Below are 60,948 nucleotides of genomic sequence, written 5' to 3' on the forward strand. Positions count from 1 at the left end.
AAGAATTAAAAATACTGATTGGATACTGCCACTATAATGTAAACTCACAACACTGCACATCAGAGTAGCATTCCACAGCCTACTTAATTCCCCACCTCCCACCCTGAATTGTAGGATTTAGTGTTTAATAGCTGTTTGTTTCTCTGAAACAAAATACATGTTTTAATGTAAATAAGTGTATTAGCTTCTCTCTCTACTGCTTACAGAAGCATCATTTTCATACAATTTAAACTAATTCCCAATAATATGGGACTTGGTTCCATGCAGACATCAAAGCAGCAATTCACTGTGTTTGTATAAACATAAAACTGACAAGGAAAGAAAAACTTGCTGGTAGAGAAAATCTGTTTGTGTTTTAATTGCTACTACAAGCAAGACCTAGAAAACTGTCATGCAAAGTCATAAAAACAGATTTCAGCCTGAACTCAAGGTCAATGGCTCTTTTTCCACCTCTACAACAACATTGTTAAAAGTACTCTAGCTTCCAAAAACTCTGGCAGGTGACAGTCAATGAATTCCTCTACCTGAACTCAGATTGCCAGAGATCTTTACGTCCTTAAGGACACAGGGGGCTTTCTTGATGTCTCAAACACAAGGCAAAAGATGCCCTCAGGGGCTTCAAAATCCCAGATTCAAAGTCATTCCTTCTTCTGTTTCCCCAAGATATTTTCAAATATTTTTACTTTCTTAAATACACTAAAAGTGTGAAAAAATGTCTCTATTTGAACATATTGGCTCCTAGAACTTTCCAAAGACTGTTCCTCCTCCCCAGCTGAATAACGCTGAAGCCACCAATTTGAAATTTGCAGTAGAATTCCCACCGACTTTCTTAAGTCTATATTAAGCTTTTGATGACTTGACATATAAAGTAGTGTCAACCATGCCTACACTAGAGTGCCCTTGGTTTAAAAATCTGTATTCACACCTTTCATGCACTGTGTATGTACATTTATATTTGCAGGTTTGTGGAGATTTGCATTTGTTTTCCCATCAGTGTTTTCAGGTGAGTTCTACACAGAAATATTCATAATTGCTTATACTTGAATCATCTTAAGGGCTATTCAGTGAATAGACAAACTAGGTTTGTGTGCTGCATTTAAAATTACAAAAACACATATCCATTTACACAATCAGCTAAGTAAATTCTAGAACATCAATTTGGCTTCCACTGAAAACCAATACTGGAATCGGAGCTCAGTTCTTCGAGAAGTAGCACCAATTCATGGTGGAAAAGGTTTCTAAATGAGAACTTGGAAGGGTATTCCAGAAGCATGAAAAATGTGCAAGTAGGAGAACTAATGAGATTGCAGACTGAGAACTGTTAAAGTATTCAAGTTATAATGCTTTGTAGCAAATATCTTGTTTTCAATGCTGTAACATTCACAGGCACTTTATTCTTTCTTGCATTTCAATTAAAATTCATGGGATGTTTTCTCCACATATTTTTCAAGTGTGCCTGCATTTTTCATATCTTTGAAAAATTTCTGGCCATTATTTTTCATGTAAAATGGACAGAATCTCTGGTCTTTTGTCCAGGGCTTTTGTCTTGTGAAGCAGGCCATTTTTCATGGATAAAACTGAGGCACACACTTTCAGTTTTGACAGCATTTCTTATCATTCCCCACAGTTAGCATTGTCAACTTTCATTATTTAATTCTGAAGTACAAGGAAGGCTGATTTATACCCATGATGTGTAATTATAGGCAGATGGAGTGCTTGGAAAGTAGAAACACTGAATTAGGGCTGTAGTAAGTGCCTTTGAGCTTCCTGTGAAAAGTCCTGTCTATGCCACCAGCTAAAAACAAAAGCCAAACAATTTAAACTAAATTAATTCATGCTGTTGTAAGCACTGAGTTAATGAAAGTGAATAGAAAACTAATAAAGTACATTGGTTGTGGTTGTGAGGTAATTTAAATTGTTTTTAAGTACAAATGCTGAAATGTGTTTGTATTAATCAAAATCATCTTTGAATGTGCTCATGGTCAAAAGGCTTTTTTTTTAACCTCCACTTCACTTGAAATCATTTTGACACAAGTCCACTCTGCATTTTGAAGAGAGAAGTGCTTTCTACAGTTCTTTCATATGATAATATACAGTATATTTTCAGCTGTCTTTTTAAAGTTTAAACAAATGGAAGGCTTATTAAGAAGATATCATAATTACATGCAGCTATTTTACTAACTCTTATCTGAAGCAAAAGCAAGCAATTAATTGAGAACATAAATTCATTCAAGACATTTACTGAACATGAGGGAATAGACTAGCAGGAGAAAATAGGCCCATTTTACTGTGTCATCTTCCCTGCAGAAGTACAGTAAACTTATTCTAGTAGATTTAATGACACCTAAAAAATAGCTCTCTTTTCTTTTTTTTTTTTTTTTTTTTTTTTGAACTAGTATTTCAGAAGGCTTTGAGACTCCTTAGCTAACATACAAAAAATAAAAAATAAAATCCCCCCAGCAGTCTTAGTAAGGAGTTACTCCTTTAATAGGAACAGAAAACATCACTGGAGCAAGTGGTAACCAGTTCTCAGTAGCAGAAATCTAAGCCCACTGTTGTCTTGAGATGCCATATTGCTTTCAAATTATGGCTTACTGAAAAGTAATCACTAATAAATACCAAAAAAAAAAAAAAAAAAAAAACTTCTGCTTGAAGCTGAATGAAGACAGCAAAAGGGAAATAGTAGGAACAGTATTAGGCTTTATTTGATTTTTCTTTTTATGCTTTTTAAGCATTTTATTCCCTAGAGTGATGATCACCACAACCCCCAGCCCCAGGCATCCAAAGCATTTCACATATGTTTAACTTGAATAGGTGTATAGAAGACTATAGAAGCACTTATAAGCTTTAAAACTAAGAGACCTGGTTATAAGTGACAGTCTGGGATGGAGGAAGGACTCCAGGCCTTGAGCTGCTACTTGAGCTGTCCCAATGATGGTGGTGACATGCACCAAAAGGTTCTTCTCAACCACAGCAATGACTCCCAGCATGCCAAAGCCATGGCCCAGATGAACCCCCTGGGAGAATGCAGCTGACCAGATTTAAGGTGTTGACCTCCACAGGGCAGGGGCTGATGAGGGCAGAAAGGACGAGACTGCAGCACAGGGGATGAAAGAGTTCTTCATTGCCACATGACATCTCCATTTCAAGCTCTGTGTTTAAGACATCAACATTTCTGTCAAAACAAAAAACTTAAGGGAGGGAAGAGGGAATACAGTCCAAGGTTCTTAATGGTTACTCAATTATAGTTAGGTTCCAGAATTACTAAAATCCTTCACTGGAGTTCTGGACTTCTTCCTAGATCATCCGAGACAGCTCTTCAGGTTCATAAAGTCATCATTTTGTTAATACAGAGCTGACAGAGGTGATTTTTACGTCCCAAAATGCAATCCATACATAATGGTTACTTCATATGCTTTTTAATTTTCTTTTTAATATTCCCATTTGATGATTAAAAGCCAAACAAAGATAACTTAAGACACAGATCGAAAGTATTCCCTCCTCTGCTTTTGTTTTGTGGGTAAGCAGGAAAAAAGTAGAAGAGTATTGGAAACAAGATTTTTTTCCCTACTCTTACTGGAAACATGGATAGCAATTTCTCACTTATTTAAGATAACACCTACATGCAAATCTCTTTCTCTAAAAAGAATAAAAACATTTGTGCTGGAATCTGCTGATGTTTTCTAAACAAGTAGAAAAACAGCTGTTTTTCTAGCAGAAGCATTTGTCAGCCACATAGGCAGAGAAATATTTCATCTTTCGGCAGTTTTCTTCACCGGTAAATCTCAGTAATATTAATTCACTTTTGAGGAACACTCTAATGATTTTTTTTCCCCTCTTGTCACCAGTTGGGCTCTGAATTTTTCCTTTAATGAATGCAACATAATTCATGCATAGTCACTACTGAACCCAGCAAATTCATAATTAGTGACAATTTTGCACCTGCTGTTATGGGTAGATGCTATTCACTTTAATTTGATACCTTGATTATTCATTGGAAACTTCAGGAGACTCCAATTATCTTACACATTTCCCGAAAAGAACATAAAATAAAAAACAGAAAAAAAAATTTGAGAACTTTCTAGTAATGAAGACCCCAGCCCAGCAATACATCCATACTGGCTAAATATGTACACACATTGCATTGATGAACATCATCCCAAGGTAATGGTAATTTTTCATATGTTTACAAATATACATTATGGTTAAATTTAACCATATTTTTAAGTAAAGCTATGAGCTAAAGCTGGAAGTATTTTTGTGCAATAATTGATCCTGCAATTCTGTGAGTGCCTGCCTGCTTCTGATATCAATCCAGCTACACAGAACCTTCCCACCACATGGCACTTCTTATTCCAAACTCCAGTAGGTCTTTGTTGCTGAAAGAAGGAACATATTGCATATACAAGAATTGAGCACAGATGTGCTGTTTGCATGTGTCTTCATGACTGGATTCATCTCCCTGCTCCATATCCTAACACCCAAAGGAATCAGACATATTTGACCATTTACAGAATCACAAGGTTGGAAGAGACCTTCAAGATCATCGAGTCCAACCCATTCGTGACACCTCAGCTAAACCACGGCACCCAGTGCCACATCCAGTCTTTTGTTAAACACCCCCAGGGATGGTGACTCCACCACCTCCCTAGGAAAGCCACTCCAGTACTTTATCACCCTTTGCATGAATAACTTTTTTCTAATATCTAACCTATATTTCCCTTGGCACAGCTCGAGACTGAGTCCTCTGGTTCTGTCAGTCGCTGCTTGGTGAAAGAGACCAACCCCCACCTGACCACAGCCACCTTTGAGGGAGCTCTAGAGAATGATAAGATTGCCTCTGAGTCTCCTTTTCTCCAGACTAAACACTCCCAGCTCCCTTAGGGCTCACAGGGCTCGTGTTCCAAGCCCCTCTCCAGCATTGTTGGCCTCCTCTGGATGAGCTCCAATGTCTCAAAGTCCTTCCCAAACTGAGGGCCCAGAACTGGACACAGCACTCAAGGTGTGGCCTCACCAGGACTGAGTGCAGGGGGGAATGATGTCCCCACTCCTGCTGGCCACACCATTCCTGATACAGACCAGGGTGCCATTGGCCTTCTTCAAGAGTTCTTCAAAAAGAAGAGTGAGAAAATGAAAACAGCCTGTATGGACATAGCAAAATGGAAACAACTCCTCTGCTAGTCCTGTAAGTGTTTTATAAACCCAACCAGTCAGAGGGCTAACAACATTTCTGCACTGGTACTACTAAAAAGAACAGAGTATATTTGACACATGCTGATGGACCTGATTATCTTCTAAGAAGAGCTGAAAACACACCACAGACTCTTCTTAAAACTGGGCTGGCATGTGGAGAGTTCTAGACTCAATCCTGGATCAGCCATGAAGCACTTTATACAGTACAAAACTTGACTCTCAAGACATTTTCAATTCTGCCTCACCCTACAGTGTTCAAAACACTAAACACACACGAGCCACTGCTGGCTGGTGACTGCATCTATCATCAGTAATGAGGCCCTGTGCTGTTTTGGGTGGTTTTAACATCAGCAAAATTGGTGATTCCTGCCTTATCAAAGCTTTTTATCTTTTACTTTAGAACAAAAAAAAAAAAAAAACACTGCATGGTGTTACTAAAGAGATTAGTCCTTCCCTATCCCACCCCACATTAAAAAAAAAAAAAAAAGTTGAAAGCATTGCTGCCCTTGCTTGGTCCTGAAGCAAGGTTTTCCTGACTCAGCTTCCATCCTCAATAAGCAGTCTAATGGCTCTCAAGATGATTGGCATTACAGTTATAGACTGAGCTCACTATTATAATATTCATGGAAAATGCTATTATTTTAGCATTATAATGGGAATTAGAGAATAAGGAACTGCATATTCAAGAATTTCTTCCAATACTAAAGAAGTCAAGTAGACACAGAATTATCAGCACACATGAGCACTGAATGAACTTTTTCATAAATTTTCAGTTCTGAGCTCTCCATATTAGGAGGATTATATAGTTCCTAAATGGACCATGATGTCATTGTCAATGAGGGACATTGCTCAGGACCATTGCCTCCCAGAAAACTAGTACAACAATTGAACTTAGGCCACAGAATTCACCTCATGTGCTATTCTCACCACAAGGCAATCCTTTCTGGGACGATGCAGTCATGCAAAGATGAGTTGAATTTGCCCTACACAGCTGTCTATGTCTACAGGCAGCTAACAAATCACTCATATCCTCCAAGACACACCCTGAGCTCATTTCAGAGCTACAGAGGACTTTCTGTGGAGGGTGTAAACACAAGAGGACATTTTCCCTGTGGGGTTCCTGCAGCCAGACTGAAGTTGGGTTAGCCATGCAAGTCAGGCCCTCTCAGCTGCATCTTGTCTCCAACCCCTTGTACAAACCTCACCTCCTACCAGCTGTAAAGGACAGCAAAAAATTTATTCTACAACATATATCCAAGAGCTAAAGCTAGGTCAATCAGATTAGCCATCCCCACAACTGTACTAAAATCTGTGAAGATAATTTCTTCTGTAAGACAGGTTTCCTCAAGGAGAAAATTCACAGGTTCTACAGCCACACTTGATATCCATTATAACTGTGATTAAGTTGTTGGTTTTTTTTCTGTCCAGAGCAGTATTTGGGACCTTAAAATAACATAGTTAAACTTGATGAAACAAGGAACTACGTGTATGAATATCAATCTAAAGTAGCAGTTTGTGCTTGCATGCTGGCTCAGTATTATGAATTCAGGTGTCACATTGGAAATAATTTGCATTCTTTTTGTTTCAATGGGTGACTACAGTGAACACAGACTCACTGAGTACAAAAGAAAACACAAATTCATGAAACTTGCTCTTCAAGCTACTAATAAATCTATTTAAAAGTGCCTTATGCTGACTCAAAGATTGACAATATGTATTAAAACTCAGTTTTATCATACACCAAAAAAGCCATGAATGTCAAATCTTAAATTCTGTCATGATGCTAGAATTTAAGCTCACTTTATTTCTGATCTGGATGATAAAGATGAGAAATGTTTAAGAAACATCTCACAACACAGAGAAATCACCATCTTTGTTGCTGTAAAACAGCCATGGATATGTCCTTGGGAGAAATATCTCCATCCATTTTCAATCATGTAAACATGTTCAAACCTATGGGAGAAAGACAGGCTGCTTCTCCCACTTCATCTCTTGTACAAAAAGATGCTGCTTTGTCTTTAGAGCTCTGCTGATGCTGCTTTTAGCAAGCCAGTACTCCATTGTTATTATTGTCTTTTCATTTGCCTCTAAGGGCTGAAAGAGTGGTGCAGATGGTAAACAAACATGCTTTATAGTCTTGGAGCTTAGACTAAGAAATTCAGATTTGCTTTTCATTTCTGGACTGCAGCTAAGCACAGAAATTACTCAAAATTATTATCAAGCTGCTCCTAAGTCCTGTGCAACTCCTCTGTAGTTGTACTACCTAGAAGAGATGCCTCCTCTCAGTTTCCAAAGTGACTGAGAAGTGTAAGAAATTCTTTATCTACCAGAGTATTTCATTCTACTTACGTGGTATTGATAGAAGCTGTTCTAATAAATTTATTTTTTAAAACCTGAAGCCTTATATCGTATACACATGATATTCACAGAAGTTGCATGGTCGTTCTGAATTTGCCAGTGCAGTTTACAACTTGAATAAAGATAAGGTAGACATGTCCTGCCATCCTGTAGCTAGCTGTTGTCAGTTCTATCAGAAGCCTAGATCACCCTCAAAGGCAAATAGCTTGAATCTACCAACAGTAATATTCCTAACCAACAGAGATCCAAGCATCAGTGTGTGCACAGAAACATCTTTTGAGAACATGTTTTTCAAAGGATCCTACAAGATACAAAACAGAGCATTAAAATGTGGTTCTGTGGTGGCAGTGAAAGCAGCAAACTAAAACACCTACAATCCTTCAGTTTTACAACTAGATTTACTCAGCCAGCATATAACCCACCCAGCTGCAAATTTGCAGCTCTGAAGGGAGTCCCAGCATAACTCCAAGAAAGGCAGGTGGAACACAAATGCCAGACATGGTACAACAGCAGCTCCTCCAGCCAGGTATCCCACACTTGCAGCTCACCCACAAACATCAGGATCTGGCAGCTTCTACCTAGTCAGACATGCACATCCTAGTGCCTTAATCTATTCCCACTCTATATACATATATAAAAATATAAATAAACACACTGTGTATCTAACTTACACTAAAGATGGAGCAAGAATGTTTGCAAGAGCATGTAGTGACAAGACAAAGAAGAATGGCTACAAATTGAAAGAGAGTATGTTTCTATTTGATATTAGGAAAAAATACTCGGAGGTTGGTAAGGCACTGGCACAGGTTGCCCATAGTAGCTGTGGTTGCTCCCATCCCTGTTCAAAGGCCAGGCTGGACAGGGCTTTGAGCAAGCTGGTGTACTGGAAGGTGTCCCTGTCATGGCAGGGGCTTGGAAAAAGGTGGTGTTCAAGATCCCTTCCAAACCAATCCATTCTGTGATTCTATTTTACACTGCTTTGTGTATATAAAGAAAACACACAATTCCACACCCTAAACTTATCACAACCACATTCCTCTTCCAAACATCTAGAACCTGTTCACCTCACGAGGGTGGCTTTTTTCCTCTGTGTTTCCCCTGAAGTTGAAACTTCAAAGTTTCATTCCTCAAAACCTCCACTGGCTCTTTGGGAAGTGGGGAAGAAGTATGCCCTCAGAATTCCACAGTCACTTGCACAAAACTTCAGGGCTGTCACCCAGTACCACCACACAAATGATGAGGCTGCACAGCATGCCACTTCTTCTGTACAACCAGCAGCTCAACTTCTCTCTACACAGAACTAGAAGGCTGAAATTCATGTCCTGTGAGGTATCTGTGGTTGGTAATACTGTGGAAACTGGATGGAATTTGAGGAGGGCAGGGATCTGCAGAGTTTGGTTTAGGTATCATTAGAATCTCATTGAAAGTCCATGAACAAAACGTAAATTAGCTGGAAGTGTTATCAAGACTGCATTACTGCATTACATTAGTCCAAACTAAATAAAAATTAACTGGGGCGTGTGAAGGATTTTATTCAAGTATTCCTTACCCACACACAGACATACATTAAATAGAAAAACCAAAATATATATTTTTCTTCTGTAACACAACACTAACAAAGTATTTCACAAGCATAATTACATCTTATAAAAAACCCACCCATATAAATTTATTTGTCACTCAGGAAACAGTTTACTCAGTGTCTGGTTTTCTCTCCACCCACTCCTTGAAGTTACTTTCTTTAAAGACAACTTGTGCATATACAATAATGTCTTGCTCACCATTACTTCTGAGGCAAATCTCATCAGATATTCATTTTCACCAGGTAAATTTCTGAACATGTACTTCTTTTATATTATTTAACAGTTATGTAACACAGCACAAGAAGCAGTCATCTGAAGTGAGTTTCTGTATACTTTATGGTGCTGATGTCCATCAAGACTCTGAGCCACTGACCACCACCCTGTGGATGCCACCATCCAGCCACTTTCTTAACCATGATCTTATCTGCTCATCCAATCCATCTTGCTCCAATTTAGAAAGATGTTGTGGGGGACTGTGTCAAAGGCTTTACAGAAGGCCAGTTAAATGGCATCTTCCCTTGCCCCCTGGTGTGGTCACTCCATCATAGAAGGCCACTGAGTTGGTTATTCCCACAGAAGAATTAGCAGCAATGATTTTAGGTACAGCTCACCTCTAATACTAATCTCATGTGCTAAGGATGGACAAATGTAACTTGCAAAAGGTTCTTAATAACAAAACATCACTTCATGATTGATCATGATGCACACCATACTGCAGCATAGGATCATAAGACCAGCACAAGAAAGTCTGTAATAGCAATTTAAGGGCACTGTTCAGGGGCTCAGTGAGTAGAGGGAATAACTAATGAAAAAGGTGGGGAAAAAATATCACAGAAAAAAGGCCACAATTAGGGGTACCTTTTGGAATTAAGAATAAAGGTTCAGGAAGGGGTATGTTTAAAGCACATTTAAAAGTGTTTGAAACTTTTTTTATCCTGCTGAAGTCCCAGTTTTTAATGAGAAACTACAGATTAAAAGGGGGAAGAAAAATTTGAACAATCAGAAGAGTGCTTGAAAATTAGGAACATTTGAGGGGGTTTAGGGAAAAGCATTTAACAGAAATTTCGGTTACAAAGGTTGAAAATAGCTTTCACATTTAATATCACTGTTGAAAAACTGTAATTTCAGCTGGATCTTTCATACAAAACCACACAAAAGAAAAAGGCAATATTGATCTAATAGCTAAAATACATACATCTCCCTAGAAATACAAAGACAATATTTGCTTTAGCTCATTTAATGTGATAAGAAAGTACCATAATGACTTGTAGCAATTATAGAAGAGATACTGCAATTTCAAATTACAGAGAAATAATATGTACTTATTTATCAATTCAACTTCAAATATTGTCCCATTTATTTGCTCCATGAAAAATGCAGTTTAGATATTGTATGTGCATATATTTTTCGTCAGGTATTTCATTTGAAATGTGCCTTGCCTTCATTAGAATACAGCAGAGGCATGAAATGCATAATCTACAATTCTTATAAGGCAAAGGGCACCTCAGAAGGAGATATTTCAATAGCAAATTGAGCTGGAAGAAAATGTGTCAGTTCAATTCACCAAATTGAAGAGATTTCATTTTAACCTACTTATCTCAATGCTCCATGAGAAAGATTTAAGAACGGATACAACAATAAACCCACCAGTAAAAAAAATTAGATTCTCGGATGCTAAGCATTCAAACCCAGCTCTCATGGTATTATTTATCAGCAATTTTAAAAGATCCGAGCTCTTTGAAATTGTTCTCTACTTTAAATCATAACATCTTAAAGAAAACTTATCGTCAGACCTCAAGATCTTGGAGATACTTGATATCAGAGATAAAGATTTACCAGTAAAGCCAGCAGTAATATCTAGTCATGATATCCAGCATTTTTCATGACATCACTTCCAAACTCTCTTTAAGCAGTGTATTGAGAAACTTATTCACTAAACAGGCTACTTCAAAATTCTGTATTTGAATCATACTCAAATCAGATATCATTCTCATTCCCAGAACTGTAGAACAAAGCTTAACCCTACCTAATCTGGCAAATGTATTCAAAACCACAACTAAATGTGTTCATTGACTATAAACAGCACACTGCTCCTCTCAGGCTGGCCAGCACACACAGACCTGGGTTGGGAAGCAATGGATTTTCTTGCTTGGTAGAATGTACAGTTCTGTGAGAGGAAATACTACCAACACTGCCTGAAGAAGGCAATGGAGAAGGGACACAAACCAGGGAACCAGGGAAGTCTTAGAAATATACAAGTACAAATTACAGAAGTTATGGAAACAAAATTTTACAATGTGTAACATAAGGTGGAAAGTGATTCTCAGAAGCTCCTTGGAAAAAGCATATTAGACAGGGATTAGAAGATTAGAGATTTAAAGATGAGAGAGACTGGTACAAAAATATAAAACATCACAACTGTAATACTAATTCTGCCAGTATTATCACATTGCCTTTGTAAAGCTATTTAACTCCCACTTGGAGAAGCCATCTCTACTTTCTGTGGGTTCTCTTCCTGACTCCCAATAGTTTTAAACACCGCCTGAATTTGTGTGAAGCCCACACAATGCACTCAGTATGTTGTTATACTGTCCCAGAGTTTACAGCAATGTTATTTTGTGCATCTCTTGACTGTTGAAAGAAAGTGAAGGAAAAAAAAAACAGTCCCAGGAGACTGAGATTTTAAACACTTGTTTAACACCACTAGTTACACACTATAAAAAACATCCCACAAGGATCATCTCTATTAAAATTCTAGTCACAGCTCACATTAAACCAGCTTATTCTTTTCTATTAAATAAATAAATTACTTGAACTCAGGAACTGTTTGTAAATTCAAATACTATTCCTTTGCAGAAGCTTTTATATTGTTACTACAAGCGTTGGTCTTGACAAAGACTAAATTGCAGTGTTTGGTAGATTTTTCCTCTTTCCATTGGGAACAGCAGAGAGCTAAGGGAAAGGGAGAGACAGCTGTTAGACAAGTCTGAAATTGTGTCAGTCCAGAACTTGTTTTTGTCTTTATTGTCCAAGTTCTGTCTTTTATATTATTAATTATGTGGCTGTATGATCATGTGCTATGGCATTACATTCCAAGAGACCAACCACAGGGCCCGCTGAAGACACCTGTACAGTTTGAGGGTTGCTTTTGAAAACCAGACTTTACTCACCAGTGCTGCCAGGTTATTGAAAATGGCTACAGATTCAACAACAAAAAAAAAAAAAACCCATTCATTCTCACCACAGAAAAAATAGTGACCTTATCAAGTGTTATGAATTATGGAGGAGATATAGTTCCTTCTACAGCTTAAATAATTGTGATACCACCTCTGCACAGATTTGTAAGGGTCTTTCAAGACCAGTGGAGAGCCATGACACAAACATCCATTTATGCAAAGTCTGGTAGATAAATTCTCACCTCCCTAAGCTGAACAGGTTAATACAGTGCATCACCTGCTATGTGCATCATCTCAATTTGTTCTAAAATCAAAAGCTGAAGGACAGACACAAAAATCTCCTGCATAATTCACAAGTCTGGAAGCATAACTATATATTGTCTATCCCTCCATGAAGAACAGATTTAAACACAACAATTCTGTAACATATTGTAAGAAATAGGAAGAACTGAGCTACCTTTTATAAGCTGTATCTCATTTATGAAAATGCAGAATCATATTTTATTACCTGAAAAAAAACTGTAGCTCAAAAAGATGACAGAAAAGAAAGCAAGTCTAGGAATAAAGGAATCACCTGCCAAAGGTGCTACTGTGGTCCATCAACACAATAAATTAGTAAATTATCTTCACTAAAACAACCTCGACAACTTCAGCTCACTAAAAACTAAATATAACATACCAAAAGAGTTAGAGGAAAAAATCCTACTAACTTTGATGAGAATCTTATATTTTCCATAGTATTTTCTGAAGAGAATAGTCTAGTAGTCAGTAGCACTTTATCATGTAACATAGCATTTAGCAATAATGCCAGATAACAGAAAACAGTATAAGAACACTGTAGCACACAAAACTTAAAACAATTCTTTTCTCTTAACAGCTTTTATAGATTTTCACACCTATCAGAGACACAACAGATATACAAAAAGGAGTATAAAGTGAAAAATGGAACACATAAGGACATACCAGTATGTTTTGGGAGAGAGCATGCTTGCTTTTTTAAGATTCAACAATGGAATAAAGATAAAATTTAAATACAGCTTCTTTTTTCAAAAACACTTACAACTGCTATTGCAGTAACACAATGCAAACATGCTGGCTGGCAGCAGGAGACAGGGTTTCCCCAAATCTGCAGTTTTCCCATACCTCATTCAAATGTATGTTCCTAGTTCCACAGAGTTCTTTTGAAAACTGTATTTAAAGTTCCTTGTGAAACACAGCCTTATTATGAAATCCTTCTTCTTCACAAGATATAGAACATCGTGCCACTGAAACATTGAGAATTACAGCCCACAATTCCATTCTGTTTGTAGTACAGGCTTTCTGGCACATTCAATTTTTGTTTTAATTATTTTATTCTGAAGAACAGAATTCTCAGATTTATTACTAAGGTGGACTCCAAAGGCAATATTATTGTAAGGTCTAACAGGTGAATAAACCAATACATTTCTTTAATCCATAAAGCAACAAATTCTTCCTGGAGAAAACAGATCTGAAAGGGTGAAGCAGATTTTAGAGCCTCATTCCAAAAAGGCAGGAAGAAAAATAACTATTTATAAATGTCTGCTCTGGGTCTACAGCATACCACTACCTCAAATAGGTAAGATTATGTTCTAGTCTTGAACAATCAAAGACTTTTTGTACTCTTATACTTAACCTTTTTTCAAAACTTTAAACATTGCATTTTTTGTTTGTTTTCCCTCAGTGACATAGGGGTACAACCTTAAATAGCAGATCAAAAGGGTTAAATTTATATAAATTATAAACAGCAAATATTCCTTGCTCAAATAATAGAATATATTGAGTTTAAAAAGAGAGGAGGGATAATAAACTGGTAACATTTATGTGTTTTTATCACATCCATGTACAATTTAGTATAAATAAGCAAAAGTACCATCAGGAAAAAAAAAACACAGCATAAATTCAATGTTTCATATTTTATGACAACTCAACACTTTATACATCACAAATTCAAAATATACTCTCAGAATCCCAGAAGAGGTAGATATAATATACTTCTACATATGAGCAAAATGGAGCTACTTCTGGATTGAAATACAGCAGCAATTCAGCAGCACACATCAGTTTTTATGACAGGACATTAAAGATTACTGTTATTCATTTCAAATTGCTGTAGATAATTATAGAACTTAATTGCATAGCTGGAAATACTCCAGACATGAAAGGTGCTAATACCTTCCATCTTACAAAAAATGCTGTGCTCTCTAATGATTGTGTTACCCACAAGGTTTTCATACTGTACCTTCCAGCACTATGATAAGGCACAAATTTATAGCCCATTGGAAGAAAAGAACAAGGCACCTTATGACAATATCATTACTGAGTGTGTGGAGAATTTGCTGAAAAGTAATCCAACTAATCAGCTGTAACACCTAAATGTTCATGTGGATAACAGCAGTCCAGAGTACATGGCTGGGTTACAGTGTCTTTCTTCATAAGATAAGTAAATATATCTATTAACTGACCACAAAAAATGCCACCAACATTACAGAATTATAATGCAGTTTCTCTTGTTGGCCTCTGCTTTGGGTTTTTTTTTTTTAACTGAATTAATCCCACAGATTTCCATATCACTCAACATAGTCAGAGAACATCACTAAAATACAATACTGAACAGTATCAAAATAATTGTTTATTCTAATTATGGTAGAAAATTAATCAAAAAATAAGATTATGCCTCAGCTTTTCTCCTGCAATCCTACCTGCGTGGTCCCAGCATAGCTACTTAGCCTATGCTGGAAAGAGTTTTTGCACCCTGTCATGAAGGAAATTTGTATCAAAAGTCTGAACACTGTTATTCAAATAGCAACATGCTGGTATATTACCCAGGCACAGTCTCTCTCTGGTCATGCTTTTGAGATCTATAAGAGCAGCAAATCACTACAGACATAATCTGAAAGTAAATAAAATAAACATTTAAATAAACCCCCCAACACAAACACACAAAATCTGCCAAAAGAAGTAATGCACTGAAACCAAAAAACAACAGCAAAGAACTTCTGAATTTCATATTATTTTGGAATTTAAGTCAGCTGTTTCATGAATAGGAAAAACTAAACTGCATACTTACAGGTAGCCAAGCAGGCAGGAGATATGTTAAATTTAGGCACAGAAGTTCAACTTCCTCAAAAAAACCCAAAAAACAAACAACAAAAAAAAAAAACTACACATGCACAAAATACCCACAAACAAACAAAACCCAGAAAACTTTAAAGCAAACATGTCTGAGGCAGAACAGTGTAGACGACACACACAAAAACAATGCAAGTGATAAGTTACAAACTCAAGCCTCTAAATTAGTAAACAACTGAGTTAATTAATATCCTGCCTCATTCAGTGCAGAAAATGGCAGTTTGTGTAATATCTTCAATATTTTGGTTCATTGGCATTAAACTCAAATGACTCCTACTTCCTTTATCATACACTATTTAAAACACTATCCTGGCAGCAGTTAATTTTTCCATTTAATTTTTCTTTAGCATTCATCAGTATTCTGTCTTATAATTCTGTAAGTGTGGATTAGTATTGAATTCTCAGAATTTTCCCATGAGGCATGGGTTGGAATTTAACATGAGACTATTCTTTGATTTCTCATTTCATTCATTATAACTTTTCAAAGACAAAACCCTTTCTAACTACCCAGCCCCGATTCATCACCGAAGGAGACGTCCTGAGAGTGTGGCACAGGTCTGGGTGAAACAAGAGTGGGATGTGGGATTCCAGCAGTTCCAGTGCAGTATCACTCCAACACCCAGATGGGCTTGTCAGCAAAGGTGCAATTGTGAAACCAGCGAACAGCACTAGCAAACCATCACAGCAGAGAGCCACATCACACCTCAGAGGATTTCAGACTTGCACTATTTTTCTGCTACCAACCATACCAAAACTCTTGCTTATTCCCCAGTTCTTCCCATGTTTTTCCTTGTGGTTGTGACTACAGGTTGAGTCTTCTCTATTCTAAGTATCCAGTCCCAACAGGCAGGACTGATAACACCAGTTGCAGACTGTTCCAATAAAAGAAGTTGTCTATCTGGCCAACAGAAATGGAATCAACTTGAACAGGTAGAAACTTGTTTTTTCAAGAAATAAAACATACAATCAAATATCACATACATTTCTACATGCCAGTTGAACTCACTGAATAGTAATGGTGAGCTCCAAAAAGCCAAGGTAGAGAAAACCAGCTCTGGTATTGAGTCTGCCACTCTTTAATACTGAAATAAGTGGTCAATATCTTAACTTCACTGACATCAGTAGAAAAGCTCCTATTGACCTATGCAGAGCATGGATTTTACCCAATGAGTCAAATAGTGCATTAAGTCTCATTTGTCTCGAAGAACTTCACTGAAAGGATTATCAAAAACAATTAAAGCAGCCTGGCAACAGGCACGTTAAAGATCAAGTGTGGATGTAGCGGACATGTCTGCAAAGCCAGATAAAGCCTAGTATTGTAGGAACCAAAACCAGCACAATTGAGCAAGTGTATCACAGAGATAAGAGCATAATTTGAGTATCAATACTTTCAGGGAAGAAGCAAATAACAAAATACCAAAGGTCTCAAGAAACAGCTTTGTGAATCCTTACACAGGTTTTAAAAAAAAATAAAAAAAGGAAAAAAAGGCTTTTGGTGCACACAGACAAGATCAGTTATGGTGAGAAAGCAGAAATTAAATTGTGACATCATCTTCAACATCTGAACACTGCTCTGGATAATATTTCAGAAAACTAATCCATACTATGCTTTTTAGTGTAGAAAACATTGAATTCTCAAATTGAAACATGCTAATTTTTTTTTTTTTTAATGACAGTGTGTCAATTATTTCTATCAAAGCATACACTTTTGTCATTGTTTCTCAACATATAACTAGCTGGGTGCTGGCACAAAAAGGAGATAATAAGCCAACCAAACTTAAAGTTTGCAATTCATTCAAATCAATGTACTGCACCAGTTCCTCAGGCTTGTCCCCGGAAAAAAATTAAATGTGGTTCATTTTGGTTTGGGTGGTTTGTTCTGTGGGTTTTCTGGGCTTTTCAAAAGACATTATTCACCTCTTACATCTTGAAACCAGTATAATGAACTGTCCCCCATTTAAAAATTTTTAGGTATGTTACATATACTATTGTGAGTTATCTGTGAAGAATCAAAATATTAATTGCCTCAATGGATTGCAGTTTCTTCCTTAAGTACTCCTATTCCTATTTGTCTATGAGCATGCTCAAATGAAGACATTATACTGCCGTTGGATAAGGAAAAGCTGCAACTATATCATTTACCTACAGCAATTTATTCAAGGTTTCATCACCATGCTGCTTTGAAGATGAAAATGAAGGCGTTTATGTTTAATGAAGACCATCTGAAGTGTCTCCACTGCAGCTGCAGGCTCTGTAGAATCTGTCGTGCAGGAGGCAATATGCTGCATTGTAATGCAGATTTTCTTAAGAGTGCATCTGCAGCAACAAGATCATTTCCCATGGTCTTCACTGTATTTCTTCTATTATTCATAGAACACAATGTAAATGAAGCTATAAATTTTACCACATACTAAATGTAGAAAGCAGATAATGGCAATTGTGAATTATGAATGAATCACTGTTATTGTGATTCCTCAAGGATTCTGATGTAGATGATTACATGCATGCAGAGACACTGTAGCTAAACTTCTTTATATTGATCTTGAAAAATGATTCTAAGAATATTATCATTAATATACAGAATTCATAGATTTGTTTTTCATGACAATGCCAAATACAACTAACTGTCAAAGGCAATTACATATCAATGCTACCTAGGGGCAGGCAAACATACTTGTATTTGGAATTACTGAATTGGGGAGAGAAAGATAATAGCTTGCAAAAATGTGTTTCCCAGCTACCCACATGTGTTCTTTCACATTTAAATAAGCCACAGGCAAACCTTGTGGAGTATTCTGTAGTGAGCACATTCAAATGCCAAGTAATAAGCAGTGAGATAGAGGCTTGTCTTTTTTTTTTTTTTTTTTTTTTTTTTTTGGGGTGGCTGAAAATTAAATAGTTTCTTTAAATGAAAGAAGTATTCTTCTACAAGTTGTACAATCCAAAAAACTCTACAAGTATGAGCCTGTCTTTTCCAGTTTTATCATGATGGCAAGAGGCAGATTATTACTCTCTTACCCATTAAAAATAATTCTTAGTGATACTTTGTATTTTAACGTCAGGAAGTGTTCTTGTTTGATAATGTTTATAAATTAGTAAAATTATTCACTAGAATTGGTCCAGCTATAATTAACATCAGTAAAACACTTACTAAACCCTACAAGATATAAAGAGTAGGAAATGTATATTAAACTTAATTGGATACAGAAATTCTCACCCACTCTGAAACCTCTGGAAGTTTGTTGATTCCTCATAACCACCTTTGGTTTGTTTGCAGCTACAGGGTAATCAAGTGGCTCTGTCACCCCTTTAAGCAGACTTGTTGACTTAAATTCTCACCCAAGAAAAGGATAATTAAGACATTTCCAATATGCATCTCAGATGTTCCTGAGTTCATTATTTGGGAATCATAGGCAGGGCCCCCGAGTCCTTGTCCATTTTTTCCACATTAGAATCTGCAGCAAGAGAGTCAACTTTGAAGCAGTGAAAGTGAGGGATAATAATGGAATTTGCACACCCCCTTTATATTCAATGCAGCCTCTTTAAGTTGGCACCAAGGCATTTGGTGTCAGCATGAAAAAAAAAAAGACTTTGACAGAGCCTTCTCTCCAATGGAAAAAAAAATATGAAATAATGAGGGTTCTTAATGCAAGTTCATTTCAAATGCCAGAAAAAAATCCACCATAAAAACAGAATAAACAACTAATGACACTCAATTATTTCTAACCAACTTGAAAATAATTTAATGGACAAGACAGAAAAACTTGAAATGAACCAGTGAAAGTCTCAGGATATATTTTTGGCTCATTTTGTAGTTCCATAGAGGACAGCATCAGCCTACCATAATTAGGACTTTGAGGGTACAAGCTGATTTTTACACTTTCTGTGATTTCTAAGCTGTATTATTCATTCACTAGAACACCATGCAACTCATGCACTTATATTCCTGTAGCAATTCTGTTCCACTTTACACCAACACAGATGAACTTTCTTTTATTCACTGCTATCCTGATCATATTAATTATCTCAATAAATTTTAAAAAGAAAAAAAAAAAAACAACCACAACAAAAAACCCAACCAAAAACCTACATTAACACACAATATCACAAGTTATTACAAATGTCTGAAAAATATTTTTAAAAGGCAGAATTTCAGAATGATTTGTTATAGGATACCTGTTGTGGTATGAACAACTTCAGAAAAAAAGGTAGCTTATGGTAGCTTAAAGGTAGCTTGTTGTGTACCATTAAGCTGAAAAGTAAAAGTGATTAAGTAGTTTTGAGAGCCTTATATATAACAATATAGAACCACTAGTTACTACACTGCAGCAGGATCTCACTCAAACATATCATAAAATTCACTGAGCCAGATGCAAGATGTGGAGTCCACAGCTTTCACTGTAATATTTTTTGGAAAAAAAAACCCAAAACACAAAGCAACTAAAAATACCCCAACAATAAAACAACCTAAAACACGAAGTTTCAGAGGCATCAGCCCTAAACTGCCCTGTTGCCCACACATGAAGTCTTAGTACAGCATGTAAGCTACAGATGTAAATTTATGCAAAATAATCCACATTATGTTCATGATATGCTTTAAATTGCTGTGCAAAAACTGCACAATTAAGCTCCAACACAATGGCAATTTAAATATTATTTTAATTTCACAGGTGGAAAAACTGAGTGGTTAGTGAAGCTACTGATTCAAGATATTCTTTGGAGGGACCAACTGTGACATCAGATATTGAGGGCTAATCATCAGGGTACCAGAACAGAAGAATACACTCAGAGAATTACAAGTTGACACCTTCAAATGTAGTAGTTGGGCCATAAAGCCAATCCCTCCCCAGAGAATTCACAAGTCTGCTCAGGCCTGTGGACAAGTACCCAAGTGTGTCAACGATTTAAAGAACCTGGCTGTCCCTGTCGGCACACCTGCACCTTCTGCAGACCTCAGCCCCTATCCCTCTAACAGGGCTTCTTACAGGTGTGTCTGCAGGTGCCACCTCACCTGGCACAGCTCACACACAGCCCTGGGCACACACAGAGGGTGGCACTGCCAGCACCACAGGCTCAGACTGCAGGCTTGTCTTCACGAGCTTCACCCTGCACTGGAAGTCGTCTCCTAACAAATGTGGCCAGCTTTATACCTCTTCTGCATGAGAATCCAACAATCTGCACAGATGGAAAAGCTAGTACACTAGAGAAACTTAAATGATGGTTTCCAAACCTCTTGAACAGCATTTAATTGATTGGAGGGGAACTTCTTAGACAGTAAAATAACAAGTCTACATTATTCCCTCCCCATGACATTCATTACAGTTATAGAGGAAATTACCACATAGAGCAGGGATTATGTATCACTGCACAAACATTTTCTTTGATCTGGTGTAGATGTACAGACATTAACTTTCACAAGAAACATTTAAATAAAAAGTTTGTTTACTTGTAAGGGCTCTTCTGAAGTTAAATTGGGATGAATGGCCAACTAAAGTTCAGAAACATCAGATGTAATTAAAAACATTTCCAAGTAGTTCTGTACATGGTTGAGTTACTCTCAGTATATGAAGTTTGTTATGCAGAATAAGGAGAAGCTCATTTTCTTTTTAAAGAGGACACTGGATTTCTTGTGTCTTTGTCAAAGAGAGGTTTTGTTAATTCATACTTCTCAAGCTGACTGTTCTAATAACACGGTTGGTTTTGGTTTCCATTCTCTTAAGACAGGATTTAGAGAAAGGTTTAATTACATTTGAAAAAAGAACCTGACATATTTATGAAATCAACTACTATGTTATTACAAAAAAAAATAGCATCCTAGGACCAAGCAGTGAACTTAATTTTGATTCTCAAGTGGCAGTCAACTCAACCAGATACACCAAATCCAGACACTGTTCAGGCTCTGGCAAAAGTCTTGTTTTCTCCCAGTTCAGTTACTCAGGCTGTTGCTCCATGCACCTGATCAACAGCAAGCTTCAAAACATCAAGCAGGTTTCAATTTAAGATTCACAGGAGGCTAGAAATGTCTGCAGATTTAAAACAAACCACCCACTAGCCAATATTCAGCCTAGTACTTGGCAGGGTACACAGAAGCATCTGAAATATAATCTTTGAAAGAGTTTGATTTAACCTTCCCTTTAAGTGTATCAATTAACATTCACTCAGACAGATAACATGCATTTGACTTTTTTTTAAAGAAATCACATCAGCAATATGTCTAAGTCTAACAATATTTTGTACCACTCTTTCAGAAGTTTTTCATGTAAACTCTAATTTATGAAGATAAAGTTGCATAGAACTGCACCAGGGGTATTTGGATCTGAAGTGCTACTGCAAAAAAACATTCCCTGATGACATCAAGATTGATGATGCTTGCGCAACAATAGTGTCAGTCAGATAAATTGAATGCCAAAAAGTTAAATCCAAAAAACACACATCTCTCATCCATTAAATCAACACAAGGACATTACATGAAGTTCTGAACACCCAGTAATGTTAATTTTTTCTTGTATTATCTATAAGAGCTCAGCTTCCAAAGAAGATTGAAGTAATTATTTGATTATTCCAAACTTCAGAATGTTTGAATATCTCTCCTGAGGAAACTCATGGCAAACATAATGCTCTCCAGAAGTCCACCTATTTATTGAGCATCTCCAATGGCTTTTGAGGACCCCTAATGATAACTCAAAGATGAAACAACACACCAGTGACTACAGTAGGAGTATGAGCTCAGCTCCTGATTAAACATCTTTTTCATCTGTTCATCTTAGAAGAGTGAAATTAAAGAAGATAGCACATTCCTCTCTAATGGGGCTTCAAATCTAGGCCTCTGCTTCAGCAATAATCTGTATTTTATGAACCCAATTATGTCTTTACAAATAGTGAGTCTCCAGTGAAGATTAAGAGCTTTGTTTTGCTGAAGCAGATACCTATTTCCATAAACATATAAGCCTTAAAAGCAGATTTATTTTCACTAGGATAAAAAAAAAGAAAAAAAAATTGCCAAACCCAGAATGGCAAATACTCAGTACTATATTACAAATCTACTGCTACCAGAACTTCATTTTACAGTTCTGTTAAAGTTAAGTTACCCCACACACTGCTGTAAAGATGCTGGTCACTGCCATTTTCACAGTGTATTTCTTTATTCTAATATTTTTCTCCATTTGTCCATAGAAATACATTTTACAGAACATATTGGCAGTATTTTAAAATGTGATTTATGGTACTACTTAGGCACTTATCACTTGCTATTTGGTCTTCCAGCTACATTACTATTCTGGGCTACAAAACACCAAATACCTAGGCAAAGCAAACATTTCGTAATTTATGTTTGTACATTATTTTTCAGACAGAAGGTGGCATTTTTTCCTGGCCTGTTTATTAACTGAAAAACTAAATAAAGCTCCTAATGATTTAGATGTCAAAATTCATTGTTATTCATCAGCATGATAAAGCCTAAGGCCTTGATATTGAAAAAAATACAGCCACCTCCTTAAACTTAAACAAGAAAGTAGCCTCAGTTTTCTTGGAAGACTTAAACCTAGGATGCAACAGACTTCATAGAACTGTAAGCTAATTTTGCTCTTTTTTCCCCTCATTCATAATGAAAAGTGATAGCTATTACTACATGACCTAGTACAGCCAGAAAAATCTGACATGTTTTTGGAAACAATCCTTCCCTAGACTCTAGCAAGAGCTCTGTACTCCAAAAAGCAGTTTTGCTTTTCCTACCTATAATATAATTAACAATGTTCTCTCTATTTTCAAGGTTTTACTCATTTTTATGTCTAGGCCATTACAGTTGAAACAAGACAAACATTCCTTTTCTATAGCATAATCAAGCAGATGAATTCCATGGATTCCAGTGATGCTAACCAGGCAAAATGACAAGCAGACTGCACCCTCCCAGTACAACTATTCTAAAATACAAGCAGAAGACAGCTGTTTGAAAATTATTATTACACATACAAAGCTCTGAAGTCAATATTAGAAAGCTTTCCAATTGCATAATAAAGGTTTTTCAAATCCTTCCAAGCCTACTGACATCTAGAAAAAGGAAGACACCAATCCACCATACCAAGATTCACTGTGTACACTGGAAGTACCTTCTATTCCATCCCACATTACACAGAACCCTCTGGAAGCACAGCATAGGATCTGCTCTGTCAAACACTGCACCTGAAGAGACAAATAGGTAAAAAGAAAGTGGAAGGTGCCCAACAAGGAGCTGTACACTGGAACTGGAATTTGCATGAAATTATGGGAGTTAATTCTTGTAACTGAGTACTGTAGTCTGCCATCTCTTCAGACAAACATCAATGACACAGAAGACAATTTTGAGCTGTACTGGCAAGAAAATCAGTTTGGCTTACAGGAAAAAAAAAAAAAAAAAAAAAAAACCAAAAAAAAACAAAAACACCAAATCACAAATCTCTCTCGACTACTTTTTTTATTTGTCATATATGCATGAAGTTCTATAAGCAAATACATTTCAACAATTGTTTGAGGTTGCTGAGTTACAACACATGAAACTAGCACATTTTTAAACAATTTACTACTTAAAGCAAGGAAATTAATAAGTTAGGGACATCAAGCATTAACTGTCACCATCACTCTAGTCAGTGTAAATGTACATGTAAAAAAAAAATTCAAGAATACATAAATCAGAGTTTAAAAGGTTGTCTTTGTCTAAGAAAATACTACTTTTCACATAAATAGCAAATCAACATATGCAGATCACCCAGCAACAAACAGTCATCAGGGTCATGAGCCAGTACTGACTTAGTTTTAGTAACTTTCAATTGACAGAGTATGTAGAAGGGGGAAGAACTTACTGAAATCTGCTGTCAATTCAGCGCATCATCTGCTTTGTACCAGCAGTCACCAGCCCCACAGTAATTCAGTAGTCCTTAACCCTTCCTTCTGGGCATAGGATGAGATGACAACAACTTTTAAGTATTTTATATTGCAATACTTTTTCATCAAACACAAGTTGAGTTCTCAAATACTGACCAAAATGTTTGGAGAAAAAGTAAGAAGACAACTAAAAATAAATATTTAAGTAAAGAAGCAAAATGAAATTACATAGATAAAACTTTGATAAAGTAGCTTGTAACAGAAGCCAGTTCCTAAGATCCTTATTTTCTCTCTCCCCGTTATAAGTGTTCAAAAGTTCTCTATTTTGAAGCCAAATAAGTCTCCAGTGCAACACTAACCCAGAGATCGAATACAAAAATTGGAAGGGCAAAAGACTAAGTATACAGAACATTTTCTTTTAAATTTTATTTAAAGTAGTTCCATGTCGATAATGTTATCAAGAGGGACATTTCAAAAACCACAAATATTCTCTTTAGAGCTCTGAATTGAAGCAGAAGGATAATATAACTGTGTTATTCTTTCACATTGATAGACAGGAGATGGAGCAAACTGGAATTGCTGAGAAACCATCAACTGTTGAAAGAGTTTGTTTGTAACAATCCAGTATTTGCAGCCCTCAGTTTTGGAGGAAAAGCCTGTGAATGAAATATCTTCTCATGAACCCTCTCTGTCTTCTATGCGATACTTTAATGAGCCTTGCTCCTCTGCCTTCAGCAGAAGCAGCTGAACAATGGGAAGCCTGTGCAGAGCCATTGCCTCACATGTTGTAGGTCTCCTAATGAGTTAATAACATTTAGGTCACATCCTTCACAAGCAGCATGAAAACACCAAAACTCACACATTGCTCTTCAGTGGTGCTCCAGTTCTTTGTCTCTTTACCCAGCTGTAACATCCACATCAGCTTCTTGCCTCATGACTGGTATTCCCTATTAGACCACACTAATTCCTGACTCCAGCTCTATCACTGGCTTTCCCAGAAATCATCCTGTTGTGTTCTTAGGACTACCACAGGGTACAGAACATGAATATGATGTGGAAACGCTACAGAATACATACACACACAAAAAACCAACTTATGTGCCTTTTCCATGTTACACATACATGATATAGCAGGAAGGCTGAAGATGCTTTAGCTTGGCAATATTTGCAGGACAGCTAGAAAACTTGAAAGCACTTGACATCTTGTTAAAAACTTAGAATCATAGCTTTAGAAACAAAAAACTTATTTTACAAGGCTTACAACTTCCCCTGTCCTGTGGGATACTATACAAAATTATACAAAGTAGCCACAAGTCTATGCTATCACACCATCCAATGTGTTCTCTGCAGAAAAACTTTTTTTTTCCACTTTTCCTACTTCTGCTGGTCTTAAATCAAGTGTCAAGAAAGATATTAGAATATCTGGCTCAAAATACCTTTTTTGTGATGTTACTCATTGGTGAAAATTACTCAGCTGGGAAGATTAGAAAAACCCTTCATTTCCATTTCCTGGTCTTCCTATCCTTGAGAAACATAGGCTAAGAAATAGCTATGGAGAGCTCCCTGTTAAAAGGCTAGCAGTGATAATGCACATTAATTTTCACCACTGTCTCATGAGTATCTTCATGCTGGGAAGGGAATCATTGCTTACATACTGATGAGAGCAGCAGAAAGATACTTCCCTGTAGTTTCACATAGGCTGTATGCAAGAATGGGACTGCAGGGTTCTCAAACTCTCACCTGAAGTTTCTGTACAAAAAGGGACACATTTATAACCCCCTACTGTTTTACAAAGAAGAAGATAATCTGTTCTCCATGCTCGTCATGAACAAGACTAGTAATGGGTTTAAATTACAATGAGAAAGATTCAGCTTAAACACAAACAAAACCCCTCCTATTAACAGAGACTGGAAGACATTGCCTGGGGAGAGAGACTGCAGAGTTTCTTTCATTTCAAAACTTGAACGGAAGCTTAGACAAACAGCTGTTCTAAATCTTGAGTTTGCTGAGTTTGAACTGCCCAGCACATTAAGCATGGCAAGGTTCCACATAAGTTCTCCAAGCCAATGAGCTCACCAACAATTCACACGCACAACGTTGTTCAACATACATTAAGGGCTACTTAGCAGTAGGTACAACATCAAAACCCACATTTTATTTTACTCTCAACCCTAAGAAGTCAGAAATACATTAAAATAGTGCTGTGGGTTTGATTAAAACCTGGTAGTAAAGTAATCCATCATTGCTTCCTTTAATTTCCAAAACTCTGCCTACAAATTCACTATCTGTAACTATGCCTATAAACTCCATAAATGGAGGCATATTTTGGTCTCATTTGACAAAACCTGAGTTTGACCTATGATGATACCAAAATTGTTATGATCTCACCATATATTTACTAATGAACACATTGGGCAAGAGACAACATCAGCTCACAAACTTTATTTTAAGGAAAAAACAAACAGATTCAGATTTCCTTTTTTACATATGCTTCTGAACTCCAATTTTCTACTTCATGCTCTGTTGCTGAGCACAGTAATTATTTAGACAAACACACAGAGCACAAGAGGAATTTGGAAAAAGCATTAAGTAAATTGTTGGGTGGAATTTTGAATTCTTAATAAAGTAATACTGGAGTTCCTTTTGTATTAGAAAGATACAATATCAATTCATTTAAAAGTCACGTTTCCCAGCTATTCATACAACATCTGAAAGTCCAGTTCACCAACATCTTTTTTAAAGTTTTAACATCAAAACTAGACACCAGCATTACTATTTTGATTTCAGTAATCCCATCTAGAAGGGAATATAAGCTAGATACTTTTCCATACCTTTGCTTACACATTGAAGAACATCTTTACTTCCTTCAGGGTTGGTTTCATTTGAAAAGATGCTTAGGGTCATCTCCCAGCATTGTGTGTTTGGTCCTCAGCAAGCAGTAAGGGAACTGAGTTTACTAATAAAGCTCACGATCTTTCTTATCTTTCACATTTCTACTTACCACAAAAGTAGCAGCCAAAAGGAAGAATAAAAAGCATTTTGTTTTTAAACATGTGGGTCTCTTTCTGACTTCCACTGAGGTTCTTGTGCTGCCCTGGGACAATATCTAAAACCCCTACAGGCCTTGAGACTTACTTGACACATCCCTTGTAAAAAATGTTTAATTCCACTTCAGCTCATTCTTTGATTACTCAGACATACACCCACATGCCCAACTAGCTGAACATGTCTTAAGAGCCTAGCCTAGAACTTAAGCTTCTGAATTTATGTTCCCATTCCATTCTAGCAGTAAGAACACAGGAAGAGCAGTGAAGTCAGTAATGTGCATCAGCTGCTTGAGGCAACCCATTGTAAATGTGAAACCAGGCAGAGGTGCAGCTCTGCAGGACAGTTAAAAGTGAGCATGGCCAGCTGGGAAAAGGGTTACCTTGTTTACCATAAAAACTGCATGCACTATCTATAAACAGAAGTTGGGCACACTTCAAAGTACAGCTACTTGGCTTCATCCTTTTTATTGTGGAATTTAGGAAGGTGGAAGGATTAGTCAAGAAAGTCTGCAAAAGCACTCTCATTGTTAGAACCAACCTTTCATGACTGATTTCCCAGACACATGAATGCATTCCAGCCCCTTCCATTGAAACTATATTTTGTTATTAATGTCAAATAGACAAAATTCCATTCAATAAACAACATAGGCACCAACCATTCAAACAAATTATTACAGTTAACCACCACATTGCATCCTTTTGGAAAAATTGTTGTCATTCTCAGTAAGTAAAGCACAAGTGTTGTAAGATTATTTCCATCTTAGATGTTACACCATATTTGAAATGGCCTTTTTCCTAAAATGGGTTTTTTTCCCCAGCTATACTCTAGATGCATCTCTCATTCTGCATTTAAACAGGGTTTCAGGTGAATTAAAAAGGACAGATATGGCAGCCCTAAAGTAATATATGAAAGTCTTATTGTATTAGTCATTTTTCCTGTCATTTTGTATTAGTGTCATATTAGTCTAATGCAATACTAACATGATACTGAAATGTTAGCATATCACAGATTACTCAGTGTGTCAAGCTTGAGTCTGATCATATTACTTTACTGTGTGTATTTCAGTGATGAAAGTCTTCCTTTCCATGCCCTAAAATCGAGCAGGACTAACAGAAAACACAAACACAGGCTGTACAAGAGGCTAGGACTTGCATAACAGATATTAACACCTCTTGTGCCAAAGGAAAGACCCAATCTGTAACAGATCAGATAATATTGATTGAGTCTAGGATTCTGTTAACACAAGTAACAGTTCTTTTTCACTTTAAGATGATTTGTATTCTCTTCACACAAACTGAAGAACTCTAATGAAAACAGGAGCACTTCCAAGGGTTCCTGTGGTAGGAAATATCCCGTTTGAATACTTTTTGCACAACCAAGAATGTTTAAAATTAGGTAATAAAAAATCTGCATGTTTTCTTTGATTGCATTTTTTCCAGTGGCCTATCATCAAACAGGAAATCAATCACATAACTGAGAACTGTGGCTGGGTCAGGTCTACAAAAAACAGCAGAAATGCAGAGTAAATCTGACCTGGGCAGTAATCATACTGGGGAAATAGGATGTTAACAAAAACAGAAGAAAAAGCCCATCCAATCCATCTCTATTACGTTCTCTTTGGTGATAATTTGTTTGTTGAACCACTAATTGAATGTTTCTAATCTGGCTGAATACCACAGCCATTACAGAGTGTTCTATTTCCCCTTCAGATGAAGGGGTGCAATCTGTTTCTGTTTCAGTGGTCCCTGTGATTCTAGAATTTAAGTAACGACAGCATTTTAAAGAAATATTTAAGTAAGTAAAACACTTAAATAAAGGGTTTAATGGAAACAAACACAGAACCCAAGAAAATAGACCAAAGTCCCATTTTAAAGGCCTTTGGAAATTCAATTTCACAGAAGTCTACAGAAGAACAAGAAACTTTCAGAATTTGAAGTGGTCCTATGTGAAAACAAACATTGCTAAAAATTAAGAAACAGTTTGGCCAAAATAAAGTCCACTTATTTAGGAATCAACTACCTGGATTACTGCAGTTAACTAAGGAAGCTTTCAGGGAAAAGAAAATAATTATTTTCATAGTCTTTGCCTAGTGATTACCCTGCACTGCTTTTGCAATAATTACTATGGATTTAATTTCATTCAGTGAGGTTACACAGCTTCCCTGTCTCATTAAGTTTCTTCTTAATTTTCTTTTACATGTCATCAGTAACTACCACATGATGACAATTAGTGCTGTAGAACAGTGGACTAGGTGACCAGTAAGAGCTATCATGTGAGGTTTATACAACATATACCCTAACAAGAGGCACAAGAGCAAGGGTTATTTCTAGTTTGTTCATGAATAAGTGGGAAATGATGGATAGAAAAACATTAAGTAATAACAATAACAAACAGCAGAGCCATAATAACCTATAAATAAAGAATTCTGCTGCAGTATTTAACTACACATTGCAGTTGAATTTTTTTCTGTATTTTAGAGGTTAAGTGTGCATATTACACTTACCTCTGTTCAACTATAATGGAATGGTATAAAAATTGCTCTTCACAGTACAATAGAGAGATAGAGGCATGGGCCAACTTACTGCTTTAATACCATAATTTCTACTTCACATGCATAAACATGCAGTTATTTCTATATAAACAATAATGAGCCCCTCACACATCACTTCTCAGCTACCCCAAAAACAGACAGGCTTTTGTACAAAAATATATTGTTCACAAATATCAAGTACAACACAACATGAAATTGCTGCTTATTGATTCAATGTTTTTTAAGATTATTTTAGGCTCCCTGTTTACTGCAAGAACTGATAAACTTTCATCCTAATTTTACTGGTTTTAAGTCAAGACTCAAAAAATCAGATTTTACATAAACAAGCACCACAGAAAGCTAGACTACTTGTTTAATGCATTTCAATGTACTGAAAATACTGTAAGCATGTGATTTGATGAACAGAGTTTTATTGAATTTGGTTAAATATTTAAGGCTTTTTAGAGTCCTATATAAATTGAATAAACACACACTTGATCAAAGTGCCATCTGCTGGGTATTCCTGGGATTTAAGTTGTGTGGTTAAACACACACACACTACAATGTCTGAAAATATCGTAATAAGAACTATGAGAAATTTTTACATTTTAATTCTTTTTTTTGTTTTGTTTTGTTTGGTTGGAAATAACCAATTGCTCTCTTCCCAGCAGAAATCCTGTCTGGAGTAGCCATGTTACAAACATCCTGTAACCTTGCCCAGCACAATCCATCCTCCTCACACCCAAACTCTCATTCAGCTTGCTGGGCTCAGGAACTTCACCTGTGCAGCCCTTGAATAAAACGGAGGACACAGCTAAATCCACATTGCCTGAAGCAACCAGTTTCTGTGACCACAGAACTTAGTAGAGGTCCTGACTGTTTCTTCAGAAAAAACAGTGATAACAAAAAAAAAAAAAAAAAAAAGTAAAAAAAAATTTAATAATAATGGAATAGGAGCATTAAACTATTCAAGTTTAATCAGAGTGCCAAATTTCCAACAACTCACTTTTTAGGACTTTAAGGAAATATTTCTCCTTGGAACCATCCAAGGTTATATCCATCGAGAAGCCAGGCCACTCTGATAAACTTGTTTAGTACATTAACTGTGGTACAATCAAGCGCAAACAGAGTGTTCCCGGAAAATTCATGATAAGAAATAATGGCTGTATGCAGAATTTAAAAGTGAGGTTTCAAATTACTGAGGTCCTGAAGACAAAAGCAAAACTAAAATCTAGAACCTTCCAAAAACCACTAACAAAATAGGTGCATTATACAGAAGACCAATTTATTGCACTCATCTTCCATCTAAGAAGAGGGTAAAGTTATGAAATACAAGCACAGAACCATCAGTGGGGAATTGGGCTGATACGAGAGGCACAGAGGTGTTCACTGAGATAAGTCTAACCTCTCCAAAGCATCTTGGTTATAGGCCCCGAGGCTCATCTGTTTTGCAAACCCACTGTGTCACCAGCTACTTCTTTCCTCGAGTCCCTGATTACATTTTAAAAATCCTAAGTCACCTTTCTAAACACTTAACTTCTAGGATATTCAGAAGTAAAATTTCAGGCACCAGTTTTTCCTAAAAGTGAAAAAATAATCTCTAGGACATAGGAAGGTAGTAGCACAATGCTATATGAAAGGATGAGGTGCTTGGGGGTGCAGTTTAGAAGCTCCTCTTCGGAGGTAGGACTGCAGCTTGCACAGTTCAACATTCCCCTTGAAGCAGGACCACTCAAGATGCTCAGCTGGAGCTTCACCTCACTGATAAACCTGAGGTCCCAAAGCTCCATACACACCTAAGTTTGCACAAAAGCATCATAGACTAAAAATACAGATAGCCATGGTAATTGTTGGGGGTCTTTCAAATGCAGGGGCTCTGATCTTAAAAAGGCAGGACATCTGCCAAGATTAAGGACTTGGGATGGGACTACACTGAAAATCATCAACCACAAACTCATTTAAAGCCCATCCTAGACAACCCTTGTTTCTATCTACTGTAAGGTTCCTTTGGGGAAACAGAAAGAAAATGATGAATTGCATGCACACAGGATAGCAGGGTGGGACTCAAACTTCAGAGATTTTTCTTAAGGCTCATCTTCCATATGAAAGAGGCAGCAGGAAGGGTAAAGGGAAAGGAACTTGATCTCAGTTATGTCTCATCATTTCCTTCTGGAGCACAGGAAAGATTCAGGTATGGGAGAGGATGCAAAAGTCACACAAGACAGAAGGATGTTGTCCTTCCTTCTCTAGCCCTTAAAATTTTACGACTTTACCTGCATTTGGACAAGCTAGGTCTAAATAAGTTAGAGTTCACTGTTATAAAAAAAAAAAAAAACAACAAAACAAAACAAAAAAACCACAAACACCAATCACATGCTTAGCCTTCCTGTAATAGGGAAAAATACAGGAAGAAATATACAGTTGTTTGTCACACTTTCCTACTGATGAAACTCTCTTCACAATAAATTGGATTGATACAAGTATGCTACACTAGAAAAGTCATCTCCATAGTCAAAGTCAAGAATAATGTACATATTACAACAAAACAGATAGTGTGAATCAAGCCAAATCAATTTATCAGAATTCAGAACATAGGAGCAGGTGACAATACATTCTAACCCTATTCAGAACCAAGCCACCTATGCACAATTGATGGTTTTCAATAAGAACGAAATAGTCTCATGGTGTTTTCCACAACATTTATAAATTTTTGGGGATTCTGATGGGTGAAAACTATTATACAGAGACATTACTGTAATTTTGCAACTATTTTATATAGTATTTGTATTTTAAATCTACATATTTTACAAAATTCAAATAAATAAGTAGGATACATTCAGAGAGATGCTCCCTAATTTCATAACCTACTCCCACTAACAATGATTAACTAAGAATGGTTTGCAAGGTGTAGTGCTGGATTGTTAGTCCTTTATGATTTTTTTGTACCCTGTTTGAAATTGCAGGCTCTGGCATTTTCTAAGAATTACAGGATCATCATCTTATGACAGATGCTTGCAAAACCTGCACTTAGTTTAGTCAGTAAGGGCCCATTAAGTTCTTTGGAAACTGCAGCAGGAGAAAATGCACAAATTGTAAATAAAAGTGCTTACTCAAGAAAATCAGTGCACAACAAGTCAGCCATGCATTCATGCACCATATTTCAAAGGCCAGATATAAAGAGGTGTTTTGGCTTTGTCTAAGTGAGGTAGATGAAGAACCTGGATCAAAATTATTTATTCCTTAGGGAGGATTGCCTGTGCTGCCAGGGAAAGAGATGCTGGAACCAGCCAAAACCACCAGACTACTCTGAAAATAGGATGATGTCATACTTGCATTATGGTATGAAAAGGAAGATTAGAGTTCACTTATCAACCCAAATTTCCCACTTTGAAGATTTAAATTCACCTGCATAGATGCACAAACATTATCCCACTTGCCTTTGAATGCCCAGAACTGCTAAAGGTTCCCTCCAGGTCTACAGGCAGCAGATAGCGACTTCTGTCAACACCTCAAGTGAAGACACTTTAAACAACCAGAAACTTTTCCAGACTCTCTGGAAATCTGGAGTTTTACATCAACCCCAATGCAGAAATAACCACAAGCACAACATTTGCTTCTACTAATTCCTTCAATTATACTAATTCTTTTAATTCATACTATTGTAGAGAGTCTATATTTATATTACTGGTTTATATATGTTCCAGTTACTTGCTTTTTATCTGAAGACTTGAATGTCACACAACTGCAATCTTTAGGTTTGGAGCAGAGAAACTTGATTTATTAGAGAGTTTGTGACATCTCTTCAATGTCCTCACCAATCAGAGATCTTACAAAATCTTAGAATGAGATTACTATACACAAGCCCTCTGTGAGGTAAACCATTATTTAATAATAATCTAGGTTAAAACTACTGCTACTCTGTACAAAGTAATAGGGGAAGTTTACACAAAGTATTCTATTAATGTTCACATTAGAAAAAAAAATAAGTTGCCAAATACTGCATTTTAAAAAATGATTAAGTACACATAATTGGCATTCAAAGGCTGAATTATATGAACATGGCAACCCACAAAAAAAATAAAACACTAACTTAATTCTAACTTACTATAAGTCCAGAAATGGAAATGAATTGTAAACAGCAGCATCATGTTTGATCATGCATGGCCTTAAGATGTTATTTTATCCACTTTAATACAAAGAATATTTCACAAGATATCAAATAACATTTTATATAAAAGAGTACCTAATTTTTATTCCATTTATATTTTTCATATATCACACATACAAGTGAATATGTATACATTCCATATAAATACTCTTGTTTATATATACCTGAAAGCACTGGAACAAATAGCACAAAATACTTACATGGTCATGCCTGAAACAAACTACAATGAAGCTGGGGGCAAGTGGGCTTATCAAATGCTTTTGGAAACCTTAAATAAAATCTAGTCCACCATCCTGCTCCATCAAGAAAATTTTATGAAGAAGAATTTTATGAAGAAGAAGTTTCTTAATAAGCAACATGCAGTGATTACACCCAAAAATAATGTATATGGAAATCTGACACTGCACGAACAAATAAGATTACCTTTGGCCCCAATCCTGACAAGGAAGGGCTGGCACAAATACTTCCACTGCTGAATTAAGTAAATGCTCCTCAAGCTGTACTAATACTTTACACTTTCACATTACTTTTCATCCTTGTCAAACTATTGCATGTCTAGACCAATTCTTCTTTGCGCTGTAGCTTCATACAATTAAGGGTAAGCATTATACATTATATTTTTTTCTCCACACTCTGACATTACTATATTCACATAAAAGTAGCATAACATACTTGATTCATTCTTAGATGCTAGGGAATTAAAATACTTGAGATATTTGAAAGTCACTTTTGTTGATAATTCTGGAGTTTAGTATGTAATATTACACATACTCAGTGCTTATACTTCTATGATATGGATGGAATTGAATGGCTGTTTTCCCTCCACTTGCGCTGAAGAATTCTCATACAACAGTCAATCTAACCCTATTTTACACATCTGTTACTTGTATAGTGCACTCACTTATCTAAAACAAAGCAATTACTTCGCTTTTGCAAAGAGCTGCTCTCTTATCTGGGGCAAAAGCACGAGAAGTGTAAGTCAAAGGCAGCAATACAGATTGATTCATGAAGTACAGAAAAATACTTAAGTTGTGAAAAAATGTCCTAACACTGGAGCTAGCCATTCCAGTGTAAGAGTTTGTAAAACCCATTTTAAGCAACTGTTTAGATATTTCACAGAATAGTTAGGATAACACTTGAACAAATTGTGGTTTTTGTGTACTACAAGCCATACTTATATATTTATGAGCAGGTTGGTAGAAACCCTTCTCTACTAGGCTGGTGAAAGATCAAAAGTATATATGGAGAGGGCACAAACTACTACAGGACAAGGAAAATAACATTTCTATCACCAAAACTCCCAAAGTTACATTTATGGGCTTTTCTTTTTTTCATTCAACTATAAAATATATCCCATTCTGAGATAATGAAATGTCATCTTCAGCCAGTTTTTCACATCCTTTTTCTTCCATTGTTAAATTTTTCCAAGTGTGGTCTCATGTATCTCTAGCTAATCAGTAATATAACCTGAAAGGCAGCACTGAATAGTTCTACGAACTATTGCCATGAAAACATTTATTTTTATATCTATAAAGACTTAAATATTGACCCAAACAGTAACAGGCAGGAGCAGAAGGGATTTCAAGTCTATAATACTTTTCTATCTATCTTGTCATACTGAGGAAAAAATATAAGAAATGTAAAAAACCTCCAAAGCTCTGAAGAGGTACAAGCTACACATGAAAATTGTAGCAAATTGCATGGATCTTCAAGTTACTGGCAAATCTCTGCCTGACTCTCCTCAGAAAAGGTAAGGTTATAACAAAAGAACCTAGAAAAGGAGATCTGCAGAACAGCAAGTAGAGACACATTACTTACTCTTTGAAATAATATTCTGTGAATAAAGAACCAATTTTACTCAAGATTCTCCAAGAGATGTGGATTTTACAATAATATCCTAGATCTGATCCTTTGTTTATGAATGTTTATATTAAAACAGAGGCAGAGTTATCAGTTTACCTTCTCTGTAAACAGTGCATGCTTAGTGCTCAGCCTTCACATCATCCACATTGCATTAGCATCCAGTCATCTACACAGTACAATTCAGAGTATTATATATTACTAATTTTATTATATTTCACAATATCAGCACTATATTACAAAGTGCAAATTTAAGATGTATAAAGTGTCAGTATTCCTAAACACTGGGTTTAATGTAATTGTATTTTTTCTCAGTTTGAAGGAAATAAGATAGCTCATTACTGTATGGATCAGCTTACATAACATTAAAGAAACTGAAAGCTGTGACTCTTGAATTTGAAAATTACTAAAGCTTAAAAACCTGAAAATTTAACAGCTGTTAACAGCTGAAAAATGTAAGCTGTTTTTTAGATGGTTGTCATGCATCCATTTCAGATGTTTTAATACACAACCTGAATTCAGCATTGCATCAGTTAAATAGTTTCCTTCAAGTCTATCAAAAAGCATCACTGGAAAGATTGGCCAGGAACAACTTCAAAACAGCATTCTCCTACTCTATGTCATTTTTACCGTCTGTCAATTTTCTTCAGATCATCATTTTAGTGCACATTTTCCTTAAATTATTACAACAAAAGCTCCTTTCAAGTCATATCAAGTGATGTTATTTTCTTCTTACAGCAAGCAGCACTAACAGAAAGTAGCAGTGATTCTAAACATTGTCTACAATTGTTATGGAAATATATTTATCTGTATCCTGTTGTCAAGGAAGCCAAAGATCAAGGCATACAAGCTACACGCAATAATTTATACTGATTTGAAATAACATTTCAAGGAAACATTCAAATGTATAGTTCCATAAAAATCAGACTAGATTCAAAGGCACTAGTTACCCAAGGCATGATTCTGAGAGAGTGGTATTTCAATCAATATTAAATTCATTACTTACATCCTCTAGGTTCTATTAATATCCACAGTACATCCAATTTAACAGCTCAGGCGCTCTCAAACTTCTAGCACTTTTCTATCCTGGCACTAGACCAATTTTAGCAATGCTCCAAACTACAGAAAAGGACATTTGCTGACATTCCACATTTGTTTCTTTTTCATAAGGCAAGGCTGTTTACTCAAGTCTTTTGTTTTGCAGTTGACCAATTTTCTAAAATGGCAAATTTGTGTGCAAGTTTGATTTCCCACAACATGGACCTGCTACTCTTTTCTAATTTATGTTCAGTTTGTCCCATTTTTCCTTCTCAAAAAAGGAACACTACCACTTTTTACATACTAACAAGTCTGAACACTTCCTTACAATGAAATAGTCTTTTTCAAGGTGTAAAACATGGTTTTACCTGTCCACATGCATAACCACTATTCCTGGAGAAACACTGAGTGCCACATAGCATTTTATTTTAGAATGTCATGCAGAGCAAAACATGATACAAATGTAGTTTTGTGAAATAATAATGCATCCATTTTGTTTCATCTGCTATTCCGGAAAAAAAAAAACCCAAGCATTAAGTTTCCTAAACCACCTTTAAGATTTAAAAAACCTCACCAACAGTTACCTTTATTTCCTGTATTAAACCAAGTCCTTAGGGCCACTAATAAATTAGACATTATTTTGTCTCTTCTATTAAGACCATTATGTCATCCAAATGAGAAATTGGGGTATTACACAGACCTGCATTAGCACTTCAGTTAAGTCTACTTGTCACTGTGACTACATCTGATAATTGGAGAGACATAAGTAGTTGATCATAAGCTTGCATCAAAGTAATTCTAGAACTGTTAATAGCAGTTCTAATTGATCAAATTGACAATACCACAACTGCAAGCTCCACACAGGTGACCTGAAATTGTTTTGAATTGTATTGTAATATGGACCACAAATGGAGTGGTAATGGAATCACATCAGAGTCCGTTCAATCTTTGCATTCCATGAAATGGTGCTATTGTCACAGAGCTGTTATGATGCAATACTATCATGGCAGAAGGATTTATTCTTCTTCCTACACCACAATAACACAAGTTAATAATATATGCACAATTCTAAGCTAACAGGATACTGAGAGAATACAATATATTGCCATGTTAAAAAAAGTCTGCAGTATTTTACAACAATTCTAGCTTGGATTTTTTCACAGAGGTTCAACATCCTAGCACTCAATTATACCTGTGCTAGGAAGTTCCCTTCCCACAAAAAGCTGCTTAAACAATGACAGGGACACATAGACTGCAAACCTAAAAATATTTCAAGATACTCAGCATTGGTTTTGTGTAAATCTGCTCAACAGTGTTCTGGCAAAATGTAAAAGCAGCTGTACAAACAAAGAAACTTTAGAGATATCCTTCCCATCTCAATTTAGTAAAGGAGTAGCAAAACTTCACTCATGACAAAACTACAGAATGGAAGCAGAATTATAATAAAAGTATGAATAATAGGATTGTGCCTTTAATTACACATAGAGAAAAAATCTCTATGCTTAACAGTTGCATGTCATCCAGAAATCTGTCCTCCATTATTCAAATGAAAGCACTCTAAGGCCTTCTATCCATACATTTTGGTTCATTCTATTTCTGGTTTTGGCTAGGCCACTATCATTAAGTCAGTACAGCAATCTCCTCATTGAGCAGACTTTCCCTTAAAGTATTAATAATGGTCTTATAAATTTACTCAAAAACATGATCTGCTTTTTATAACAATAAAAAGCAAAATGCCAATCAAACAAAAGTAATCCCTCACTTCAACAATAAATACTTCAAGTGCACAAAGACAGCAAAAATTAATTTTGGAGTGATCCATTCCTGAATTTAAATGGATATAATTATGTAATCATTAAGTCATTTAATGGATTTCATTAGACTTAGTTCTGGGTTTGATGTCATTTTTCTTTCCAATTAACTCAACTGTTAACATTCATTTTATATTGCTATAAAACAAAGATCAGAGCCAAGATTCACACTTCTTAGGTTCACAAAACCACACAGCACCCAAATCTACTTTTTCCTCAGTGTAAGTACACATTCACTATATCCTAACAACAATAACAATTCCTATAAACTAGCATTGTTTTCATGTTGTTTAAATGAAGTCTCATATTTTACCATTGAACTACAGTCATCTTACAGTTTAAGTGTACTTCAGACACAATTTAAATTTCTTGTTTTCAGACATAACAATAATAGATGATATCTTATGTTGTTGATACACCTGTAGCATTAATATCAATGAAAAATATAGCATGAATCTGTCATAAAACTCTCAGAAACACTGCAAAAAAGTAAGATTTTTCTCTTTCAAAATCTCAATTTGGACCAAAACAAACCACATACAAAACTCAAGCTGAAAACTGTCAATCAAGATTTGGTTCTCCAAGAGCCTAATGCTGTGAAGTTCTGAGCACACACAACTTGCATTCAAATCAAGGAACATTAGGGTTAAGTTGGAGCAATGGGATGAAAAATTAGGCACACTTAAGAGTGGATGTCTTATCCACAGGGAAGGAAAATATCAGTGCTTTCAAGTTAGTTCACCTTACATCTCAAACCTTCTCCCCTCAAATAAAATTTTCAAAACCACGAAGATGTTGACATTCAGTGCCTTGTGATGAGACATGTATCTGTAATACACAGAACAACTGGATAAAGTTTAGTTTCTGTTCTCATGGGAATTTAAAATATCCTGTCCTGATTTAAAAGAATCCTTACAGATAAACAATGCACAGGTACATTACTTTAACATTACATCTGTCACAGACAGGGAAAAAAATTCCTGCTATTTCTGAACCATGTCATTTTCAATCTTCAGGAATTATTTTCCAACAAGGATTTATAAACCATCAGGATGATACCGGTAGTATTATAACACATGGAATGTGAGAAATACAAGTGAAACATAATGATAGATATCAATATCCACCATACATCAATTGCATATGAACGCTAATCTCCAATCAAAATCCAAAAGTCATCAGTTTAAAAGTTCTTAGAATCTCAGCATCTCCCAAGCTGGAAGGTACCCACATTGAACTCTGCCTCCTGGGTCTGCACAGCACAGCCCACGCTGTGCCCGAATACTGCCCAAATACTTCCTGAACCCCAGCAGATTTGGTGTATGAAGCTGTTTTCAAAATACTGGGTTGCACAATTTTAAAGATCAACTGGTTATTTCCAGACCCCCTGCCCTGTGCAGGGACACCTTCCACTACATCAGGTTCCTCCAAGTCCCATCAAGCACGGCCTTGAGCACTTCCAGGGATGGGGCATTCACAGCTTCTCTGGGCAACCTGTGGGAGTGCTTCACCACACTAACAACACAGAACTTTTTCCTAATATCTAACGTTAGCCAACTCTCTCTCATTTTAAGATCATCCCCCTGCCCTTGTGCAAAGTCCGTCCCCAGCTCTCTTAGAGAAGATCTACAATAAGGTCTCCTCAGAGATGTCTCTTCTCTAGGCTGAAAAGCCCCAACTATCTCAGCCTATCTGCAAAGGAGAGGTGCTCCAGCCCTCTGAACATCTAATGGAGAAGAGCAAAATCAATATAACAAAGCAGCCTTGTTTAGGATCCCTGTCATATCCCAGTACCGGATGTAACTACAGGCAGCTGATCAGCTCCCTTGTTGTAGACACAGAAATTGCCATATAATGGGAGGATGGGTGAGTTACCACCTACTCTGTTGGTTTATTCACTGACACTTGCCAAGATTTACCAACTGTTCTTTTCAAGCAAGAAGTAAATATTGTATTTGGTTTGTATTTCAGCACAAATACTCACGTGCAAATGTATGCACACATACCAGAGGAACACTGAGTTACTTACATTTGTTCACATTCTGTAGTAACACAAACAGCAATATTGCTGCACCAAAACAATCAGACTAAGGAGTAAACTATAGACATTTTTCACATGAAATGAGAAAACAACAAAGTTTTGCTATACTAAATTGCTTTCATTGCTTGAGCTAGAACACTATTTTATTCCTACACAGATACTTTATTAAAAGCAACAAATAAGCAGCATTTTAAGAGGGAAAACTTCCAATGAATTGCCATGAACTAAGGCAGTATCACCTTCATGTCTTTTAAGACAAACTGGCTTTCGATCTATTCACATGCAAAAAATTCTGGGGCCTGATCATCTCAGACACAGAGCTGGTAGGAGAGTAAACTGCAAGGTTTGAGCTGTTTAAAAGCAGACTCTTCATAAATAACAAAGCCACTAAATTTATCTCAACATCTGTTCCTTACTAATCTAGTCTTACAGAAAGGCATATATCATCTGCAACATCAAAATTACTGAAAAGGAGGAAAAACAAGGGAATTGAGAATCCTACATGACATGAACAAATCTTTTTTCTGCATCCTTTGACAGCTGAGAGTCTGTTAACTAGGAAATAATGGAGAAAATTGGGACCAACTTAAAAAATAAAATGAATATTCAGGTTATTCCATTAAAAAAAGGTATTTATTAAGGAGAAATAGGCTTTAGTACTTCCTAAATGCAAGTAGAAATTGCTTTATTACATTTATAGTAGTTTAAGAACCCCATATAATAATGTGAATTATCAAAACACACATTTGTCTAAGTTTGGAACAGAAAAAAAAAAGCTCAAGGGTGTCTCAGTCTTGTTTGCTACAACCCCAAGTCCAGTTCAGCCAGGGGGAGTAAGGTAAAAACAGAGGGACAGGAAAGATGGAGTTGCCTGAAGAATAAAGAACTTTAAAAGCAAAATAACAAACGCAGAAACCACATGATCTGAGGGGCAAGATCCAAAGACCAAGGGGTGTGGTGAATGGAACAGTATTTAGGAGTATTCTGAGGGCAGGGCTCCAGTCATGAGCACGAACTCAGAACATGACTTTATATGTGACAGGTCCTGAACCAGCTGAGAACAAGAACCACAAACATGAGCTGTTAGAGAATAATTCTATTAATATACCGACTCCCATGACCACACTCTTCTCACCATGACCTGACTAGATATCTCCCTTTCAGTATCCCACTTCCCATGCTCTCAGGTTGATGCCACTGAGGCTGAACCACTATTCATCCCAGCCAGTTCTGTTCCCAGAACAGAAGAGATGAGAGAAAATGACAAAATAAAGAAGCACATTAGCCATAAAAAGGAGATATCTGAAGAAAACAGTTAAATACAATTCAGATCCTGAGATTATGACAAGTCAGAGCTGATTAAGAAAACTTGAAATGACAATTCTTCAAGCTATTCTCCAAAACAGGCTTTCAACTTTCAGATATCAAGCATAGTAATTGTTCTTCTTCCTCTACAGGAGCCTTTTAAAATCAATAATTTTTACAGCACATCTGAAGCACCAACACAATACATAAAGCTCAAGTATAGGGGAAAAGTGAATTTATATCATTTCTCTTTATGAAACCCATCCACAGGTCCCAGATATCTGTTGATTTGTATTTAATTGTGCTGGTACACCCTAAGACTTATCTAACTCCGGCGTGTTTATCATCACTATTCAATACCTACCATCTACCCCATATCAGCAATTTCTGTTAAATGAGATTAATTGAACAAAGAAGACATGCTGCTTCCTGTATTATTTTCCATTCCTACTTTAAAGGATCAATAAAGAGGGGATTTTTACATATACACACAATTTATAAATGCATACAGTACTTATTCTATATATTATACATAAAACATTTTATACACAGGAGCTTTTTTCTTATAACTGAACCTTGACTTTTTTTTTAAAAAAAAGTTCAAGGTAGTTCCAGGTGCTGGTTCCCAAAATTCAGACTTCAGTTAATTCCTGTCACCAGTTTTATACTTACAAAAATATGACCAAGAATAGACACAAACATTTTATGTGCTGATTTAATTGTCCAAGTGTCAACTGCAAGAGTTTTGCCAGTATCAATTAAAAATCCATGGACACATCAGGCAATTTGTCAAAGCCAGGAAAATTCTTATTGAGTTGCAGTTGGGCACTGACCTGCACAATATTCACTACAGCTTCATTCTGCAGCAGAAACACTGCTTGCATAGCATTTAAAACAAAGTTCCAAAGGAGAACATGTACACTGTATTACTAGTTAGAAACTGGAGAGAAATATTCAGTACCACAAAAGTCTCTTCTCTGATTAATTTCCATAATACTGCACATTTTTGGTTTTTTTTCCCTTTAACATATCACATGACTTTTGGCAAATCTAAAATTACACAACACAGCTTATGGGCTCTGGTATGATGTGTCACAACACAAATTGTCAACCACTACATCTAAAATAGAAGTACTCAAGACAACAGCAAGAACAGAAAGGGACAACATGGAACAGGACAGAAAGCAGAAAGGGATTTCAGAATATATGAAGGGCTCTTAAAGTTTCACATTCACAGCTTTAACCCATATATGATTACAGGTCAGAGATCATTAGATCAAAGGATTTCCTGGCCATACTGAATAAACAATGGTACCAGGCAGCTGCCTTAGCTTATTCCATGACAGGCTGAACAGAAGGCACAGGCAAACCCAGAACTAGATGGATGTGGTACTGAGTTACTCAGTGATCCAGTGGCCTGTTGGTTTGGCTGCCTGGATTACACTTTCAAGGTGCACATACAGGAAAGCTTGCTCAGCATCTGAAAATGGGTAATACAGGAAATAATTGTGCCTCCCCAACCACCAAAAATAAATCCATATATAAGCCATAGAAGGAAAAGTGATTTCTGCAGTTTCTGCAGTATAATGTTTATCTTCAAAGTCTGTGTTTTGGGCTTCCCATCCCCAACTAAAAGATACTAGAAATTCTCAAAAAGGGAAAAGTTTGCTTTGTGTAATTTACTTGTTTGGGACATTTAACTGACTGGGGACAAGGGCAGATGTGCTATTATGTCCCCAAGTCCCTGCTGTCAAGAGAACCTATTCACTATGTATTTAATTCTCCAGGTAACAGTTTGGAAAATACTGGAACATCTGTATGAATTACAAATAGATGCTCAGTAATATAATGACAAGGATATTTCCTTTGCACATAAGTGAAAATATAAACAATCTCAAGAACTATGAAATCAAATAAGTATAAACAAGCTCTCTTACTGCTGCCTCATTAGAGAGTTTTTAATTAGTACACAAATAATTATTTTGTCTTAGTCTCTTGTTTTTGTGTCAGATTCCACAAAAATGACACTGATAAACTCTTAAGGTAGAGGAATTTAGAACTGATATTTTGAAGGAAGGATAACAGAGCAGAAAAAAGAAACTTAAACATTCAAATCTAAATATGATCATATATTAATATTTAATACTGTTATTTCAATAATCACTTTAAATTCTTACGTAAAAGAACAATAGCTTTGTTCAGAACACCCTACTCAGCTCATTTTCACAATTGTGGAGTAACTTTGAATATTTAACTGCAATTTTCAAGCACTCAGCTATTTCAGCTATTGTCACCTGATCTAGCCACAATTTTAAGACACAAGGCAGGAAATAGAAATTTGAAAAAAGGCATAAACATTCTATGCACAAGTCAATCACCTACAGGATCCTTTGTTTTTCTTCTCCTCAACAGATTCAGGTATCAGAAATCAGATCAAATGCAGTACAAAGACAATGAAGCCTTAGGCTGGAAAGAAAAAAAAGAGTATGACAAATCTCTTGCAGAAGATTTAGCTCCCTCTGATGAACATTCAATAGAGCCACAGAGTGTGAGGAATTTCAGATCAATAACTGGATTTGCTACAGCAATTTAAAAAGAAAGAAGCTGGGGAAAGCATTAGCAGTAACAGTCTCCCTAAGCAGATGCCTACAGAAGTCATCTCTAGGAAGGACTGTAATGAGTTTACTCTTACTCCACCTAGCCTATCCATAGGGGTAGGCTACTAATGATTGTTTGGTCCTTTTGCAGCAGTTAGTGTCTTATGCCTCACTAGATTAGATAAATGAGATAATTAAGCATCATGGGGAAAAGCTTGCTAGTGATTAAAGCAGACATTGAACCAGTTTTCTATTTATTCCTCTTCTATATTTTTCAGTTCTACCCAATTTACATCTGCATTTGTATCGTCGGGAACGATCAAATATCAATGGGCAATTTGCCTCCACCTCAAATTCTACATTTCTCACACACAAGAAATGTAACTAACTCCAGTGTATATGGCTTGGCAGATATCAGGTATCTGCTCAAATAATGGACAGTAAAACTGATAGTTGATTAAAAGAATACATATTTCTGAAGGATAAGAACACTCTAGAGAAACAAACAGGTAGCAATACACCTATAAGCTGTAATGGCTCAAGAGCATGACACTTCAAAACATATTCCCTTCAAGGCACTAAGTTATTATAGGGTCACAAAAGTCTTTCCTTGTAAGCTCTTTTTGTCAGCTGAAACAGTTGGTAAGTCCCTTCTATACATGAAATGTAAGACTGGTTTTGAGCATATAGCTAGGATGTTTTGTTCTCCAAGAAGAACATATGAAGTTAGGTGAGAAGTTCATCATAGTGTCTGTGGAGGCTTTCCAGTTCATCACCCAAAGCACTGAAAGCACTGAACTGGTGTTAAGGAAACTCCCATGTCCAACCACCCAGAACTCACTCTGGAAGTCACACTTGCTGGGATTGAAGCCTCTGGCAGCTTCACCACCTCCATTCACACAGTCAGACCAGGGTTCTCAGAGCACAGTCTCAGACATTCTATCCCTTTTAAGAGTTTCATCTTGATGCAACAACCAAATAACAAAGTAAGAGCTGGAGCTGGTGTCTCTGAGGAAGGACTCAGAGCAAAGGAACCTCTAAGTCCATATTCCCTCACAGTCTGAGAATTTTGTATGGAAATCTCTTCTGATTTCCAGGAAAGACTTTCTACATTCTGAATATTAGAAAATCTAAAAATAGAGGCTTACCAGTACCAGCAGTAACACAACTCAAAGTAAATTTCAATACAATCAAAATGAAAGTTTGCTTCAAAAAAGTATCCATTTAAAGCTCCGGTAACACTGAAAAGATTTTTCAATCCCTAACAGAATTACTAATTTTTATTCTCCCCCCCCACATGACCTCATTTAGCACAGCAGAAGACTACTTTTCCTCATCTATTAAGACTTCAATGAAATAATTCATTTACAGTTAACAGCCACAGTATGCACATTTAAACCTGAATATTAATTGACTGATAATGAGATGATAAAACTGCTTCTCTCTGCAGGTGCACCAATCAATTTCAATGAAACAGAAGGAGTATTTTTCCTTACTGCATCTACAGTTAAAAAGTTATTTTATTTTCTAATAAAATGCTTTACATTGATCTTCTGGAAAAGTATGGTTTCATTTTCACCTTTTTTGAATTATAATAGTTTCTGTTTGCATAGAAATTATTTCCAAATACTACTTTTCTCCAACTGGTGATTAGCTTCCATATGATTAGCTTTACAGAATTCAAAAGTCACTCCAAAAAGCTTTCTAACTTCTGTTAAACTTTCATTCTATTCGATGGAATTCTTAAACTTTATAAAAGACACAAAAGTATCAGAATAATTTTTAAGTAAGTATTTCTCTTGGACTTCTCCATTTGTACCAAAAATTTACTGTTGGTAAACATGGCTCCAAGACTACTATATTAAAGTCTTTTGACAGTCATCAATAATAGGATCCAGCTTGCAGCAATTCAAAGTTCTCATTATCTATCAGAATTTTCTAGCATATGTTTGAATGGAGCAATCAAATTTCACTCCAATAATATCATGTCTTTTAAGTGCTAATAATTAAGGAGCAATGAAAAGAACACTCTATTCTGAACATTTTAAGATACCACACTCACTGTAGGGACCATGAGAACTTGGTCCCTACAGTGTTTTGAAACAGGTTGTTTCAAAACCAGAAGACCACAGAAAGAAGGGAAATATGTGATTCATGTGAAACACATACAACTACAGGCATAAGTATTACTACAAACTTGGAGAGATTAAGGACAAAAGCTGGAACTCAACTCCTTTGAACTTCAGAGGTCTGACACCTTACTGGGCACAGGTGGATAACCAAGCTGCCACACCAAACAGTGGTACTTGACTAAAAAAAAGAAAATAAAAGTTTATGTTTCAGTATATGTAGATATAGGGTCATTGATTAGTGAGAATGGTCTGAAAGAAAACCAATTTTTTCTTCACTGAATGAAAAACCAAAGCAAAAGACATCATCTCCAGCATTCTCAGTGACTAATCACATGTGAGTAACTACTTCTGAAATTGGAAGTAACGTTAAATTCCTCTGTGATCTGACAAAACTTTTTAGAGCAGTAAAGACTAGATGCCAGAGTCCCAGATCTAAACTCAGGATCTTCAAGTGACTGCCATCCCAAATTTCTCACCAAAACAAATACTTCATAACACAAAACTAGCTTTAGTTAAAACATTGAAATTCAACAAGCCAATAATGTCCAGTTCTAACATTGATTCTACCAGATAATTGAAGCCTGTCCAGATGGGATCGGATGTGAGCACTGTAGACATCAGCCACCCCAGAACAAATGAAAGTGAAAAACTTGCAAACCAAGAAATTACATTCTTACGATCAACATTGGGTAAGGAGTCTGATAGATAATAAGGGAGAGTCAACACAAGCTCTGGAAAGTTTAAATAAAAGTTAGCAGGGCTTGGAAGCTGACTCCATAACAAACCAGAAATCAGTACATAGCAACAGAGACAAAAATGATGCCAGGAGTTAAGGTGCTAATGCACAGTCTTAATAAAGAGCATGTAGGTAGATGAGACATAGTACTCAGTCTTATTTATATTTGCTTCTCTTGAAGGATCAGGCTAGAAAAATAATTTCCCATCGTGTCAGGGCCTGGAATTGAACCACAGAACAGCAAGTATTTATAGTATTTATCTAAGACATTTTTGGTAGATAATCTAGGGTAAATTCATCAGAAAGCAGCCATTTTGTTGCAACAGAAGCTAGAGAAGCTAAATTGATCAAAGAATCAAGGATGTAAGAAAGTAACACTATGACAGCCTTTAAGTAGACTTTTAGATATACTTTGCAGTCAACAAATAAATACTCTTTAATTTGAGATCACTTCTGCTAACTGCAGAACTGAATGATAAACACAGGAAATAGCTTTCAGTTAGAAAATCTCCTTTACAGAATTTATTATGTTTCAAGTATTCTCAAGCTACATGCATAAACTCCTAAATACAACATAATTAATTTCCCACTGATCTAAGTATTTAATTTGAAGAATTTAGTTTCTTAATGGTATCATCTAGCTGTACCACACCTCTGTTCATTGAAAAGTCATTCCTTTTCTTACTGCACTGTAAGAAACTGAAATATGTTTAAATTAGTATAGATTTTAATTCTAGTATTTTCCATGACACACCCAAACTTATCTGTTTCCATTTTATTAAGAATCATCATCTAAAGACAGCAAGCCTAAACTCATCACAATTTAACTGCACATAAAGAATATTTTCTTCTCACATTTAAGTACACAGCAGTTTGAAACATTTACTATAATAAAAATCTTACATCTCAAGCATTATTCTCAACTCTCCCCAGAGCGCCACCATCATATTTCTGTAAATCAAAAGTAGATTTTCTCATCCACTGAAGAACAAAGGAAACGGTAAGCTCCAAAGTAACTGTAGTTTAGAGATAGCATGTGTTTCCTCAAAGGTCTCCCAACAGGATTCTCCACTGAGCCACTGACCTTATCTTTCACTACTGCTTAGGCTCCAAATTTAGAAGTAATTTGTACCCTTTTGGAATCATAATTGACAAAACATCAAAAACCATTCAAAATAGCACAACATATTGGAACTCCAGAAAAAGAAAAAAAATCTGCCTCAGGATAGTCCCCATGGCAGTGCTACAGATGCCCAAAGGTGACCAACAGGCCCTGCTGCCACAACAGCAACAATGGCCACAGAAAAAGCTTGAGAACATAAGTGCTGGGTGAAAGACTTAAAAACCTTCAGATCAGAACAATGGCCAAAAAATAAATCAAAGCCTTGACAGTAAAATCTACCAATTTGAACGGGTACATATTTTAAGGGAGCTATGAAAGGTTAGTGTTCTGCATTCTTTCTTCCCCGCTGGCCCTCAGCAAAGAGTCCCTAAGGTGGACAGCTGTTACTCCTGCAATTCCTTTTACAGCACTGCCCTCCAGTGGGCTTTGCCTGCAGAGATTTTCTTAACCAGCAGCTAAATTCCTTTGCTTCAGAGATTTACAGAATCACAGAAGGGACCCAGTAGGATCATCAGGTCCACGAAGGGCTCACATGGGGATGGAACCTACAACCTTGGCACCATTAAGCACTACACTCAAAACAACTGAGCTCATCTCAGGGTCATTAGCACATCTAGAAAAGTGTAATAGGTCTCACCAAGTATGCTTACAGGCACTAAGTGTCCTACAGCTAGGAGAGGACATGGACATAAGATTTCACTCTATCTTACCCACCTTTCTTGGGATTTCAGTTAATTATAAAATGCATTTTTAAGTGAAGACAGCAAGACTTAATTCCAAAAACACCTACTATGGGGATCTTGCCACCAATTTCAGAGTTCAACTGCTATTTATACTTACAAGTCATTGCAAAAGAAACTGTTTCAGAGTCAGGGAATTAAAACATATAAATAAATGCATATTTTAGGTTTTGTTGTAAAATCAGCAATGTCCAAGATTTACAGCCTCATTGATTTCTGTGAGATAACTTGAAATTCAGCACAAATTCCCAGGAGGATATGTTCATGGCAAGGCTTCTCATACAACTTACATAGGCTTCCTTCATATTCTTGCAGTGAATTCATCAGCTGAGAAAGCAGATCGCACACCAGTGTCTGTCAATGCAGATCTCCTTAAGATCCAATACAAAACCTGCCTTTAGCTCCAGTGTCAGTAACATAGAGATCAATCCTTTCAAGCACAAAATGCCAATAAACAAGTTGCTTACTTCATAGTTACAGTGTGTATTTGGAGCACATCAATATCCAATTTCAGCCTGTTCAGTCACATGCACTGTCCTTTATAGCATCAGTAGTTGTTTTTGTGCCAGGGTCTTAATTTTTTTCTTCTTCCTCAGGCTAGCCTCCAGGCTTCTGGACAGATTCCACAACTCTTGTGCTCTTACTGGTACTGCAGCCCATTTGATCTTAAGCAGTAAATGAAAATATTTATCTTCTTTTGCAGATGACTTCAGAAGGCTCCCTGCATTGCAGGAATGAAGAACAAGGAAAGGAACTCCAAGCTAAACAGCCTTCACTACTGAATTAAGATCAAGTATCTCTAGTTTCTGTAACAACTCACTGGTCCTGCCACTCAAACACCAGCTATTAAAGAGCCATGGTTTAATGCAGGTTGCAAAAGAAAAGTTTTGAGAGTAGGAAACTGTTGTTCATTAATATTTTTTCCCAACAAAGTAACTCAAAAATTCCTTGCCCAAGAAAGCCTATTTTAACTTTTAGATACTCTAAAGTCCCCTACTAGGAAACAGTGTCTGGAAAAGGGGAAAATGCATGATGTCAAAGTAGCAAGCCTGTACAATCTTATAAACATCTTCAGAATGATAACTTATACTGCTGTATAATTACCAGTTATTTTGAGTGCACAGTAACACTTTCATAGTTTTGTTTCTGTTGTTTTAATGGCTTTAAGTCCAAGTCTTTCAAGTTTCAATGCAAGTTTTAATAGAACTCCTTGACACATTCATAAGGAATAAATAGTTTGTTCAATTCACTTATAAAACCAAATTTACTCATTTAAGTCACAAAATCAGTGTTTCATGACAACTCCTTTAGGAAGAACCTTGCCTATTGCCATGTCTTACCTGTTGGCAAATTAGGCTTCAATTTTGACACAGCTGTGAAATAACAGTAGTGTAGTGATTAGTAAGCCCATCACTAAGTAGATGATTTTCTTGGTTTAGCACCATGCAACAGCTTGTGATTTTCTCAAGCTAACTCAATTTTTTTTGTTGTTACGAGCCCCAAGAAAAGCCTCAAGAATAGGGAGACACCTTGCTTGAAATATTTGTCTCTCAGAAGTAAGAGAAGTCCACATGCCCAAACCCTTATTAAATATAAGCTTGAATCTTAGACTTAAGAAATGCAAAACAGAACAAACAACCCAAACACTCCCCCTCCTTAAAAAAAAGAAGTCTCTCAACTCTGAAGTATCCTGAAGTTTTCAGCTGAAAACAAGCATGAATACATATACTGAAAACCCAGGCCTGTCAAATAGCACATCTCTACCAGATTCTAAACCAACAAGCTAACTTACATCATAACCCACAAGATATTTTCTAGTGAGTGACACACAGTGGATTCAAAGGGGCTGGCCCATACTGTCATCCATCCATACAAACTAGCTACAAGCCAGTAGTACCCTCAAATAGACCTCTAGTGTTTGGTTTCCCACAAATAAAACTCTCTTCTCCAGTTTTTAAACAGTTAACTACAACTTGGGACTCTGTCCTAGAGAAGTGCTCAACAATACCAGACCTTTTAGCCATCCACATATCCTGTGTGCTTGCACACACAAATTTGACTATGGGAAAATTGTCCCTCCTGCACAGCCCTCAGTCAGCAATGCATTGCAGCTGAGCTGCAACTCTCCTGCAACCCAGGAATCTAGAAAGGACAACCTATGACAAACCTTGATCATTGTAGGAGACCCCCTCTATCCAGTCAGAAAAGGATTTAGGAGCAAAGTTCCAGAACCCTTTCCATCCTCAGGCTAGAGCTAGTTTAACCTCTGACAATCAAAGGACATGCAGAATACATTTGCTCCAGAAGACAAAAAGCAACTGAATGCAACTATGAGAATTAGGCAGAGAAGATGTTCCAGCTGTGCTGGAACATTTTGCCATTGGTCTTTCACTGTATTTTTAAACACGGTATGATACCACATTTTCTCTTTCTAGTACACAAAAAGTGTATCTCAGCAAAATCCTCTAAACCAGGATGAGTTTCAGCTCAATTCAGTCATCTTGGCTATACTGGTAATACTGGAACGTCCAGCCTAAGGGGCTTTTGGTGTGAGCTTGGCTTAAAATTACATGTAGCCATAAATGGTCCACACAATCACAAGTAGAGCCTCCAGGATTTTGATCTGCTGAACTGACTTAACCCAGCATGTCCATTTTGAAAACACAAGACTGAACAATAGAGGCATTCAAACTCTAAAGGCACATATGTAGTTTTTGGTTTTATAAGAAAACCCCAGGAATACAATTCTACTACTTTCTGTGTCTCACCATTTGTATGCTTCGTCCACTTCAGTATCCTTCCTCCTTTTAATTCAGGTTGGCTTTAATAGCCAATATGGTCTTACTTGTAAGGACTACAACAAAAACCTCAACAGTTCCCTAAAGTGCAATACCTGGACAAGTACTAATTATTCTGGAGTTTTTACTGGTCTGCATTTTCAGAACACTCTCAAATCCTCCACTAGATGGTAGCTGAACACTGTGTTGATGGTACAATATTATACAGTCTGTCATAAGCACAAGAACCATACCTGGTGACTATGATTTTTCAGGATTAATCACAGTATCTTAGGTTAAATATAAGACATGCCCAGAGGTGACACTGTCTTAAATATTTAAGGGTAAGAGATGCCTTCAATTACACTATTCTGCTACTTAGGACTATTGTGGTCTCACAGCATTCTGCTTTTAGTTCAGTTTTATGTTTGCCCACTATTGCAACCATGCTTGCCAGACTTCAGGGTCAGGCATTTCTTTCAAACATCTATTTAACACATTTACTTCCCTCATCTGTTGAAAGACAATGCTTTTTTTTTTTCTATAAGGCTCTTCATTAGATCCCCGAAAATGTTGAAAAATTTCAAAGCTGATTGCTTCAAATTAGGAAATCATTCAACTGAAATACTAGTGGTCTGCTTGTATTATTAGCCACTGACAATAAATGCAGAAGCACTTTATATAAGAGTATTTGAAAATGGCTTAAGGTGTTACTGATTATACTTCTATCCCATTCTCTATGTTTCTGACCTCCCTCCATTCCAGTCTGGCTACACACTGGTTTAGTACCTCGGCAATAGTCCAGGTACTGATGTGCTACAAATTCCAACAGCAACAACTTCTATTCAATTGCACAAAGTTACTGTTCCCATAGCAACAATACTAGTTTTTTTTTTCCATCCCATATTTCCTTTTCAAAACTGGAAGTACCTAACAGCCAGAAAACTGAGAAAGTATTCCAAACTCAACCATGCAGTAGGCCACTTCACTAATTTTTAATAGATTAACTTAGACAGTTTTTGTAAATGAACTAAAAGACAACTTCTTTCCTTTGTCTACTTATTAGATAGATTATTACTTGCCAAGTACTTTTACAGAAGCATGCTGAAAGCAGAAGAAAAAAGTCTGCACTGAAGCACATTATTCATTATATTGCGCTGTTCTAATTAAGTGGTTTTGTACCCTTTATTTCTCCTGACAGCAAGTGAGATCATCTAATTAATCTCGTAACTAGTCCATCATCTCCAATATTTCAAGGCTGCCTCGCAGACCCCGCTTACAAAGCAGTCTGAGTTTGACTGTGCTTCTCCCAGTTTGAATGGGCAAGCTTTCATCTATCTCCCATAAAACCAGAAGAAAATCTTCTCTCAAACCTTTTGCAGCAAGTTCCATGCAAAGTCTAAAGATGAAAGTCAAATGCACTTCTAAACCATGCAGGCCACAAGCATGGCAGATTAGTCCAGCAGAGGAGTTCTAGGGTTTGAAGAAGCCAAGGTACAGTGACTACTAAGCCAGTTAGCCATGAAGAGTCAGCTGCATAAGTTTCAGATATTCAAGCCAGTAATTGAAGAAACATTCCAAACTCTTAAAAAGAATTTTCCAGCACAATTTGTGAAAAGCATCCAACACTTGAATAAATTATAATTTAAATGATTAAGTGATAATTGTACAAATAACACACCTTGAATCTAACTGAACGGTTTTATGGTTAAGACAAGAGAGAACACCAAGTTTTGGGTCCCAATTTACTTCAGATAGACTGAGAAAAGTTACAAGAATCAAGAGTGACCAGCCTTAGAAGTCATATAAGCACATGAATATAAGCATTCCCAATTCCCCTAGCACAGCTCTTCTGGAACAACTCTTCACAGCTTTATCTAGATTCCATTTCAAATCACCATAAAATTATTTATATTACCTTGTTTGTGCTTCCTCTAGATTATTTCTATCTTCATCCCAACTTCTCAGAGAAATTTGTTCTAATAAATTGTGTATTTTTATAGTGAAATATTTACCAAACTTTGAGACTTCTAAAGACTTCTTTGTGTTTCTTCATTGAAGAACTACAAGTTTATTCAAGTAGCATAGAAACATTCTCCCAGAGTCTTTTTATAAAGAGGTGAATTCACTCACATACAAGGTCCTCTGTCTAGCATTTATCATACCTAGCTAAAACATGAAATTACTTTGGCACTAACATTAATAGAAAAAAATACTTGTTCAAACCAAATTATCTAATATACATGGCAAGTCTCTACACCAACTAATCAAACAGCTAAACTGAAAGTGTTTTTCCTCATTACAACAGGTAACAAAGTAGAAGGTTTTGCAGATGTGACCCCTAAAAATACAGGTCTGCTGGAAAGCCAAACACAGTGTTTAAACATTTCAGGAACTTCAATGAATCATACAGGAATACATTATTGATTTCATGCTATGACTACAGTACACAGTAAGGTATTATGCCTACAACTGGTTTTGAGTAGGAAGACTCAACTTCATCTAGAAAATCCAGCAATCTTTAGTTTGAACCCCTGTGTGGAAAGATTTTTATCACAAACAGCTACATCCTCCCACAGCAAGCAGGATATGCATACTGTCTGCTTAGCACGTCTGGAAAAGGTTTCCATAAGGTAAAATAAGAGCTGTCCTCTACGCCCGTGACAGTGCTTACTCAGCACTGCACACTGATGACAAGGCCCATTGACATATTCTGGAGATTCACTTTCTGTCATGTATTCAATTACTGCTTTGATGTGTGTTACCTCCTAGTGACCAGAGTTTGATAGCCAGCAGCCAGATCCACTGGTCAAGCATTTCCAGGCAGGAAGAAGAAACTAATTACATTGCAGGTACACAATCAAGATACTTAAATTTTGGGTGTACTCGATATATTACTTCCTTCCTCACTGCTATGTATTTTCAGTGAAAATACAAAGAACATGTCAAAACTTCCAGTGGCACATAACCTGTCATCCCCATATTTATCAGATCTTTTTAACTTGAATGGCTAAACAAGACTTGTAATATTCTCTATCCACATTATGCATCTCTAAGAAGTTGTCTGCCTACCTCAGCTAAGTAATCTTAAAAAAGTTTTTCAATTAAATTCATGTCAAGTACATATTTTTTAAGTTCCACATAGCAATAGGAAATAATACTATTTCCTAATTATTTTTTCTTAGTAGATATAAAGGATTAATTTAGCAGTATGCTCTTAAAGGAATGTCTACTTGCTATTTATGAACTCATAAGAATAAAAAAGCATATACTGATGAGTGTTCTCTCAAGCTATCTTTGTACCTCCATCCTAACGTGCTGTTCTGCTGCTGTCAAACACGCCTATGTTTCTGTACACTAAGGAGAAGGAACCACGACAATCTGTTCTCTCTTTAAAAACACAATCTGTGGCTGGCTGGCTGAAAGAAAAAACAAGACGTGAATATGCTTCAGTACTTGAAAATTCCACTGAACTAAGTTTAACAACTAAGCTTTTAGAATTCTTAAGAGTTGCTGCTCTAAGATTTGTGTGCATGCTTTTTCAATATCAGTAAAAGATCTACTGCACTGAATTGTTAAATGCCAAATTTCTGCCATTTGCCAGGTGAGGGAGAAAGAAATCACAAACCTACAATATGAAATATGATAAAGATCCAGAGATTCTAAGCTTTTGTCTATTTGCCATACGAAGATGTTACCTAATTGGTGACATTGTTTTCTGTACATACACACACTTGGTCAGCTCACACTTAATAAATCATTCTCTTAAGACTATACAAAAACCCTCTGCTTAATACATGTTATAAATCTCACAAGAATCCCATTCTGACAAGAGAATAAAAGTTCTACACATTCCAGCAAGATATGACAGACAGTAACAACCCAGTACCTCAGGGATCAGAAACTGCAGAGCAAAACAAGGAGAAAGATGAAAAGCCAGTGCAGATTTACAGTAGTCTAAAGCTTTATTTTTATAAGAGTGTCCAATCACTTACTTTCATATCAGATCTTATCACTTACTTTCAAAGAAAGACTGACCTGGGGTTTCTGTTGTTTATCTAGACATTCCTATTTAAGAATTACTGCTCTCCCTCTGTTTCAAAACTGCACCGTAACAAGTCTGTCCCAATAGCCCTGTCTGCTCAAAATTCAAAATTGTGCCTACCTCTCACCAATCTGAAGTTCTTATTGTTTAAAACAAATATTATCTTCCTTTTTGACACCACCTTCAGAGCACTGTAGAAAAACCAGTTTTAAATTTTTAGCTAAATCCTGTCCTGGAGAGCCTAAATTCATTCTGCTATCAGAAGCTTGCCTTACTTTACTGAAACACCTTACACCATTTCTTACTCATTTCTTGTAGTAATCCTTTTTTCTTATTGTACATTTGGGTGTTTCCTGTAGCTTTTTTCAGATCCCTACACCCCTTCATAATCCTACAGTATATGTGCTTTTCAAAAGCATATAATAAATTACATATAAGTACAGATTTTTTTTTTCCCTAGCTGTTTATGAACCCTTCAGCTATTTGCAATGTGGCTCCAAACCTGCCTTGCCTATTCAGTGACAGACTTTTACATAACCAAGTTCCTGAGTGTCTATGCCATTTAATGAGAAGTAACTTCAGAAGAGAAAGAGTCACTATGGAAAATCATAAAGCCAGCTTATTATAAGAATTTCTTCAGCAGGAAGACACTAAAAGCCCAACAACTTTTGAGTTGCCAGTCTTTCATATTTCCTCTGAGGAAAAACATTCTAAAACAAAAATTATTCAACAATTATTCTTAAATACAATAAACACATGGATTAAATGAAAAAAAAAAAAAAAAAACCAAAAACAAAACTCCACTGTGCTTTACAGTCCATGCACTATTAGAGTCATATATTCACAACTCCGGCATCAAATGCAATACTTAATTTTGTTTTACTCAAAGCACAGAATTAAATACACACCAAAAAACAGTTTGCAGAATTAGAAACAATTCACCCACATCAACTAATTATTCTTCCAGGAGTCAGACCTTGAGGCAAGGGAATGCTATCAAGTGTAAAGACAAACATGTTCCTCCAGCTGTTTGACATACTTATTGGACATAATAAACTTGATATGCTGGAGGCTATAATTAATCTTTACTAAGTGAACACTCCTCTCATGATGACTTGCCTACTGAGCTGTCTAATGACACTTATGGCTTTGATAAGTAAATAAATTAGTTCATTATGGTCAGACAGTCCTCCCTTTTCTTTTTTGAATGAGATCACAGCTTTCTTTATCTTACTTGTCTCTCTCAGTCATCACCAGCTACAATACTCTGACCCTGAAGCTGACAAAAGGACATTCCATTCAAAGCACCCAACTCTAATTTCTGTATTACTGCCAATACCTTAATTTCTGCTTAAAAAAAAACCCAAAAACAAACACAAAAGAAAAACACCAAACAAACAAAACAAACACCAAAACCAAACTGGCAGTCTATAGTGGTAAGAGCTTCATTTTAAAATTACACTGGAAAAAAACTATATTATTTGCTTTTCTGTTGCTAGATCTCATGGCTCACAATAACATGCACAAAAGTAGAGCTGCAGTGCCCTCTTGTGAGCAGTCAAATCTCATTTTTGCAGAAGTAGATTTAAAGATACTATGAGATTTGGATGAATTTGCACTACAAACTCTCTTCTGAAGGTGTGGCACTGTATGTATACACTTTATATACACATACACACACCTCCTCCATCTAACTGTTCTGAAACTGATAAAAGAGGCTCATAGAAAAAAGCAAAAGACAAGTATTTTCTTTTTTGTTAAGTTCAGTAGAATTTAGGTTATTTCTTTATTCTTAACTTCCAAATAGAGGAAGCCAAAAACCAGTTTCTTCAGAGCCATAATCAAGGGGCACATTCTTATGAAGCGTTACTGGGAAAAAACCCCAGAAAATCCAACAAATTAAAAAAAAAAGCCCAAACCAACAACAAAAACACAAAAAAAACCCACCAAACCCCCATACACATATCCACAATTCAAGTAGCCTTCCAATTTAGGCATTAAATAACTCAACTGACAAGGACTGGAAGGAAAAGTAATGATTAGAGGAATTAAAAAAAAAAAAAAAAAAAAAGTAAAACAGTCAGTGGCAGGGAGAGCAAAAGCAATAAAGCGGCTAAGAAATCAAAACCAGTATAGCTCAAATGCAATCCTAATTCCTATATGTCTGTGGGGAAACATTAGAAAATGGTGATAAAAGTCAGTACAGGTTTTGCATACCTAGTTAAACAAATAATTAAGATCTCATTTTTTGTGAATAACAGAAGTTCACTAACTCAGCAGTTAAATCTATTACTAAGGTAAATTTTAGTATTCCAAAGCATTACAAAATATAAGATCAGTTACAAATATCTGAAGAGTTACTGAAGTTTAAAGCAGCAACAGAAAACTAAACAAGTAACACAGAAACAGTACCCCACATTGATTCTGTTGCCCAGGAATCACATTAGAATTAATTTTCTAAAAAGTGTTGGGGTGTTATCTCCCAGGCAATGTTTTGCTAAGACTCAAATTTCTCATTTCCTTTGCACAGATGTACTTTACTGTATGCAGTAATCCTCAATCATTGAGCAGACAACCACTAGTTACACGCTTAGGCTGCACATTACTGTTTCAGCAATGTTTCCACAGGTAACAATTATAAAGGCCTTTAGGTTTCATTTCACCATATTCTTCTAGTTTGTGACTTGTAAAGAGTTTTTACAGAAGTGAAGCTGAACAAGAAATTCAACTCAGAACATTTGCACCTCTTTAAAAGTTCGTCTTACCGTATTAACTAATCACTTGTAAGCAGATGTTAAATATTTGCCTTCAGCCCAGAGAGTCAAGGTCCAAAGGAACTTCATTTGTTTAGGCCCAGATTCAAAGAACTATTTCAACTGAATTTAGGCAGATAGGTCCAAATTACCACAAAACACCAACAAAGAAAACATCTTTCCTGTGGCTTCCTAAAATCCCTGGCAGACAGACACACCTCTGCTCTGCCTTCACTCCCTCTTGGACAGTGTCAGTCCTGCAGATGGGCAGAACAGGCACAGCCTGTTTGTGTAAAGCACTTCAGCCAGAAGACTGCTGAACCCCACAGAGCTCACCTCGAATCAGTCCTCAGGAGAAGCTACTTTGGGGCACATGCACACAAAACTTCTTAGGTTTAGAAGTCTTACAACCAGTATCCTACTAGAAACCCTATGGCAGGCACAGCAGTCCCACAGAGCCACTCTGGAGGGGCACTGCACAGACCAGTAAGATTCCTGGTCTAGAGGATGCAAGTTAAAATATATGTGCTACAGTAATCAAATGCTCAGCTACACCATTTACAGAACTCAATAACATTAGCAGTTACTCCATCATACCTCAGGAACTCACAAGACAACCTCTTACACAAGCTGTATGGTACTGATGAAGTTTACAGTAATAAATTTCTTTTACACAAGCGCTGAACTACAATCTTTCATCTGCATGCATTCAGTTAAAAGCAAAGAGAAGAAAGTTCACTTCAGAAATTATTGGTATTACTGATACCAAAAAAAGAATTTTTTTTTCAAATTTGCTGGGTGAGTTTTAGTCTCAGTTAACAGTAGAGAATTATAAAAGAATTGAACTCATGAACTCGTTTTCAGTTTCATGATTACTTGGCTATTACCTCAGTGGAAATTTGAGGTTTACTTATTGAACCCAACACTGACAAGATAGTCATGGGTTTATAGCTGCGCCACTAATTTTGTAAAGCAACAAATTATAACCTACATTTTTCATCAAGCAAAGACTCAACTAGTTAGCTTGGCATATTATATTATTTAGATTTATAAAACAAACTTCTCAATATGTTCAAGATACCACAGGAGATCCAGATTCCTAGAATGGGTTCAGATATTAGAAAACAAGCTTCAGAAAACCATGTCCCTGCCAGTCTTGTCTAGATCTGAGTGGCAGCCTTGTCATCCAGCATGTCACCTGGTCCTACCCCATATTCTTGTCATCTGCAAACCTCTCTAAGCAGCTAATAAAGCTGTTCAACAACCAGTCTCAGGATGGATCCCCGGGGTATTTTTTCTGTTGCTAGCATTTGTACAGAGTATTAAACACTCTCCCATGCCTGTTCATCCAGTTTTCCATTTATCTGATTACTTACCCATTCAGAGCATGAAATCCTAACTTGGACAGATGAATACTGCAGGACATGTGATGAAAAGCTTTACAAAAGCTGGGATAAGTGACATCCACTGTTGTCCTGTCATCCACAAAGGTAACTTTACCACAGAAGAACACTCCATAGCCTGTAACTAGCTTTTTCCTACAGAATAAAGGCATCCTTCATTCTACAGGCAGCTAAATATTCAGCTTTAAAAGACAATTAATGTTCCAGGAGCTTCAGAACCAAACCCGTGTCAATGGGAAGGACCACAGGAGGGCAGCAGGACCTTTCTGCACGGAAGAACACCGAGTGGGTTGGGCGCACCGGGCACAGTCATTGCTCAGCCGTACCCCGCCTCCCTGTTACACACAAGTACTGAAAGAAAACGTAACGTTTTAGGGGTTTATTTCATATGCTGCTCACAACTGATATATGGATACCCACTTTATGTAAGACAGTATTTCCAGTTCAATTTTCACAGTTGCATAAATGAACTCTAATAACCAAGGGGATATTCTATGTTTTCCCTCAAGTTTAAAGGAGTCCAAT

General features: G+C 36.5%; 1 long non-coding RNA gene across 1 annotated transcript; it reads right to left on the reverse strand.

Moving 5' to 3' along the window:
* Positions 1–11,391: 11,391 nt before the first annotated feature.
* On the reverse strand, positions 11,392–60,547 carry LOC137481179 (uncharacterized). Its single transcript, XR_011003372.1, has 3 exons — positions 60,397–60,547; positions 55,495–55,641; positions 11,392–12,086 (listed from the first exon to the last, which is right to left on the reverse strand). It is a non-coding gene; the product is annotated as an uncharacterized lncRNA (long non-coding RNA).
* Positions 60,548–60,948: the final 401 nt, after the last annotated feature.

This window comes from Anomalospiza imberbis, chromosome 12 (genome assembly GCF_031753505.1).
Source record: "Anomalospiza imberbis isolate Cuckoo-Finch-1a 21T00152 chromosome 12, ASM3175350v1, whole genome shotgun sequence".
NCBI classification, from domain to species: Eukaryota; Metazoa; Chordata; class Aves; order Passeriformes; family Viduidae; genus Anomalospiza; species Anomalospiza imberbis.